Here is a 72,089-nt window from a genome sequence, read left to right as displayed (position 1 = left end):
AGGAAACAGTGAAACTTGTTCAAAAAAATGTTGACGAATAGCATTAATGTAAGCTCTGCTATTAGTTGTGTTACTTTTGGCAGGTAACATAACCTTATGTACACCTCATAAACAAATTGGTAAGATTTGAAGAATTAATGCTTCTAAGTCATTTAAGGCAAGTTGTGGAATAGAGTATGCTGCTTTGTAAATACTAGTTGCTATTGCTATTGTTTTGTTTTTTTTTTTAATTATTTGACAGTGAGAAATCACAACTAGGCAGAGAGGCAGGCAGAGAGAGAGGAGGAAGCAGGCTCCCCACCGAGCAGAGAGCCCGATGTGGGGCTAGATCCCAGGACCCTGGGATCATGACCTGAGCTGAAGGCAGAGGCTTTAACCCACTGAGCCACCTAGGCGCCCCTATTGCTATTGTTGTTATTAACAGTATTCTTATTATTTGAATTGAAATCCCAGGTAAGTGTAGTATGGGAAGTAGCAGGGATGAATCGGGGGAGAGAAAAGCTTGTTAAGTTTGTGAAGTTAACAGAAATATATATTTAAATATGTTTTAAATACTTAAGGAAAACCACTTAAAGAAAATGAAGTAAAAAATTCAGTCAATCTTTAAAAAGGCAGCAGAGGAAAAAAATACTAAAAAAACTGTAAATTTGAAAGCATAAATTTAAAACTTTAATCACAATAAACATAAGTGGGCTATATTCTTTTTTTTTAAAGATTTTATTCATTTGATAGACAGAGATCACAAGTAGGCAGAGAGGCAGGCAGAGAGGGGGGGGAAGCAGGCTCCCTGCTGAGCAGAGAGCTCTGTGTGGGACTCATTCCCAGGACCTTGAGATCATGACCTGAGCCGAAGGCAGAGGCTTAACCCACTGAGCCACCCAGGCACCCAATGGGCTATATTCTATAAAAATTCACAGTAGAGGGGCGCCTGGGTGGCTCAGTGGGTTAAAGCCTCTGTCTTCAGCTCGGGTCATGATCCCAGGGTCCTGGGATCAAGCCCCACATTGGGCTCTCTGCTCAGCGGGGAGCCTGCTTCCTCCTCTCTCTCTCTGCCTGCCTCTCTGCCTACTTGTGATCTCTATCAAATGAATAAAATCTTTTAAAAAAAAGAATATAGCCCACTTATGTTTATTGTGATTAAAGTTTTAAATTTATGCTTTCAAATTTACAGTTTTTTTAGTGTTTTTTTCCTCTGCTGCCTTTTTAAAGATTGACTGAATTTTTTACTTCATTTTCTTTAAGTGGTTTTCCTTAAGTATTTAAAACATATTTAAGTATATATTTCTGTTAACTTCAGAAACATATAACATTTTTTTATTTATCTGACAGACATGTCAGATATCTGACATGTCTGTCAGATAAATAAATAAAAACTTTAAAAATAATTCACAGTGGTTACAATAAATAAGTAAATAAGTCAGCTCTGTGTTATACATTAGGTCCTCTAAAACAAAATGGTATAGGAAGGTATATGCCAGGAAAGTGTTAACAAAAAATACATATAGCAATATTAATAGCAGGCAAAATAGAATTTGCAGCAAAAAGCATGCTTGGAGATAGACGTATTATTTCATATTGAGAAAAGTTACATACCAATAAGAAGATATAGTAATCATATAACATTGTATGTTTAAAAGTAGTTCTAAAGTACAGAAAAAACCCCAATACATCAAACAAATGCAAATGGAAACCACAATGAACCACACATCCAGTATGATAGTTATAATCCAAAAGACAATTACAAGTGTTGGTGCAGAGAAAATGTAGAGAATTTGAAACCCACATAGGCCAGTGGGATAATGTAAAATAGTGCAGGTGCTTTGGAAAACATTCTGGTGGTTCCTTAAAAGGTTAAACATCATAGATGATCATATGACCAACAGTTTTACTCCTGAGTATGTATCCAAGAGAAATGAAAACATCTGCACAAAGATTTTATATGATTGCTCATAGTGGCATTATTCATAATAATCAAAAGTGGAAACAACCCAAATATCCATCAAATGATGCAAAGATTAAAAAACAATGGTGTAACAATATAATCAAGTATGATTTAACAGTGAAAGGGAAGTACTGATCCATGCTACAATGTGAATAAAACTTGAGAACATTAAGTGAAAGAGCCAGTCATAAAAGACCGCATATTGTATGATTCTGTGTATATGAAATATCCAGAATGGGCAAATCCATAGAGACAGAAAAGTAGATTAGTGTTTGCCTAGGGCTAGAGGGGTTGAGGGGAAATGGTGAATGACTGACAATGGTATGGGATTTGGGATGATAAGAATATTCAAAATTAATTGTGGTAGTGGTTGTACAACTGTATGAATATACTAAAAGCCATTGAACTGTACACTTCAAATGAGTGAACTGAGGTATATGAATTGTATTTTAATGAATTTGTTATAAAATAAATACAAAAAATATGAGAAATTGACAAAAATACAGATTAAAAAAGCAATTGTAGTATAATTGTTTAATCATATATGCACAGTAAATTATTCTTGGAGCATTAAAAATGTCCATAAATGTTTGCTAATGCTGGGGTGGGACCTAGCCCCCACAGGTATAATATAGTTCCCCCTGATGTAGTGTGAAGGCCATGATTCTTGTCCCCGATTCTGATACCAACTTAACTTGGGCCCTGAGTAGAGTCCCTTTACCTCTCTGGACTTTAGTTTCTTCCCCTATAAAATAAGAAGTGATCACTATGTGATCACTAATAACTTTCCACTCTCACAACCCTTAAAGACTTAGAACTTTCCCTTGGTGTGCTGTCCCTGGTGAGCTCTCTGACACTGGCACAAGTCCTGCCATGCCCCCCCCACCCCACACAAGTGGGAATTAGAGCCCCCAAACAGTCAGCAGGCACCTGAAAGATAACTTGTGCAAACAGAAAAGACAGTGCATGTTCATTTCACTCTTAGTGGAGGCTGTTGCTAATCTGGACCTATGTTCATTTCAGTTTTTTAGGAATATATTTTATCTTCTGTTTGAGGTATAATCTGTACTTATATTCAGAATTCAATGGATATTTGTTTATTTGCATTTTCCTTTCTAGGGACCCTAGGAGTTCTTTCAAAAAAAACTTAAGCAGCTTAAAAAAATTTATTTATTTATTTGAGAGAGAGAGAGAAAGAGAGTGAGAATGGGGAGAGGGGCAGGAGAGGGAGAAAAGCAGACTCTCCCTAATGAGTGTGGAGCCCAGCTTGGGGCTTGATCCCAGACCCTGAGATCATGGCCTGAGCCGAAATCAAGAGTCAGACATTGAACTGACTGAGCCACCCAGGCACCCCCAAACTTTAGCAGCTTTGATTCATGGTAGATAAAGCAATGAGGGAATTTGCTACTCGGCATTTAATTTTGACCAATCAGGTAGAAATAGACTGGACAGTTAGGAATGAAACTTGAAGGTCAGCATCAGGGTATAATGGAATGAACACTCAGATCTGAATTTCAAATTCAGATCTGAATTTGAAATCATATGTGGATTTGAATCTTGGTTCATATAATTATTAGATGTATGACCTTGGGCCTGCTAAACTACCATTTTGAGCCTCAGTTGTCCCAACTGTAAAATGAAGACAATAGGCTTCCCCTATAGAGTTGTTATATGAATTAGAGATAATAACAGTCGCTGTTATTTCCAACTATTAAATGTGGGAGCCATTTTATAATAGCTTTTTACTGCTCAAACACACAGGGCTGAGAAACTTCCTATGTAGCAGGAAAAACCATGTCTTTATAAGCAACTGTGATGGCTGAAATTTCATCTTTATATTGAGGTGAAATATTCATCCCTTTAATCTCCATCTGTTGTCCCGGTTTTATTGTTTGAGTTATTGTCATCCTCATGGTAGACTTTAGATACTACATCATATCCTACCCCTGGCACTACGTATTCTCCTGGCTAAGTATGCCCCATTGCCTTAATTTTTCCTTCTGGGACCAGGTCTCCAGATTCTCTACTGCCCTGGATATCAGCTTGGGGATAGCCACTGTGATTTAAAACTGGGACCAATGGTCTAAACATGGTCTGATTAACTCAGAAAATTGAGGCTATTTCCTCTCTTGATTATTGTAATGGAGCCTGGAGTGTCATTAGCTTGTTTAGCTGCCAACTCAAATCCTTAGTTTCTGTTGAACTCCCATTTAGCCGAGACCCGCAGTATTTTTCAGATGGACTTTTTTTCTGAGTCAGGTACTTCATCCTTTTTATCCTGTAATTGTGTATGTATTTTGAACAGTACATGTGTACACACACACACACACACACACACACACACACACACACTGTTTACCCCATTCTCAGATGAGGAAACAAGTTAAATTGCTTATGCAAGGGGTGTCTGGGTGGCTCAGTCAGTAAAGTGTCTGCCTTCCCTTCAAGTCATGATCCCAGGGTCCTGGGATTGAGCCCCACATCAGGCTCCCTGCTCACGGAGAAGCCGGCTTCTCCCTCTTATACTCCCCTTACTTGTGTTCCCTCTCTCTGTGTCTTTCTCTGTCAAATAAATTTTAAAAATCTTTTTAAAAATTGCTTATGCAAATATATACATGTGCATGCCAATAATATCTAATGTTTATTGAAAACTTGCTGTGAGCCATTGCTGACTTTTTACCCCATTTTCAAATGAGGAGGTAGAGAGGTTAAATCACTTGTGCAGAATATCACAGCATGTGACTGTCAGAACTTGTCCTGAAACCTTGTGTTCTTAACCACTGCTCTATACTGACTCCTGACATGGCACCAAACGCTTGTGCTTACACCAGTATTGCTTCGAGTTGGGAGGGCACTGAACTGAGGGTCTTAGTTAGGATGTAATCTTTCTAGGCTCATGTTCTTAATGGTACGGTGACTCGTTGGGCTTGATAATTTCTTATATTTGGCTCAGCCCCAAGAATCTGCATAAATCCACCAAGACTCTAATCAAAGTGTAGAAAAGAAGTTAAACTTTTGATTTTCTTTGATGGGGATTCTATTCTACTTACACTTGAGCTCCCACAGAACCTCACATCTGTCCCTATTGAATTGTGGTTTATCAGATTTGTCGGAGCAAGGAGAGCTTCTGGGCTGCGTGTTTGTGCCAGCAGCCACATCGAGGCCATGCCCTCCTATTTAGCAGCAGTGCAAGCAGGCCAATGCTCTGATCCTTTTGGCCCTCTTCCAAGTCACGAAGAGCAGCCCACACGGGCTGGCAGGGTCCTTGTGTGACCACCGGAAATACTTCTAGGATGTGGAGACAGTTGGATACTTCTGTCTCCACAACTGTTTTAAAGATGGGTCCCATAATGTTCTTTCCTGGAATAACCATCTGTGGTGTCAACCAAGATGAACCATGACCACAATCTCAGGGTCAGAGAGTGACCCTGACCAAGTCCCTTGCCTGGCTGGCTGTGACCAGCGGGGTCAGCTTGGAGCAGATGCTGTGAGCTCTCCGGCAGGGGTGGGGTGATCCTGCGGGGATGCTGAGGAGCTGGCATCCCCCCGTCCCCAGCAGGCTCTGTGGGCCACTTTTTCTTCTTTGGTAAGATGAGAAGCTCACTTCTGGTTAGAAGAAAATGTTGGATCTTTTATTCCTAGGCTTCTTTCCTCTCACCCCCAAACCTGAGCAAGAACCTTGTGTTTTCTCAGTCAACACACATGCCCTGTCTGCAAGAAATAGAATTCTTTTCATCACAAGGATATATTTTTGTCAGCCATGACTGTCTCTGGGATGCAAACACAGACCAAGCTGGTGTAACATTTGACTGGTAAAGAAACTCTGGTACTATTTTGGGAAATCTTGGAGGGAAGTCTCCTTTTTGGTGCTGGAGATTTTTCTTTCTCATTGGCAGCAGATTAAATGAATAGAAAAAGTATCTTTTCCTTAAGCAACTGTACAATAATTGATACATTCCTTTTCAGGACAAGTACCAGGAAAAGTACATGCAGTTTTGCAAATTGCTTGTTAATTTTCGGTCCTTGTTTAAAATTCTGCTGCTTGCTTATTGAAAGATGTGGGTAGTCAAGACTGGGGACGGGTGTCTCCCTGGGACCCACGTGAGATGTGAGATGTTACCTATAAGCCAGAATTTCTGTCCTGAAGAAAGAGACAGAAGTAAGTCAGGATCTCTTGCCCCTTGCAAAGATACAGCCTCAGTGGTAGCCCTCTATGTTCTTTTGCTCTCAAGGATGGGTAAACCAAATGGTAAACCAAATTTGGTAATTTGGTAAACCAAATGCCAGGGCATTTGGTCATGTGTAGAATCTCACACTCAGAGGAAGTTACATGTGGGTAATACGTGGATTTTATAGGATTTCCCTTTCATAAGGCAAAGGAATAGACACAAGGCAATAAGAGATGGAAACCCTTTGTCTGCTCTCTGTCCCTCAGAGTCCCGGCTTTCTCTCACATTGTGGTAAAAAAAAGAATGTGAGCACGACCTGACTCAGACAGGGACCACATCCCTAAATTTGGGACGTGCTAAAATAAACACCGAGTGTCTAAGAGCCTGTACCGGGGTCACTCCATACCCAAGTCAACTCCTGACACTAAATCCGAAGTTCTTTCCACTGAGTCTCAAGTTGGAGTGTCCTTCAACTGAAGAGCTAACAGATGCCACCCAGAGCAGCATTTCTGGAAGGGGCCTCCACTGACCTCACACTTGGCTCCAGGTGGGGCACCTAGCCTCGAGGGCTTTGGGGAAGAAGGTAAAGGGCAAAGATGTTTCTGCCAAACATAACAACTTTGAGCACTATGTAAGCCATAGAGTTTCTCAGCTTGGAGAAAAGAATAAGACGGGACCGGAGGCTCCTTTTGGGCAGCCCGCCCCTCCTGACGGCCGTGACCGCCACAGCTGAGGGCACTTCCTCCATTTGCTGTCATGTCGCTCTGAGCAGCCTGAGCCAAGCACAAAAATGGATTCTGTTCAGTGAACTGTGGTGACATCACTTACTCTGGTTCTCTAGCTCGCCGTGGTTCACTTCTCCCACTGATTGATCTGTCCTTCATCACTGGACCTTGCTCGGGTTCTGGCTCCTTCTTGGCGGGGTCAGCAGACCATCCAGAGGAGGGGCTTCCCGGCCTCAGTGGGTGCCCACTCCCCTTCCCCCGCCCACTGCATGCCATGCGCATTTTTGCCCCTGACCACAGAGCCAGCGTTCCTTCCTTACTTGGGGAAGAGGCCCCCATAGGAAACATTCAGATGCCAGTTGATGCAGAAGTGCTGGAGAGGCACCATGGCAGCCGGTGCACCCTCAAACCCTGGGACTGCACCCGTGACAACCCAGCCCGGCTGAGTGCCACGGACAGCCAGCCTGAGGAGCCCGTCCTCCTGGTGACAGAGGGATGGGAGACCGGAGTTCCTTGGAGTGCCGTTTCAGGTGCATCAGTAGGCCTTCCCGAACTGGTTGCTATTTGTGCCCCAGGTCGGCAGGAGTTCTTACCTTGACCCACGGACACGTCACTTCCTCTGCCTGATCTTAGCTTTTTTTTTTTTTTTTAAAGATTGTATTTATTTATTTGACAGACAGAGATCACAAGTAGGCAGAAAGACAGGCAGAGAGAGGAGGGGAAGCAGGCTCCCTGCAGAGCAGAGATCCTCATGTGGGGCTTGATGCCGGGATCATGACCTGAGCTGAAGGCAGAGGCTTTAACCCACTTGAGCCATCTAGGCGCCCCTGCCTGATCTTAGTTTTTATGATAAGTATAACCCTGGTGAGAGGCTGAGTGTACAGACAGAGGATGGCCAGACCATGTATGACATTGCCACTTTGACTCACAACTTGTGCAGCAATCGGTCCGGAAGGACAAGCCCTTGAGCGGAGACTGTGGCTTCCCTCGCTTTATCACGCCCCCGCCCCCCACCCCAACTCAGGAACAACCAGAGAAAGCTAAATGAGCACCCCAAACCAGTCCCATGGGATGCCCCACTTCCAGTTAGCCCTCTCTCCTCCAGCTCCCCCAGGCCAGCAGCCTCCAATCAGAGCCATCTGAAGCCTTCCGCTCTTTTCCACTCGAAGCTTTCCTACTCCCTTGCCTGCTGTTGAGTCTCCGCCAAATACCAGGGAGGGTGGCTGATTCCCTTGCCCTTGGAAGCTCTTAGTAAATAGCCTCTGCCTGGTCTCATTCCGGAAGCTTGTGTTTATTTCCACACTGAGTAAGTCCTAGCAGCTCCTGAGCTCCAGCCCCCTCCTACCCTCAGCTGCTCAAAGGGAAAATATCCTCAGTAATGGGAAGAGAGTGATGTTATGGTGATGGCTCTATTTCCTTTTTAAAAAAATACAATAAAGTGACAGCAGAGGAACAGAAAAGCATCTTTTTTTCTTAGTGTTTAGTACTGTCTCTGCATTACCAATGTGGATGTTAAAGGAAAATTGGCTACCCTAGGGCCGAAGCACCACTGAATGGAAAACTCTAGAAGTTCTGCGAGAGAAGCAAGCGTCAAGGATTTCAAACCACCTCCTCCCCCATAAGTGCCCTTTGTACTTTAGCGGAAGCTTCACCCTATCTGCCATCTCACCCTATCCTCCACCCCCCCCACCCCACCCCCATTTTTCTCTTTGGAGACCTTTCTTTTTGCAGGGTAGCTCCCCAGTCCCTCTTGAACCTCCTATTAGAAGCAATTAAAAAAAGTCTTCCAGCAACTTGACACTTTTTGAAATGCTAATTGATGCTAAGCAGAGCCATCAGGCTGCCTTTCACACCTACTCAGTCCCTGCCCCAGGCTTTTTTGCATATTTGAATCAATAAGTTTCTAAACCGAGGAAGTGTGAGATATGCAAATAGAGCGCTCCCATTGCCCTGGCTGAGACTGTTACCTGTGGGGACCCACAAAATCCCCGCAGCACCCCACCGGTTGACACTGTCTCAACCTTTCTGAAGGCGGAATGCTCAGATCATTTAGGAAGGGACCGTTGTTAGAGCTTTGTCCAAGGATTTGCATAAGCACTGTGGACAAACGCTGGGTCGAGCCTGTCGCCTAAGTAGTGAGCGGTGTAAAAGGAAACCAGCGTGCACCACCAGTGAAAGAAGGGATGCAGAGTTGGCCTTGCTGGACACGGGACAGGCTGATGTCCGCCAGGCAAGAAAACGACCACCACCAGGCAAAACCCATTTACAAAGTATCGATCTCTTTAAGTCTGTATCTAATGTCACAGTCTGATCCGTAGCTGACAGTATGGTAACAGTACGTCAAACCAGGCTCCGTTTCTCTAGAACAACAAATGAGCCTTCTGCTTGTCAGACCACGGTCTTCCGTGTGTTTAGAGGGGCATGCAGTAATCGTTTGCCTTTGTTTTGAATATCTCATACTTTTAGAGGTTGTCCCCGAAGGGTAGCAGAATATGCCTCCCCAAAGTACGCCTCTTTGGCATAAGCACTGTTCTGAACTGATTATTTTTGAGGGAAAGCAGGAGAAGTTCTAAAAACAGTAGAATTTACTCTTTCGGGTAGGGAAATTTACATTTATAAGGAAATCTCCATTTGTCACACTGGCTCCCTCTTTGTACCAACAAGAGAAAGATGACTAAATCACTAGGAACCCCTGATACAGGAAAGATGTTAGGGTTTGAAGCCAACAGCCATGAAAGAATTCTGGAGACGTCGGAACAAAAAGGTGGTTTTGTTAAAGCACGGGGACAGGACCTGTGGACAGAAAGAGCTGTACCAGGGTCTTGAGAAGTGGCCCATTATACACTTTCAAGTCGGGAGGAGGTTAGGGCTCGCCCAAACCTCGAGGTATTTTGGAAGCAAGGTTTCCAGGAACCTTGAGGGGGCTAGCTGTTGTTGGGAAAAGCTCATTTATTACTGTCTTACAAAACCTTAGTCGTCAAATCCTTCAGATGTATATTGGTGGGTCATAAGCTTGGGGTGATTGCTAACATATATCTTGGCAGGGAATGGAGATAAAGGAAGTTTCCAAAGGAGTTTTTTATATGTTAAAGTAGACTCACAGGATCCTGGGGGTCGCGGTAAGATTGCCCTTAGCAGAGTATTAACATCGAGGCAGCTGAGCTCCTAGAGGAATGTCACTCTGCCTGTTTCAAGGACTTGTCAGTGGGCTGTAAGTGGTAAGGAAATGTAATTTTTCTTTTGCTTTTGTTTCCCACCTCAACCCCTGTCACAGCTCCTAACTTAAAGCTTCACAACAGCCTGGTCCATGTTTACTGGGTTTTTCCTGCTAACCGCCCATGACTTGCCTCCCTTCCTACCAATATCCTTCTTTTGTCTTCTGGTGAAGGTGGAATTTAAGTGATGGTGTGGGCATTTCAGGGAGTTTTACTCAGTTTTCCCGGGTATCTCCCGTGTATGTATGAGGTATACATTATTAAACGTCTGTTTGTTTTCCTCTGGATAATCTGTCTCTGAGTACAGGGGGGTCTTCCACACAACTGAGAAAGGTAGAAGGAAATTATTTTTCCTCCTCTATATCCATCCCCGTATGGACAACCCGGCCCTAAGGCTTCCATGAGGGAGCTCTTATCGAGAGACCATATCTTGGCATTTAATGACTATAGCAGTGTTGACCAAAAGCCCTCTCTGGTGGGCCTTCCTGTCCCTAAGCCTCTGTTTGGGCAGCTTTTCAGACAAAGACTCTCTCCTTTACCACATGTTAGTTAGGCCCCTGGGAGCCCTCTTCTTGACTAGGCCTTCACGGTGGACTCTCTGTCCATCCTTGCTGAGTCCCCACCAAGTCAGTTTAGAGATAATACCCACTCTTGGTATCTGATGAAGTTCTTCATCTTCTACCCTTGATGTCCAAGTGCTTGGCCTGCCTATAGCAAGACTTTTATTTGATCAGTTCAGCAAGAATCTCTTATCCTTCATGTCCCTCTTAGGAATTTTCCATACACCGACCCTTCACCCTGCTCCTTGCCTATAAGTCCCACTGGTTTTGCTGGTTTTGGAGTGGAGCCCAATCTCTCTCCCTCATTGCAGCAGTCTTCAGTGAAGACTTCCCTACTGCTTCAACGAGTAGCAGAGTCATTTTTGCTGAAACACCATTCTTTCTGCCAGGCCTAGTGTTTGCTGAGGTCTGGGGCTTAGAGCAACACTGCCCAGCAGGCACACTGGGATGGCACCACTGCTTTGGCCAGCACAGTCTCCCCTTCACCTCCTCTTGGTAGTGCCAGTCCCTCTCTGTGGCCACATGTGGGCACGGGATTCGGGCCTTGGCCATCCCCTGGGCATAGGCTGGTCCACATGCACTGGGCCTGATACACAGACTGTGGTAGAAATAAGGTCTCTTCTGTTGAGATTGCCAAGCTTGGAAGATGTTAAATTGGGGCTCTGCCTCTGCCCCCCAATAGGGGAATCCATCTTAAAATTGGCCAGAATGAAGCTAAGATGCAGAGAGCAGTAGGACATAAGGGGGAAGGGTCCTGAGGATATCCCAGACATTCCAGCTGGCCCCAGTCATTCCCCAAACCAGGACATTCCCTTTGGGTCTAAGTTGAGATTTCTGTCAGTAGCGGGTAAGAGCTCCGAGTTGGCAGGACAGTGGTTCAGCTGCCCCCTTACACATTCCCAGAACAGCCCTCCTTCACCAGACCCACAGTCCCCCAGGAGCACCTTCCCTGTCAGTTCCCAGGCTTGCCCTCTGAGGGGACACTACTCCGAGCATGTGTGAGTTGGATGTGGCTTTCCTTTTTTTTTTTCCCCAGTGCTCATGATGAGAAGTGTATTCTTTTTTTTTTTTTTTCCAAAAATTTTATTTATTTATTTGACAGACAGAGATGACAAGCAGGTGGAGCAGCAGGCGCGGGGGGGGGGGGGGGGGGGGGGCGGCGCGGGCTCCCTGCTGAGCAGAGAGACCCTGGGATCATGACCTGAGCTGAAGGCAGAGGCTTTGACCCACTGAGCCACCAGGAGCCCGATGAAGTGTATTCTTAATCCCCTTCACCTATTGCGCCCATCCTCCCCAACTGCCCCAAACACCAATTTGTTCTCTATATTTAAGAATCTGGGAGGGATTTTTTTGTTTTGTTTTTTCCCTTTCTTTCTTCATTTTGTTCTTAAATTCTACATACGAGTGAGAGCATATGGTACTTGCCTTTCTCTGACTTATTTCACTTAGCATTATATCCTCTACATCCATTCATGTTGTGCAAATGGTAAGATTTCATTATTTTTTATGGCTGAGTAGTAATCCATCATACATATACACACAACCTCTTTATACATTTATCTATTGATGGGACTTGGGTTGCTTCCGTAACTTGGCTATTATAAATAATGCTACAGTAAGCAAGAGGGTGCAGATACCTTTTCAAATTAGTGTTTTTGTTTGGGGGGGGGTAATTGGAATTACTGGATGATATGGTAATTCTCTTTTTAATTTTTAAAAAATTTTAAAAAAGATTTTTACTTATTTATTTGATAGCGAGAGAGATAGAGAGCGTGAGCACAAGCAGGGGAGGTGGCAGGCAGAGGGAGAGAGAGAAGCAGACTCTCCGCTGAGCAAGGAGCTTCATGTGGGGCTCTATCCCAGGATCCAGGGATCATGACCTGAGCCAAAGGCAGACGCTTAACCAACTGAGCCACCTGGGCACCCCTCTATTTTTTAATTTTTTTTTTTTTTTTTTTTTTTTTTTTTTTTTTTTTTTTTTTTTTAAAGATTTTTTTTATTTATTTATTTGACGGAGAGAGAGATCACAAGCAGGCAGAGAGAGAGGAGGAAGCAGGCTCCCCGTGGAGCAGAGAGCCCGACGCGGGGCTCGATCCCAGGACCCCGAGATCATGACCCGAGCCGAAGGCAGCGGCCTAATCCACTGAGCCACCCAGGCGCCCCTATTTTTTAATTTTTTGAGGAGATTCCATACTGTTTTCCACAGTTGCTGCACCAATTTGCATTCTTATTCTTATATATTCTATATATATAATATATATAAGGACTCCTTTTTCTCTACAACCTTGTGAATACTTGTTGTTTCTTGTGTTTTTTATTTTAGCCATCTGACAGGTGTGAAGTGGTATTTCATTGTGGTCTTGATTTGCATTTCCCTAATGATAGTGATGTTGAGCTGCTTTCCATGTGTCTGTTGGCCATCTGTATGTCTTCTTTGGAGAAATGTCTTCATGTCCTCTGCCCATTTGTGTTTTTTTGGTGTTGAGTTGTATAAGTTGAAGGTTTGTATCATGAATGGATGATTTGATGTTGTACTTCGTCAGGTGCTTTTTCTGCATCTATTGAGATGATCATATGGTTTTTATCCTTTGTTTTGTTAATGTGATGTATCACACTGATTGATGTGTGAATATGGAACAACATGTGCATCCCTGAAATAAATTCCACTTGAACATAGCAAAAAACTTTTCAATGTATTGTATTCAGTTTGCTAAATATGTTATGGATCTTTGCATCTATGTTCATCACAGATATAGTTTCTTCTCTCTTTTTATAGTGTCTTTATCTGGTTTTGATATCAGGGTAATGCTGGGCTCATAGAATTAATTTGAAAGCTTTCCTTCCTCTTTTATTTTTTGGGATAGTTTGAAAAGAATAGGTATTAGCTCTCCTTTAACTGTTTGGTAAAATCCACCTCTGAAGCCATCTGGTCATGGGCTTTTGTTCGTTGGGAGGTTTTGATTCCTGATTTAGTTCAGATTTTCTATTTCTTCCTGATTCAGTTTTGGGTAGCTGTATGTTTTTAGGAATTTATCCATTTCTTCTTCTAAATTTGTCCACATTTTTGGCATATAATTTTTCATAATCTTTTGTAATCCTTTGTATTTCTGGCCTGTCAATTTTATTTCTCCTCTTTCATTTCTGATTTTCAGTCCTTACTTTTTAAAAATTAAATTCAATTAATTAACATATAGTGTACTATTAGTTTCAGAGGTAAAGTTCAGTGATTCATCAGTTTTATGTAATAACCAGTGCTCATTATATCACTATATCACATCCCTCCTTAATGTGGGTGTGGCTTTCCTTTTCTCTTCATAGCTGCTCTCCAGAGTCTGTACTGACAATACATCAAGGCAGTGTTTTTAAATTTGACCAAAGAATAGACCCCTTTCAAAGAAAAAAAAAATTAGCAGACCCCCTGTGTGAATTTAAATTATTTTTATACTAAGCGAAAACATATAACATATGCCCATAGCTATATGAAGCCAAAATAAATTTTCAAATATAAAAACAACAAAACTCAAATTAAAAACAATAATTTAATGACATATTATATTTTGCTAAAGTTGCATTGCTGACATTAAGTTTATTATTAGAAAATCTTCTCGGGGCACCTGGGTGGCTCAGTGGTTTAAGCTTCTGCCTTCGGCTCAGGTCATGATCTCAGGATCCTGGGATCAAGACCCGCATCGGGCTCTCTGCTCAGCAGGGAGCCTGCTTCCCCTCTCTCTCTGCCTGCCTCTCTGCCTACTTGTGACCTCTCTCTGTCAAATAATTAAAAAAAAAAATCTTTTCTATTTAATTAGTTATATATTTTGATGGGGGAATAAATGGCAAGAGAAACCCTTGGGCCAGTTACTGTTTCTAAACATCCTAATGTTTTTGTTTCATAATGATCTCCCAAAAGGAGGCAAGCACTTCAGGGTCTAGGAGGGATGATCTTCAGGTTTCCCTTTGATGTTCTGAGAGGATAGTTTGGAAACCCTGGGTTTTGAGATGCTCAGGTGCTCTTGGTGTCCCTGTTTGGGTCCCTTGTCTTGAGAATGGAGGAGAACTGCCTGTGAAGCACGTGGCCCTGGGCTCCTAAAACACCTGCTTCTCTGGGTTTTGGTGCAAGACAAGCAGGTATAAATGTCCCCTTCACATGGGAGGCTGCCCCTGTCATATTTGTGATTGTTAAATTCTCAGAATTTGGAGTGGATAATGGTAGAATAAGAACATATGGAAAAAATAATTTGGAATACTAGCAAAGCAATAATAGCAAAACAGAACAATGTCTATTTCCCAGAAATGTATATATTTAAAGACATATTGAGAAGAAACTGAGGCCTGAGGTCCTGGGTAGGTGTAAGGACCTATTTAGAAACTGTCCCCGCTCCCCTTCCCCCAGGGGATTTACTTGGAGGCAAGTTCCGGAAACCAGCTCCAGGTAACAAAGCCCAGATACAAGGGTGGGTCAGGCCAGGTGGAGACATCCGGTCAGTGGGGGTTTGCATACTGTCTCCCTGGTTACCAAGGAGTAGGGACCCCCGCCCTCTGGGAGCTTTTGGCGCCAATCCTAATCAAGGTGTAATAGGCTGGTTCTAATGTCTACTAGGGTAAATTGTAATTCAATTGGTCACCTAGCATCACTAGAGTTTCCTCTGTGTGTTACAATTTCATTGGTCACTTCTGCATGGCCAGGCCTGACTGCATGGCCTTTGCCCTCAAAAGCTAGTCTGTGAAACAGAGAAGGGTCGCCCTCTCTTGTAAGAGGTGCGGCCCCGAACGTTCGGTTAGATTCTTGATGCTTGGCGTGAAATAAAGCTTTGCTTGACCTTCGCCTTATATCAGTCTCGCTCCTTTAATTACGGACCCATTATTTCGGCATAACAGTAGGGAAGCAGGGTACAGAGAGAAGTTACTCAAAGACCCAGGGTCCCCAGCCTTGGTTTCTCCAACTCCTGCCTCTAGCCTCCAGCACCAAACAATCCTATTCAATTCTGTTTCCCAATTACTTTATCCTATTGTAGAATATGGAACATACTACTTTGTACTAAAGAATATGTATGATAATTGAAATGAAAAACTTTAGGAATTTTGCTATTACCATAATGCTTTCTTCAATTTTTTTGAAAGCAAATAATGGAAAGTAATATTTGAGAAGTGCATCTCTTTTTTCTCTCTTTTTAAAAAATTTTTTAAAAATATTTTATTTTTAAGTAATCTCCACATCCAACGTGGGGCTTGAGCTCACAACTCTGAGATCAAGAATCACATACTTGGGCACCTGGGTGGCTTAGTCGGTTAAGCATCTGCCTTAGGCTCAAGTCATGATCCCAGAGTCCTGGTATTGAGTCCCACATTGTTCTCCCTGCTCAGTGGGGAGCCTGCTTCTTCCTCTCCCACTTCCCCACTTGTGTTCCCTCTCTCGATCTCTGTCAAATAAATGAATAAAATCTTTAAAAAAAAAAAATCACATGCTCTACCAACTGAGCTAGCCAGGAGCCCCTAGAAGTGCATTTCTTAATTTTTCCTTGTCTAATAATTGCTTATCAAAATGTGTAATATATAAAATGATGTATCATTTTAAAAAAAGATTTTATTTATTTATTTGACACAGAGATCACAAGTAGGCAGAAAGGCAGGCAGAGAGAGGGGGGGGGAGGGGCGCCTGGGTGGCTCAGTGGGTTAAAGCCTCTGCCTTCCGCTCCGGTCATGATCCCAGGGTCCTGGGATCCCAGGGTCCTGGGATCGAGACCTGCATTGGGCTCCGCAGGGAGCCTGCTTCCTCCTCTCTCTCTGCCTGCCTCTCTGTCTAGTTGTGATTTCTCTCTGTCAAATAAATAAAATATTAAAAAAAAAAAAAGAGAGAGAGAGAGAGGGGGGAAAGCAGGCTCCCTGCTGAGCAGAGAGCCCAATGTGGGACTCAATCCCAGGACCCTGAGATCATGACCTGAGCTGAAGGCAGAGGCTTAACCCACTGAGCCACCCAGGTGCCCCCATTTTGTTTTTTTAAAGACTTCCAGTTCTCTTTTTTTAGTTTATTTATTTATTTATTTTAAAATAATCTCCACATCTAACGTGGGGCTTGAACTCACAACTCCAAGATCAAGAGTCCCATGCTCTTCCAACCGAGCCAGCCAGGTGGCTCTGATGTATCATTTTTGATAAAATATATACTACTAATAATTATAATCTTTATTCAATCCAGAAAAATTGTAGATTAAGAAATATTTTAGGGGTACCTGAGTGTCTCAGTTAAGCATCCCACTCTTGATTTTGGCTCAGGTCATGACCTTGGGGTTGTGAGATCAACCGCACGTCAGGCTCTGTGCTCAGTGAGGAGTCTGCTGAGATTCTTTCTCTCTCCCTCTGCTACTCCCCCAGCTCATGCGCTCTGTCTCTGTCTCTGTGTCTCTCTCAAATAAATTAATTTTTGAAATATATTGTAATACCATAAAGGGATTCAGAATGAGCCTCCTCAAAATGTGCCACTTTGTATGTGGATTACTTTGCGCTGAAGTCAGTCAAGGCCCAAAAGACTCAGGAAGAACTTTTATCTTCCTTTTAACTGCCTAAAGAATTCAGATAGAGAGCCTGGCCCAGGAAGCAAACTATCTCCTGAGATACAAATAACATGGGCTAGGTGTGATGAGCTGGAGGGAAGCTTGGCAGGACTCGGAGATCAGATTCCTCTCCGTATCCCGTTGTCTCTGCATTGACATGGCAAACATTTGTTTATTAGACGTTCTTTCTTCCCATTTTCCTCTAAATTATCTTCCTTTCCTTTGAAGTCCCAGACCCCTACCCTTCTCCTTAGTTCAAAACAGCATGTAAGCCCCAGTTGCCTGAGTGCCTGCAGGTCTCAGAGTCTTAAGGGGCTCCCATATGTATGTAATTAAATTTGTTTTCAGGGCACCTGGGTGGCTCAGTGGGTTAAGCCTCTGCCTTTGGCTCAGGTCATGATCTCAGGGTCCTGGGATCGAGTCCCACATCGGGCTTCCTGCTCAGCAGGGAGCCTGCTTCCACCTCTCCTTCTGCTGCTCCCCCTGCTTGTGCTCTCTCTCCTTCTCTCACTCTCTGTCAAATAAATAAATTCTTTAAAAAAAATTGTTTTCTCCTGTTTATCTGTTTTATATCGATTGACCAGCCAAGGAATCTAGAATAGGAAAGTAAAAATTTTCCTTCCCAACAACTGTCACAGGAATTTTTTTAAAGTTTTAAATTTCAGTTATTTGATGATATATTCCTTGTGAGTTTTGGCATAAAATTAGAAAGAGTTCCAAGAACTGGATGAATTGCTTTGACAAATCCTCCCCTCCCCATTCCCATCTACTTATTTATATGCATAAGTGTACTCAGTTCTTACATCAATGAAAAGGAAAAATAGAGACAATCTTTACTGAACTCTGTCTCAATCTAGTAATAAGAACTACCCATGTGTGAATACATGAACTAATTAAAACATACACACACACACACAAGGAAGGGAAAGCTGGCTGGAACTGACTCCAGGGTGCATTCCTGCAGGGGTAAGATCAGGCTTTCCTTGAAGCCTGTTCCCATTCTCCCCTCCTCTCAACAAAGTTATATTACCCTTTAAGATGAAATCAATATTCAGCATTTATGTTACTATGACTGAGTAATGGGTAAAAACTAGTACTGGATTATACTTTATTTCCTTTCCTATACAATTATATATTTTTCCTGTTTCTTAGTCTTCTGCATTGTTACCACCAAGTCACTCCTAAACTGTGATATGAAATTGAAAATCTGCGCTCAGCATGTTTAAACACATAAGGTATAACAATATTTTCAGTTTTTTTCTTGACATTCTCCATGGAGCTTTCGCTATTCTTCTGCTCCAGTCCAGACTTTGTTCCTTGGATCTGCCTCACAGCTGTCATCTAAGACTCATCCTCATCCCCACGTTGTCTGAGAGAAGATCCTTGCCACTCTCTTGAGCTGGACTGCAGGTCTAAATAGGATACATCCTCATGGTTTTAATGGAACACATCCTCATTAACCTATTGGAAAGTTGTGCCAAAGGAAGTCCTTGTTCTCTAACTCCAAATACTAATATTCAAGAAATAGACAAAGGAAAATATTGACATCATGAGGACATAGTCAACAAAATAATCTAGAACAGGGGCAACATTACAAGTCGTACAGCCCAGTTTTTTCAACAAGTCACAAGGCAAAAAAAAAAAAGCACTTGGGAGAAAATACTTTGTAAGGAAAATAGATGTAGGAGAAAACTATAGATGAAAAGATTTAGAAAGCAAACTATTTACCATGTGTGGGCATTAGACGCATCCTGATTTAAACAAACTATGTATCTATAGGATAGATATTTTAAAGATTTCATTTTTAAGTTATCTCTACACCCAATGTCAGACTCCCACTTATAACCCCAAGATCAAGAATTGTATGCTTTACTGACTGAGCCAGCCAGGTGCCCCAGTAAACTATATTTTTTTAAAAGTATGTGACATTTATGAAATAATTGAAATTTCGAACACTCTATTTTAGATGTAATAGTGGCATTATTATTTATTACAAGCTGGAGGGGCAGAGGGAAAGGGAGAGAATCTGAAGCAGGCTCCATGTTCAAAGTGGGGCTCGATCTCGGAACCGTGAGATCATGACGAGCTACAAGTAAGAGTCAGATGCTTAACCAACTGTACTACCCAGGTGCCGCATGGAATTCTTCTTACTATTATTATTATTTTTTAAAGATTTTATTTGTTTATTTGACACAGAGAGAGAGACAGTGAGAGAGGGAACAGAAGCAGAGTGAGTGGGAGAGGGAGAAGCAGGTTTCCTGCTGAGCAGGGAGCCTTATGCAGGGCTCTTTCCCAGGACCCTGGGATCATGTCCCGAGCCGAAGGCAGATGCTTAACGACTAAGCCACCCAGGAATTATTCTTACATTTTTTAAAGTTCTTATCTTTTAGAGAGACATAGTGAAGAACAGGAGGGGTAAATATGGTTAGAATATAGGTGAAGTGGTATTGGCCATAACCTGTTTATCATTGATCTGATCATGGTCGAACCTAGTACTTGGCAGTTTATTATACTATTTTCTACTCGTCAACATGTTTGGACTTATACACCATAAATAGCATTTTTCTCTTATTTTTAGAAAATAAAGAAAACAATAACAGAAAGTCATGTTTTATCTTCATATTAGGACTTAGGTGATACTTCAGCTGGATGTGAATTACTATTTTTTTAAGTAGGTTCCATATCCAGTATGGAGCTTGAACTCACAACCCTGAGATCAAGAGTCTCATACTTTACCGACTTAGCCAACCAGGTGCCCCTTTCATTTATTTATTTTTTATTTAAAATCTTTTAAAAATGGAATTATAAGAAAGAAGTTCTTCTTCTTCTTTTTTTTTTTTTTTTAAAGATTTTATTCATTTATTTGAGAGAGAGAGACAGCCCAAGTAGGGTGGAGGGGCAGAGGGAGAGGGAGACGCAGACTCCAACAAGCCCAATGTTTGGCTTGATCCAAGAACCCTGGGACCATGACCTGATCCAAAGGCAGATGCTTAACCAACTAAGCCACCCATGCACCCCAAGAGACGAGTTTTTTATCCTCTTTTTTTTTTTTTTTTTTAAGAATTTATTTATTTATTTGACAGAGATCACAGCAGGCAAAGAGGCAGGCAGAAAGACAGTAGGGGGAAGCAGGCTCCCTGCTGAGCAGAGAGCCCCATGCAGGGCTCAATCCCAGGACCCTGAGATCATGACCTGGGCTGAAGGCAGAGACGTAACCCACTGAGCCACCCAAGCGACCCTATCCTCTGTTTTAAAGGGGCTTCTTCGCTGATGTATTCTAATTCACAGTGAAGTTATTTTCTGGGAGTTCCAATGCTTTTCTGAGTCCTGATCATTGGTCATAGATAGCCTAGTTTTCTCCCTTCCTGTAAGTTTCTAAGAGTTTCTTTTTGGTTATTTTAGTTCTGTTCTTTCTTTTTTTTTTAATATGTATTTTTTTATTTTTAAATTTTTAAAAAGGTTTTATTTATTTATTTGACAGAGAGGGATCACAAGTAGGCAGAAAGAGAGAGAGGAAAGCGGGATCCTCACTGAGCAGATAGCCCGATGTGGGGCTCGATCCCAGGACCCTGAGATCATGACCTGAACTGAAGGCAGAGACTTAACCCACTGAGCCACCCAGGTGCCCCAGTTCTGTTCTTTCTTTATTTCTTCCTTTCTGTTCTGTAATTTCTTTCTTTCTTTCTTTCTTTCTTTCTTTCTTTCTTTCTTTTTTTTTAATTTGACAGAGATCACAAGTAGGCAGAGAGGCAGGCAGAGAGAGAGAGGGAGAAGCAGGCTCCCCTGCTGAGCAGAGATCCCAATGTGGGGCTGGATCCCAGGACCCTGAGATCATGATCTGATCCGAAGGCAGAGGCTTTAACCCACCGAGCCACCCAGGCACCCCTCAAAGGACCTTTTGAATGTAGACTGCTTTGCTTGAGAAATCACATTTTTCTTTGATAATTTTTCCTACCATTTTCTTTGTTCTTGCTGAAATTCCTATTATTTGGATATTGAACTGATGTTATTTTTATTGGGATCACATTAAGCTTGTAGATAACATTAGGAAGAATTGACACTTCTTATCTGGTAGATTTTCTTACCTTGAACGTGTTATGTCTTTCCATCTATTCAGTTGTCATTTTAGTTTTGTCCAGACTTTAAGTTTTTTTTAATCATATTTGACATTTTTAATCATCTTATTCCTACTTTGTTTTTGTGTCATTTTGAAATGAAATCTTCTTCTTTTTTTTTTTTTAAGATTTTTTTTATTCATTTGACAGAGATCACAAGTAGGCAGAGAGGCGGCAGGCAGAGAGAGAGGGGGAAGCAGGCTCCCTGCTGAGCAGAGAGCCCGATGCGGGCTCAATCCCAGGACCCTGAGATCATGACCTGGGCCAAAGGCAGAATCTTTAATCCACTGAGCCATCCTGGCGCCCCTGAATTTTTAAAAGAAAAATTTTTTAAGATTTTATTTATTTATTTGACAGAGAGAGAGAGAGAGAGCACAAGTAGGCAGAGTGGCAGGGAGAGAGAGAAGCAGGCTGTCCACCAAGCAGGGAACCCGATGTGGGGCTCCATTCCAGGACCCTGGGATCACCACCTGAGCCAGAGGCAGCTGCTTAACCGACTGAGCCACCCAGGAGCCAGTCAGTTAAGCATCTGCCTTCGGCTCAGGTCATAATGGATTCCCGTATCAGGCTCCTTGCTCAACAGGGAAACTGCTTCTTCCTTTGCCTGCCACTTACCCTGCTTGTGCACTCTCTCTCTCTGACAAATAAATAAGTAAAATCTTTTTAAAAAATGAAATATTAAGTGAACTTTTTATTTTAGAAAAGTTGTAGATTTACAAAATATTGCAAAAATAATACAGAGAATTCAGTGAACCCTGTATCGGGTTTCCCTGTGGTTAACATCTTAACATCTCATACTGCTGTGATACATTTGTCACAACTAATGAACCAATATCAATATCAATACCTTATTATGAGTTAAACCACATACTTTATTCAGGTTCCTTTAGTTTGTGCCTGATTTTTTTTTTTTTTTTGTCTGTCCAAAGATCCAACCCAGAATACCACAATACATGTAATTATCATGTTTCTTCATTGCTAGTAGGAATGCAGAGTGGTACAGCCACCTTGGAAGATAGCTTGGCAGTTTCTTATAGAGTTAAACATAGGCTTCCCATATGATCCAGAAAGTATGTTCCTCAGTATTTACCCAAATGAGGGGAATATTTATATACACACAAAAATCTGCACATAAATGTTTATAGCAGCTCTATTCATAATTGCCAACAATTGGAAGTGACCAGAATATCCTTGATTAAGTGGCTGGGTAAACTATATCCATACAATGGAGTATTACTTGGCAATAAAAAGAAATGAGATATTGAACCATGAAAAGACAGGCAGGAAACTTAAATACATCACACCAAGTGAAAGAAGGCAGTCTGAGAAGACTCTGTACTGTGTGATTGCAGCTCTGTGATGTTGTGGAAAAGGCAAAACTATGTGTTCAATAAAAAGACCAGTGGTTGCCAGGGCCAGAGGGCCGGAAGAAGGCATGAATGGGTATTTTTATGGTAGTAAAATTCTGTATTATTCTGTATGGTAGTATAATGGTGGATACATGTTACTGTACACTAGTCAAAACCCATAGAACGTACAGCACAAAAAGTGAACCCTAGTATAATCTATAGACCTTAGTTAGTAGTAATATGTCAATATTGTGTCATAAATTGTAACAAATGTACCCCACTGAGATAAGGTGTTAATAATGGGCAAAGGGGGGTGTGTGTGTGTGTGTGTGTGTTTGTGTGTGTGGTGAGGGTGTGGGAAGTATATGGGAACTCTATATAATAAATTTTTCTGTAACCCTAGAACTGCTCTAAAACATAATGTCTGTTTCTGAAAATCTCACTTCTCATCATTGTCCCAATTTCATTAATTAAGTAATTACTTCTGTAAGGATTTGCAGATTCTGATTTTGTCCCGTGGGCACTAATCCACTATTACTGAGAAAGACAAAGGCGGTCCCTGAGACACGGGAGCGTGTCTGATGCTCACAGCCAGGTGTCGATACTCGAAGCGAGCCTGGTGTTGGCAGCCAGGCTGTGTCTCATCTTCTTCTGGACACAAATCAGCTCACAGAGCACCAGCATCAGAAAAGGTCACTCTGAAACCGTGGTAAATTGAGACAAAACAAGGCCACTTTGTAATTTTGTCTAGGCACAACAAAAACAAGATGCAACCCACATAGAACCAAAGATCCCTCTCTTTACTGCTTCTTGATCATGACAGCTTTATCCCTATCTAGTCCGTCTTCCTTATACATAGAATTTATTGAGGTGCCCAGTCACAGAAATGTCTCCACTTGGACAGTGTGCAATCCAGAGTGATCTCCACATTCTTGGACTCCCCTCAAACCCATCCACACTACATCCTAATCCTATAGTAGGTTTTTCTTTTTTAAAAAAGATTTTATTTATTTATTTTGACTCAGAGATCACAAGTAGGCAGAGAGGCAGGCAGAGAGACGGGGGAGGAAGCAGGCTCTCTGCTGAGCAGGGAGCCTGATGCGGGGCTTGATCCTAGGACCCTGAGATCATGACCTGAGCCAAAGGCAGAGGCTTAACCCACTGAGCCACCCAGGTGCCCCCTATAATCAGTTTTTCTGATACCATTCTATGAGACACTCCATGGTTCCCCATGGTGTGTGTTTGCTCTCATTGTAATGAGCAGTGAACCCAACAGGTTCAACTACAGGCATTGACTCTGTCATCAATTTTGATAATAAAAATTGTCTCAGATTTGACCTTCTGACATATTCCCATTGTTCTTTGGGCACTTTCCCACTTTCTGGAACAACAAAATGTCCCAGGCTCATTTTGTAGGTTCCCTGCCCCAGCCTTGAAATCAGCCATTTTTCTAAGGGGTCCTGGTTTCTTTCAGTTGAGAGTGAAATTTAAAAATTCTGGGAGGGGTGCCTGGGTGGCTGAGTTGGTTAAGTGTCTGACTCTTAGTTTCTGTTCAGATCATGATCTCAGGGTTGTGAGATTGAGGCTCTTGTCAGGGCTCTGCACTGGGTGTGGCGCTTGCTCGAGATTCTCTCCCTCTCCTTCTGGCCCTTAAGAAAAAGTTCTGGGGGGCGCCTGGGTGGCTCAGTGGGTTAAGGCCTCTGCCTTCTGCTCGGGTCATGATCCCAGGGTCCTGAGATCGGGCCCCATGTCTGGCTCTCTGCTCAGCGGGGAGCCTACTTCCTTCCTCTCTCTCTGCCTGCCTCTCTGCCTACTTGTGGTCTGTCTGTCAAATAAATAAATAAAAATCTTTAAAGAAAAAAAAAAGAAAGAAAAAGTTCTGGGAGGGGCGCCTGGGTGGCTCAGTGGGTTAAAGCCTCTGCCTTCAGCTCAGGTCGTGATTCCAGGGTCCTGGGATTGAGCCCCGCATCGGGCTCTCTGCTCAGTGGGGAGCCTGCTTCCTCCTCTCTCTCTGCCTCCCTCTCTGCCTCCTTCTCTGCCTCCCTCTCTGCCTCCCTCTCTGCCTGCCTCTCTGCCTGCTCGTGATCTATCTCTCTGTCAAATAAATAAATAAAATTTTAAAAAAAAGTTCCGGGAGCTAAGCCCATTGCTTTTGGGGTGCCACTGCTCCCAAAGTATGGCCAGAGCTAGGGAATATATATATATATACACATCCTTTTATATACACACTTATAAACACTTGCAACGTATCTCTCTTTGTTTTTATTCCCATATACATATATATACATATAAATGAATATGAGTTCATCCTGATACTGCCAATTCCAGCCCAACACCAGGAGTTCATTCTGGTTTTCTCTTTCCTTATTTGTAACTGTCTTTCCTGTCACTCCCACCCCCACCCCTTTCCCATGCTGGGGCCTTCCTCACCTCCCCTGGGCTCAGAAATCCTGTGCGGGGCTGTCTCCTAAGCACCAGAGCTGGGCTCTGGAACCCTGCCTGGAGCCATCATGGCTTTCCTGCCCTTTGTCCTGTGCTACCCGCTGGGCTTTAAGACTGAACTGAGCAGAAGGGAAGGAAGAAGAGGGAGAAAAGCATTTCTGTATTTCCATTAAACTTTAAAATTAAAAGAAAAAAAAAGAATTGTGTCAGCCGGTTTGGTCTGGGCCAAAACTCTGCCTAAGGGAAGACTCCTGGCAGCTTGCATATTAGACGTTTAATTTTACTTAACACGTTTGTTAAAGCATATGCTCGTGTTTTATTTTAATGTACTTTTGTGGCCAGTTGAGTATAAATAGAATTTATTTCAGAGACAGAGCCGTTGGCAGCCTCCCACCTGTGGAGATGGGCTCGCTGCCGTGGCAGCCCCGTGGCAGCCCTCGGGGACCAGGGGCCGCCTCCCCAAGGGCAGCGCTGGGCTGAGGCCCTTGCACTGGACCCAGAGGTGTGGCCCCACTGCCGGCAGCCCTGGCGGGAAAGGAGGGAAGTGAGTGTGTGAGTGATGGCAGGTGGGGCAGGAGGAGCCTATAGGCTGGTGGTCCTGGGAGAGAAAATAGTATTTATGATACTTGTTAAAGATGGGGAGGCAGTCTTTATTCGGGGCCATCCTGGGAGGTGTAGGGCCCCTGAGAGGAGATCGTGCAGCCCTGAACTCCCAACACAGCACGGCCAAGGAGCAGAGTAGGGGTTGTGGACTGTCGCTGAGAAAGAGCATCTGAGGTAAGAGAGGGTTCTGGGTAGCCCAACCCAACAGGACCCTTGCTGAAGGCAATGGATCAGACATCAGCTGGGGGAAGGGGAGGGGGACCAGGACCCTGATCAGATCTGAGGGTGATCAGATATCGAGGGGAGGGGGTCTTGCGAAAACTGGATTTTATAAGGAAGTGTGGAGATGGGCCTAGGAGAAGGCTTAGGAGCCTGACTAGAATTTGAACATGCAAAGAGTCTTTGTTAGTTCTCACAGAAGCAGGCTGGCCCATGAGGCCTGTCACCCGCTATGAGCCTGTCATAAGGGACCATCCTCCAGGGACCCCATGCCGAGCTACCATGGTCCCGTCTCACTGAGCGTGCCTAGAATCACCCAACATTTGACTGTCAGTTTAATCAGGTGAGACTTGGGTTCTTCCCCCCGCACCCTGCTTCACTAAAATGTTTCCTGATAAAGCATGGGTCGCCTCTGTTACATGTTAACGTTAAACTAATAGATACCCATTGAGGGAAGATACCTTCCCAGCACACCACTGCAGACTCACAGAGGACTTACGTCACCAGAGCGTGCTTTGTGGTGAAGCTGTGTCCCTCCCTACAGTGTCTCCACCAAGCCTCCCATCTGTGCCCAGCATGCCCACCCTGAGACTCCGCTCAGACCCCTCCCTGACCCAGATGCTCACCAGACTCTCACCAGAATGACCCTCTTTACCCGAATTACCCAGGCACAGAGGCATGCCTCCTTTCTACCTCCACAAGAGCACACATCCCATCTTGCTGTCCCCCAGTTCCCGTCCCTGCAGTTCCACACGGTGTGGGGCAGAACTCGGCAGCCTTGCCCAGAGCCCCACACCTGGTGGTGCCCAAGGAAAGTTTATAAACAGAAATTACCCTCTGTCTGCATCATGGGCTCAGAGAACATGACCCTCTGAAGAGTGTCCAGAGCCTTCTCTCTGTCTTTCTCCATCCCTCCAAGAACTGTAGTGTTGTTGGGTTTTTTTGTTTTTGTTTTTGTTTTTGCTTTTTTTTTTGAATTTTGACATGAGAATTGCAGAGCTACTGTGATTTCACTGTGACAGTGGTGGGGAGGAGTGTGGTGGTGTGGGGGGAGGGGAAGTGGGGGTCGTGATCATCAGCTCTAAGGAAATAAAACTATCCTAAAGTCATGACTGAAAAGCCCAGACGAAGCTGACCAAGTTCCTCAGGGAGTGGTTGCGGAAGCTTCCAGGAAATTTTGTATTTTACTAGCTGCCTTGGTCATCCACTCTGGTGATTAAGTGTTGACCCACACCTGTTACTCCCACTGTTACTTGCTTGACTCATCCGCTTGCTCTCACTGTGGAACTGTTTCCTCTAGCCAGGTTCCACCCAGCCCCTGCCTCCTTCATCTCTGTGTGCGGGTTCCCTATGCCCTTGACAATGAGTAGCTAACTGACTCCCTCAGCCACCTCGGCCCTCCCTGTGGTCACCCAGCCCCCCTGGCTCCTTTGCTGCCTACAGAGGCTAAATGGGGGATCCGTCGTGTTAGAGGATGTCTGTCCAGTTTCACAGGCCTGCTGACTGCTTCCCTTCTCCCCCAACCCGGGGGTTACCCATCCTCCAGAGCGCCAACCCCTGAACCGTGGCCAGCCTTCTAGACGGTGGGAGGGTGCGTCATCAGGTTTTTCTGTCTCTATGAGTGTCTCTCACTTTCTTTTTTTTAACATGTTTGGACTTTCATGGGCATCTGACGGCTTTATATTTTGCCAGCAAATGTGTATTCTTCTGATCTGGTTTACTTCTGGGACTGTCTTAACAGGCTGCAATTTGTTGTTGGTTGTGTGTGTGTGCGTGTGTGTGTGTGCATGTGTAACTAAGGAGCCACAGGCTGGGAAGGGAATTTGCTACCTCCAATTCTTTATCCTGTAAAGGCAGGTGGCAAGGAAGCTATTTTTTTTTAATTGAAGTATAATTGATATAGAATATCCTATTAGTTTCAGGTGATTTGATATTTTTACACATTATAAAATGACCTCCACAATAAGTCTAGTTACTGCCTGTCACCATATGAAGTTACTCCAATATTATTGACTGTATCCCCCATGTGCTGCATTTCATTTCCATGCCTCCATATTTTATAACTAAGGTTGTACCTCTTCATCCCCTTCACCTGTTTTGCCCGACTCCCACCCAACTCTGCACTCTAATAACCAGCAGTTTGGCTCCCGTTTCTATATGATTCTGTTTCTGTTTTGTTTTGTTCATTCATTTGTTTTGTTTTTTAGATTCCACATATAGGTGAAATCATACTGTATTTGTCCTTCTATGTCTGATTCATTTCACTTAGTGTAATACTCTCTAGGTCCATCCCTGTTGTCACAACTAGCCAGACTTCATTCTTTTTTATGGGAGTAATATATAATATATAGTATAGTATACTATACTATACTTATTATTATATATAGTATCATACTGTTATATATATTATATAAAACAGTATATTATATATAATAATATATAATATTAAAATAATTATAATTATAGTATATTATACTATATATTATATATATAATATATATATGCCCATCCCCCAAGTTACCCCATCCCCCACCTACCTCCCCTCCATGTGCCACAGCTGGATGGACACTTGGCTGCTTCCGTATCTGGACTGTTGTAAATAACACCCCAGTGAATGTGGGGTTGCATTTATTTAAATTGGTGTTTGCATTTTCTTTGGATCAGTTTCCCAGAAGTGAAATTATTGGATCACACAGTAGTTCTATTTTTTTTTTTTAAGGATTTTATATATTTATTTGACAGAGACACAATGAGAAAGGGAACACAAACAGGGGAAGTGGGAGAGGGAGAAGTAGGCTCCCCACTGAGCAGGGAGCCCAAGACAAGGCTCAATCCCAGGACCCTGAGCTGAAGGCAGAGGCTTAACGACTGAGCCACCCAGGCGCCCCAGTAGTCCTATTTTTTTGAGGCAAGAAGGCCATTCTTGGCTGTGTGTTCTCGCTGGCCTTGCCTGGGGTTGGAACTTCCAGGGGTCCTCGCCAGTGGGTGGTCCTGAACAAGGCTTTGAGAGCCTTCTCTACCTGCAGACCAGACCTGAGGCTTTTCTGGAAGCCAGGCTCTCTGGGCTCGGTGCTTCGTTCCTAGTTCATGATCACATGTATTCCTCATCATGAGGTAGGTGAGGTAGGTGTTAGCAACCCCATCTTCCAGAAAAGGAAACTAAAAGGGTAGATACAGTGTCTCCGCCCCGGCAGGAGACTGCTGGCCCCAGCCCGCCGGTACTGGCTTACCAGTAAGCTATCTCCACTGTAGCAGTGCACCCGCAGCCTACTGTGTTTTACTATAATGCAGAGCACTAGTGGTTCAGATAACAAATAGGTTGTCCAATTTGTTACAAAATCACCACAAGGTGTTACAAAATCACCTTTATATGACTTTATATGACTGGAAGCCCTGATCCAATTTCTTTCCCTCAGCTGTGACATGGACCTACTCTACCCCCTAATGGAACTTAAAGGTTGGGATTTCTGCTTTCGTCTAGCACACCCCAACCCTCAGACCCCAGAACCCACCCATCCTTAGGCACCCAGACGGAGCAAGCTCTCATGATGGTCCTCCTGACCTCCCCCTCAGGTCTCTCAGAGTCTTTCTCGGATCTTCTCTCATCCCACATCGGAGCACAATCTTGCTCCTTCTTCCAAGGGTGTGATGGGGCCAGAAGAGCTAAGCTGGTATTTATTATAGGATGGCCATCTAACCTCTTGGTCTTGATCTTAGGGTTGGTTGGTAAGCCAATACGAAAAACAGACTGGGTGCCCAGTATGCCTCAGATCCATCCCAGCCCCTCTTCTTCTCCTCTGGATCACAGAGACCTACATTTCTCCGGGTCCTTTACCAATGGCCTTTGGTAGGCATGGCCAGTAGGAGGCATGGTCAGTAGGAGGACAGGAGCCTCCCTGGTGTTTTACTCCTTCTCTCTGCTCCTGCATCTCTACAGTGCCTGCCTGTCTCCATGACCCCACTCCTGCCACACAGCCCCTCCCTGTGGCCCCAGCTCCCCACGGTCTCAGCATCTACAGAAAGTCCTGGTTTGGGCTGTGGTCCCACACCCCTGTTCCCACTGGCTCATGGGCCGTGGTGTGTTCTGGTTCCAGCTGTGGCTAATTTCTGCTTTGTCCGCTGTCCTCTGTTGAATTCCCCTGCGCTCCTGTCATGTGATCAGCAAATTCCCTGTATTACATCCCTCAATTCAAAGGCCTAAAGAGCTTTCTGTTTTCCCCGGACAGACCCCGGCTGTCTGTCACCATGCGCGGCTGTCACCATGCGCGTTTTGAACCATCCCACCTAGACAAAGGGAAGAGGCTTTTGTTCTTCTGTTTTTCTCTGCCTATTTCAGAACTGAGGAGGCCAGAGTTCCTTTCTTTCTTTAAAACAAAAACAAAAAAACTTGTATTTGTTCTGATTATAGAAGGTATGTATTAGCAAGGAGAGCCCGGAGCGGCAGCCACAAGACCCTCCGCTCAGACTGCAGGATGGCCCCTCCTTCCCTAGATTGTCAGCTCTGTCAGGGGGAATCAGATAAACATCTATGGCCAAGAGTTCTTGGCCAGAACTCCCAGACGCCTCCCGCCACCCGCTGGGAGCCAGGCTGCACATCCTTCCCGGGGAGGTCACGGCTCAAAGCTCCCGTTGGCCAAGCAGGAGCTGTGCATGGAAGCCCACGGACATGTTCAGTCCGCCCTGACAGCAGCTGCTGTGAGTGTGAGGGGAATCCTGCGTGAAAACTTCAAATGGCATTTGCTGGGATGGGAATTGTGACTGACAGCGTCTCCGGGGACCCCAGGAGGGGATGAGGTGGTGGGCAAAAGAGCAGGAGGCTGATGGAGATCAGCCCATAACCCTGAAGATGCATGGGGCTGGTACTTTCGGGGAACACGGAAGCCTTCTTTCCTCTGTTGTATTTATTTCTTCTAATGTGTTACTATTTGACACCATAGTTATCATACTTTGTAAAAAAAAAAAAAAAAAAGAAAGAAAGAAATATTACATTTGAAGAGGAAATTCAGCAGTTGGAAGGGGATTGGAAAATGATGTTGGCAGAAGAAAATCTCCTCTTAAAACTGGGCAGGTACCGTTGCAGCTGGCTTCCTGCAATGCTTTTATTACCACAATGCTTCCTTCCTGACGCTCTGAGAGAAGGAATCGAGATGGTCCAGTTTTTTTATTCTTTGTGTCAGAGGAGTGGGAGCTGATTATAAAACATCACTCAATATACTGTCTGTTGAAGGATGACAGCCACTGTGTTTTCCCCTTCTCAAAATGCAGAAGCAACCGATCCGTCGCATCGCCTGGCCTGGCTGTGTAGTCTTTCCTGGGGCGCACGTTCCGAGTGCTGTTAGGTTTCTTAAAGCAACTTCCCTTTGATAAAGGTTGTCCAGCCAGTAGATGGTGCCTCCTGTGCTATTAAGAATGGGACGTGCAGCCGGAAGAGAAAATCTGGGGAAGAAGGAGTCTCCTTCCTGCCTGCCGGACCCCAAGACTACATGCTTGGGGTAACTGTGCTTCAGAGTCCTTGAGGAGAGGGGGCACCGCCTTCCCTAAAACTCGTCTGGCCCAAGGGAAGACCAGGCCCCAGAGTTTGTAAACTAGTGCTCACGGCTGTTTGGTAAGGGGTGAGAAAGAACCCCTTCCTTTGTACCCTGGGCATGGTGTGGGAAGAGGACGATGGACCTAAGGGTCAGGTAGTACCTGACACAGTAAGGAAAACGCCCACAGAAAACATTTATTCCCTTCCTGGTGTTACACTGTTTTGTGTCTGGAAATTATCATGGAGTGTGTGTGTGTGTGTTGGGTGTGTATGTATGTGTTGGGTGTGGGGACATTATTGCCCAAAGACTGTCACAGGGAACTGAGGGAAGGTGGAGCAGGAGGCTCCCCCTGTCAAAGCCAGGCGTGGTGGCACTGGCGTCGGTGGAGAGCAGCAGGGGAGGAGCCGGACGCCATGGGGAGCTGAGACCTGCACAGCAAGACGTGAGCCATGTGGCTGGTTGGAGCAGGGTCTGGTGAGATGGACATCGCCTCTCTCACAACAGGACCAGCAATGAGCTCTGGTTGGTGGGGCTGATATACAGTTGTCACAGATTCTTCCAAGGTTCAATGAGGATTGTTCTAGATGTCCCCCTTGATCATGATTTTGTGATGGATCAGTAGGCATTTTCCCCCAAAACCCATGCTGTTAAAAAAAGCGAATTAATATAATAAGTAACTACTTAAGGGAAAAGTCCCACCCCACACGTGGTAGATCATTATTTGGACATGTTGGAGTGTGGTGAAGTAAAACCTTAAAAGACTTCAAGTTATGATGGAATATTGTGAGGGAGTTTTATGCTTTGAACTAGGAAACACTGACAACAAATTTAAATCTCATTCATAGGAGTTATTAAGAACTTTATTCTAGGGCTAATAGCCTAAAACTAGTCCAGTAATGGAATGGTCACCCATCCACACAAGATAGACACTCAAAATATTTCACAGTTGAGTGAGACACGGGCATCAACCACTTAGATTCCCTGTCAGCACGGAGCGCTGTGCCAGATGACGACTCTTCGCTGATGGCTTTGTGGAAGGAAGAGGAGGATTCCAGGAGACACTTGAGGAGCTCAGGGAAAGGGCATTTTACCAATTTGTATGGAAGCGTTTTAATATTTCGGTCCTCCGAATGCCCATACTATTGCATACCATCTTGGCCCAGCTTCCGTCCTTCCTTCCTTCCATCCATTCATCCATCCATCCACCTACCCACCCCTCCACTCACCCACACACTCAGTGCTCCATCTCACTATTCAACAAGCATATCCTGGGGACATTTCCTTGGGGGATATGTGTCAGAGTGGATCTACCGATGAGTTGGAATGACTCCTATCCCCGGGGAGCAACCAAGTTGTTCTTGTTCCTTGTGGGAAGGATGTGTTTTAGCTGCTGCCATTGTCATGATAGTGAGATGTCACAGAATAATAAATAAATGTACAAAATTTCACAGGGAATATGTTTATCATTTTGTATTCTTGAAAGAAAGTTTGTACTTTCTTGCTTGTTCCTCATTCCAGTTCTACAAACAAAGACACCAAGATGCAGAACACTTACGTGACACCCAGAGTGGGCAGAGCCAGGAATCTGACCAGTGAATTTTTCATCAAGAGTGGAAGCACTTTGTTAAGTGATTGTGGTTTCGCAGTATGGATTCTATTCCTGTCTTAGCATTGACATTGTCTGACAGACTGGACAGCCAGGATTAGATGACCCAGTTTATTGTGGCCGAGGTGATACTCTGACTCTGCAATTAGCCCGTGTTTGGCTTTCTGCTGGTTTGACAGAGTAAGAAGGAAGGAGGGAATCTGTTGAAATTCAAGAGTCCCCTGTGGTTGGAAAAATAAATTTTCATATAAAATACAATTAATTCATCACCTTCCAATGGATCAAATGCTTCTAATTTTCTTTCAAGAACCTACTGAATCAAGACAAATATCCCATTGTTCCCACTGGAGTTTACTATCTTCCTTTTCATAAAAACCAGTATGGGTGCTTGTTTTTCAGTCATAGAGATCTTTCTGTACCCGACTCTGACAGACTTTGATAAAGGGACTGCCTTTGGCTTTGAGGATGAATGGAGAAACATATTGTTGTTGTCAAATGAAAGAATACCTCCCAGAAGTTGGTTGAGTTTGAGTCAATTTTTAAACTGCCAGGAGGGAACAGCCTATAGGGTATTTGTAAGAGGAAAATAAGATTTACTGTCCTTCTCTCTTCCCTGAACATCACTGAAGGTTTTGGCTAGAGAAGAAGTAACTGCAAGATGCATGACCTGTCCTTAGGAGATTCATGACCAGGGTCTGCACGGCAGTGATTTCAGCTAAAAGCACCTGGTTGAAAAGCATAAGAGTTCACTCTTGGGTTATTGGTCATTCAAAGGGTGAAACAATAACTAAGAATTATTACACCCCTCCCAATCACATCTGCTTGAAATGGGTCAGCACTTCCTGTACCCAGAGCAAGGGCAAGTATATCCTTCTACCAAAAATCAAATTGGCTCCTCTATTGTTTATGATGGCTGAAACCATGGGAAGCTCTGTGAGCAGAATAGATTGTTCATGAACAAGTGATCAGAGGTTTTCATAGGCCTGTCAGAGATGTTAACTGAGAAGAGTTCCTGGGGAGCCTGCACTTGACCCTTCCAGTAAAGGGAAAAGAAAGGTAAAGCATCATGATCTGGTTCTTGGAGGGAGCATCTGAAAGAGGCAGAGCCAATCTCAAGAAGGGGACGATTAAACAGGCCCTCTGTGGGGCACATATGTGGCCTCCTGGCCAACTCAGGCCTCTCTGGTCCCTACCTGTCCCTTTTCTCAGCAAGTCCTGGTCAACTCGTTACATTCTGCTGACCTCCTCCATGAGGAATCCCATAAAGTTGGGACTTCCTACATTTATAACCCTGGAAAAAATCAGAAAGCCTACTCAGCAGGTAGCTATTACAAAGAGCTCTTATCAGTTGTCTGTTGCTGAATTAAAAACCACCCCAAAACTTAGAGGCTTAAAACAACCATGTTACTTGCCAGTGGTTCTGTGTATAAGAAAGGGAAAAGTGGCACCAAGAGCCAACAGCTGGTAATTTGCTGGCAGCTGTATTGTTCCTGAGTGTACAGAAGCAATTTTCATGGTATATAAACAATATTCAGGCAAGGCCATTCTTTGACCATGATGGAATAAGGCAGAGACAAGACTATTTTGTGATCATGCCTGAAACGATGCAGAGACAAGGACATTCTGCAACTCAAATATAAGGAAACATCTCATACAAATGACCACCGACCACTTCTGTCCCACTTTAGTCCTCCTGCTTTGTAGGTAAAAATTACCAAGAGATCTGGTCACCAAGTTGCCCCTACTTTCTCACAGCCCCTGATCAGAACCTCTGCCTCTGCTTCTCCAGCCCCTTCATGGAATCACCCAACCCAGCAGACACCCAAATCCTATAATAAGGTCCACCCAACATTCCTTTTCTGTTTCCTCTGGTGTACACTCTTTCTCTCTGCTGTGTGTTTAAATAAAAGCTCACTTTGTTTGACTAGAAGAGAGTTTCTAGTGATCTTTGATATGCGGGGCAGTAATTGCTGGGATTAGCAGGCTGGTTCATCTGCACCTGGAGCCTTTTGTTATATGGCTACAGTCACCCGGCAGCTCAGTGAGGATGGGATGGTCTAAGATGGCCTCACTTGCATGGCTGGTGGTTGGGCTGGGTGACCACTAAGTCACACATTTCCAGCAGGCTAGTCTAGGCATCTTCGCTTGGTAAACTTGAGTGGTATTAGAAGGCAGCCCCAATGCACAGTATGTTTTAAACCTCTGCTCAAATTATGTTTGCTAATGGTGCCATTGGTCAAAGCAAGTCACATGGCTAATCCCAGAATCAGTGAGGGAGGGGACCACTGACGGTATAGATATAAGAAGTGATTGGAGACCCACTTCTGTAACAAACTACCATAGTGCTGAACACATGGTTTCATTCAATTCTCACAAATGAAGACACTGTTATCCTAATTTTGCTGATGAGAAAATTCATATTTAGAGATGGTTGAGACTTGACTAAGGCCATAAAGCTAATAAATAGCAGGACCAAAGACAAGACCCGCTCACTGAGTCATATTTCAGAGTTTCCCTCCCCGGACCCACACTGTAGATTTGCCCTTTGGGTGCAATGTATTGTCACTTTGGTTCCACGGGGCCCTTCAAGTACATTCTGTGACTGATTTCCTTCGTTTAGCGTAATGTTTTCAGGTTCATCTATTCCTTCTTACGGCCAAGTAACATTTGATTGTATGGATATACCATTTTTTGCTTATTCATTAATGAGGTGATGGGCATTTGGGTTGAAGTTTGTTCCCCCAGAAGGAAAAAGTTCAGGAAATTCAATTATGAACTTTATATAAGAAATTCATGCCAACCCATTTATGCATTCTACTGGGGCAATTGGATAGTGAGGCTTAAACATCTCAGCACAAACTGCCTTCTCTTTTCTGTGTTGAGAAAGAAAAGACAGTCTACGGCCATACCACCCTGAACGTGCCAGATCTCGTCTGATCTCGGAAGCTAAGCAGGGTTGGGCCTGGTTAGTACTTGGATGGGAGAAAGAAAAGACACATGCCCTAGGTTGCAAGGATAGAGTGAGGGAGACATGAAGGGCCCAGTGCATTGAGCCTCTCCCGATATCAGCTGAGCTGTCCTGCTACCATGTTGAGGGGTCCCCCACAGGACCCTCTCTGGGGCCAGGGCTCTTACTGTAGGGCACAGTTTTGTTGCTGAAGCATCTGGACATAGCTTATTGACCAGGATTTCTTCTGTCACCAGATTACCAACTACTGCCTAAACACAGCTGGGAAAAGATTCCCTAAAAATACAGATTTGACCAATTTCTGATTATTTCAGTTAAATAGAAAAGGCCGAGGGTGAGGGTTGAAAAGGAGGAGAGGAAATGATCTTTCTCCAAAGCTGCTCCACGACACACAACGGGATGTATGGGGGTGCCTGGGACAACGTGAAGGGCTGCAGAAACTAGATCTGGTTCAGAGACGAAGGCCACACAGAACAAAACAACGGTGCATTTAGATAGAAATGTGTTGCCGGAACTGATTGTAAAAGGCAGCAATGAAAATGGTTGTCAGGACTTGTTCTGTGACCTGCTCCAGCTGCACGGGGTGGGGGCCGGGGGGGAGGTGCTGAGAGTTTTCCTCCCCCAACAGGGTTCCCCAGGGGCATCTGAGGTTGCTCGGAAGCCCACCCTCTTCACAGAGCCCTCGGTGGTCTGAGCACCCCAGAAACAGAAACAATGTCCTAGAGGCTACCTTTATTGTCTCCTGAAGACAATGTTCATTTCTGAAGGTGGAAGTCGCAGGAGAAAGGAGACTGCTCCGGAGTCTTTTGGGGAGGAATGGATTTGTCCTCCCCTAACTGGAAAACTTGACCAGCACATGCTGTGTAACACCCATGTCCTTTTAGGTCAATGAAAGGAATGCTGTAGCATCCGTTCAGCTTGTTTGAATTCAGAAGCCCTTCAGGGAGGCAGAACCACATCCTTTCTACTGGAAACCAGGGGATAGTCACAGGTTGACCACGTGATGTTGTATTAGTCAGGGTTTCTCTATAGAGCCAATAGGATATACATGTGAAGAGATTTATGGTAAGGAATTGGCTAATGTGATTGTGGAGGCTGCATCTGAGTCTGAGGCAGGCGACGGGATGCTGGATCACGTGACTTCCAGGCCAGGTCTGAATCCAAAGGCAGAAGCCCACGTCCCGGCTCAGATGGGTCAAGAGAGGAATTCTCCATTACTCAGACCTTAGTGGGATTAGATGAGGCCCACCGTATTTCCAAGAACAGTTGGGGTTACTCAAGCCTCCTGATTCAAATGGTACTCTCATCCAGAAACACCCTCAGCCACACATCCAGAAGAATTTTCTTTTTTTAATTTATTTATTGGCCAGAGAGAGAAAGAGAGAGAGAAAGCGGAAGCAGGGAGAGCAGGAGGCAAAGCAGGCAGAGGGTTCAGGAAGCAAGCTCCTCACTGAGTATGATGCCCGACGTGGGACTCGATCCCAGGACGCTGGGATCACGACCCGAGTTGAAGGCAGCCACTTAACCGACTGAGCCACCCAGGTGTCCCACATCCAGAAGAATTTTTAACTGAGTATTTGGGCAAACCATAACCCAGGCCAAGTGACACATAAAGCGAGCCAGTCCATATGTTTCTTCACGTTTTAAAATGAAAAGGGACCTGAGGGTATTCCATTACTCTTAATTAAGTTTGGTGACGTCAAAAGCTGTCTAAAAATATGCCTCATTAACCTGTTTTTTCTTGGGTTCGCCAGCTCCGTGCCCTTCCTCTGTCCCACCCTCAGTACCCTGTAATATTGTAATTTTGTATTTGTACAATATTATAATATTGTAACACTGAGGCTTCTTGACATGCTTTGGTTATCAGACTGAGACTTCCCAAAGCTGGAAATCCGGTCTGTGTTGCTTTTCCAGTACTGTCAGCCTGGGATGGTGCCTGAGAAAGTGCACAATGTACGTTTTTAAAAAAAATTAAACTTGACACATGGCCCATGATACCATATGTCAAGTTGGTTTCCCACCCCCCACCAAATCTCTGGGAGAACAGCTTGATAGTGTTGTCTAAGCTTGGTTTGACAAATTAATATGAAATACTAAGAGAAATTATTAACATTTTTATGACAGGGAAAGCATTAGAATGAAAGGAGACTATAAAATAAAATTGTAGCAAATGACTAATAGAAGGGGCTCAAGTTAATAAACAATCTTTCATTTGTTTTATTCTGGTGAATTGTGGCAGCAGCTTCTGATTTACAACAGGCTGGTTCTGACCAAATCTGGATCAGCTTGTGATGAGGAAAAATAACTCAACATTAGACACAAAATAAGGTTCTTCCCTCCTCCCCCCCACCAAATGTCATTGAGGCATTTAGAAAAATGTTAAAATACCTTTCATGGATGATTTTTCTCCAGTAAATTTTTAATCACACCAAATAGGCAATAAACAAAATGCAGTTATTTCCTCTATAATTAAATTGACTAAACTCACAAGTTCATCACATTAATTAAAAGAGCAATCACCCAGTTGTAAAATTGCAAATAGCTGACTGCCTCTTGGGCTTCAGATGGTAGCTTTTATGAGTTCGTATATTTAAACATATACAGGCTATCGTTTGCCCTGAACTGTTTCAGATTTGTTAATTTTGCAACAAATCCTCTGTTAGAAAAAAGTGGAAATTTCAGTGAAATCTGGCCTTTGTCTGGAGCCCATGGTCAGACCTGGTGTAGCATTTTTTTTTTTTTTAGTCAAATGACAGCTATGTTCCTATAAATAAAGCTAGTTACCAACTTCAAAGTAATACATAACCTTGAACTTACAGAGGAAAAAAAAGTTATGTTGATTCTAATCCATTTTAAGCCTGGATATAAATGATTTCAGGACATAATGGTGCAAAAACCCAATATTCCCAGAGACTGATTATATTTGACTCTATAGACCCAGTGATAATACAACATAATTAAACACGTGGGGCACAAATGTCTTTGAAATTCATTATCTGCGGGTGGATAAAGAAAAAAGAAATGGGATTCCTTTTTTTAAAAAATGGGATTTTAAAAATTTAAATCTGGCTTTTAAATATTTGGCTAAATCATCCTTTTATCTCTTTCAAATCCCACATGAAGTCCATTTTCATAGACTCAGATTTGGAAGCCGTTGAGTGTAATTCCTGACTCAGAGCGGGTTATCTGGGTTATCTGCTCTGGGTTGCTCTAAGCTCAGGCAGCCTCTCCAGGCAGCCCTTCCCTCTGCGGGAAGAGCTGGGGGCTGGGCGCCGCATCCTTGCCTTGGTTCGTTATTAGAGATGTAAACAGTGTCCCTGTAGTTGCCACAATCATCAGTCCTTGTTCAACCCTGTTTCTGGAATAAAGAAAAAGCCCCCTTCCCCCTAGAAATAACACAGATTCTGCAACTGTGGCTCATTTTATCCATTTCTTCGACTTCTCTCCATTCTGGATACCATATCCCTGGCTGACTCAAACTTGTCAATACTAGTTTTAAAATGCAAATCACAAATTCAGCTCTACAAAATTTATTGAGTACCATGTACGGAGTATCTGCTAGGAATTGGACATTATAAATAGATAATTTATTCCCGTATACCACAATAGCCCAGTTCCCCAGCAACCACTCGTTGCAACTAGAACAACCTTCCACCTCTCTGCACACTTCTCTTTCTGCCCCGCCCCAGTGTCCCTCTTGGAGGGAAGTTGCCCCTGCGGTTGGGTAGGTCCCAGAGTAGTCAATGGGCCATGTTTTACTGGAGAGCTAGGTGACTGAGCCTTAAAAGATGACTACCCAGGGGCGCCTGGGTGGCTCAGCGGGTTAAAGCCTCTGCCTTCGGCTCAGGTCATGATCCCAGGGTCCTGGGATCGAGCCCCGCGTCGGGCTCTCTGCTTGGCTGGGAGCCTGCTTCCTCCTCTCTCTCTCTCTGCCTGCCTCTCTGCCTACTTGTGATCTCTATCTGTCAAATAAATAAATCTTTAAAAAAAAAGAAAAAAGATGACTACCCATTTGCAGTACCCTCTCCCGCTTCCTGTTTTATATCACGGCGAGACTGGGGGCCTGGTGACTGGCTAGCTACCTGCTGTTTCTACTTTCAGTGTCTACTCTGGTGAGTGGACCCAGTGCCCACTTGGGCTGTCTCCATCCCTCTCTGTCTCTCTGCCTCTCTCTGTCTCTCTACTGGAGGTGGAGGTGGAAGGAGTAAGGATCTCACTTCGACTTCAAGCCAAGATGGCCTATTCCAACTTAATTGTCGTAGTGAGTTCTACTTTGTGGATCAAGGGCAGTAGTTCAGATTTAATCATGGCACTTTATTCTCATTTTGCTAGTGTTCTTTACATACAGACTCCTCAGTTCAGGCCCCATGAAGAGAAGGCCGGAGGAGAAGCATGATACAGGCATTTCTAGCTCTCCTTCTGCCTCATTCCACCAGATGAACCTCAGAATTTCACCCAGAAATCCCAACACTCACAAATCAGATGTGATTTAAAATAAGCTAAAAAAAAAAATTTTTATATATATATATATATATATATATATATATATATATATATATAAATCTCCATAAGAGCAGAACAAAAACATGGAGTTTTGTGGGTGGGAAATTGGACGTGGAGGTGGTCAGACCAGGGGCAGGAAGGACTGGAACTTTCTGCAGGTGCAGCTGGAAGACTGTGAAGAGAGACGGCAGCCAGCGATGGGATGGGAGAATGACAGGGAATGGAGAGATCTCCTATTTGGTTGACACGTGTAGGAGAGAGTAGGGAGAAGAATGCTGGAAGGAGGGGCTGACCAAGATATGGAGAGCTCTATCAGGCCAAGGTTTTGTAGGCCGTCAGGAGCTGCTGGAGGTTGGGGTGTATGGATACAGAAGAGGCCCCTGCATGTATAGGGACAGAGCTGCCTAAAGAGTCAGGGAGGGGGCGCCTGGGTGGCTCAGTGGGTTGAGCCTCTGCCTTCAGCTCGGGTCATGGTCTCAGGGTCCTGGGATTGAGCCCCGCATGGGACTCTCTGCTCAGCAGGGAGCCTGCTTCCCCCTACCCCCAAACCTCTCTCTCTGCCCACCTCTCTACCTACTTGTGATCTGTCGAATAAATAAATAAAATCTTAAAAAAAAAAAAAAAAAGGAGGAGGGAGAGGCTGGGCACGGTGCTCAAGCATTATACCCTCACAGCTGCCCATGGGGCGGTTGGTCTCAGCTGCCTGCTCCCTGGAGAGCTTAATCCAAGCCCAGCTTGGACCCATTGTTTTTAGCTGCCGCATCAAACTCCTGGTTAACCTGGGGCCCTTGACTGAGATCACCAGGTCCTTTTTTCACAGGAATTCTTTCACGTCCCCCCACTCTCACAATGTATTCGTGATTTGGAGAATGTCTGAGTAAAACCTGACCTTCCTGCTTTTACAAATTAATCTTTTTTAGTGTTAACTTGACATTCCTGACTCCCAACATAATTCTAAATCTTCACTCTGTTGTCTATCACTTTCTCTCTTCTTCCCAGCTTAGTTTTGTTGGAAAATTGAAGAACCGTCCAAGTTTTGCTGGGAATGTTGACAAGGTAAGAGCAAAGACAGGCCCCTGGAGCTCTAATTGAAAGCCCCACCAATAGCACTGAAGCCTCTGACCAGCAGAGCGCAGGAATATTGCTTCCCTGGCCGGCAGACTGTCTAGTGCCAGTGTGATGAGAGAGAGGACCACGTGACACTGTCGTTCTGCTCCTTCTGTAAATGCTTCTTTCTATTTTTATTTTAAAGACATTTTCTCTTTCTCTCTCTTTTTTTAATTTTTAAAAGATTTCTTTAAGAGTAATCTCTACATCCAATGTGGGGCTTGAACTTACAACCCTGAGATCAAGAGTTGCTTGCTTCACTGACTGAGCCAGCCAGGTGCTCCTATTTTAAAGACGGTTTCATTTTTCTTGTACAAATGCAAGAGGTAGGACTGTTAGACTGTAGTTTTCCGTGGCGGCTGCACCAAATGAATGTTCCCACCAACAGTCCACAAGCATTCTTTTCTTTGCTCCCCATCACCAATACTGGTTATTTCTTGTCTTTTTGGTAACAGCCATTCTAACAATATGAGGTGATGTTTCATTTGGTTTTGATTGGCATTTCCCTGCTGATGAGTGATGGTGAGTACTTTTCAGGTACCTGTTTGCCTTATGTATGTCCTTTTTTGAAAACTGTTCAGTTCCTCTGCCCATTTTTTAATCAGATTTTTTGTTTTATTGCTATTGAGTTGTGCAAGTTCTTTAGAGTTTAGATGTTAACATTTTATCAGATACATGATGAGCAAGTATTTTCTTCCATTCTGCCGGTTGCCTTTTCATTTTGTTGATGGTTTTCTTTGCTATGCAGAAGCTTTTTAGTTTGATGTGGTCCCACTTGTTAAATCTTGCTTTTATTCCCTTTGCTTTAATGTCAAGTCCAAAAAATCATCATCAAGACCAATGTCAAGGAGCTTGCCCCCTGTGTTTTCTTCTGGTTTTATGGTTCCAGGTAGTATGTTCAAGATTTTAGAGCATTTTTGAGATGATTTTTGTATATGGGTGTAAGATAATGGTCCAGTTACATTTTTTTGCATGTGACTGCCCACTTCACATCATTTATTGAAGAGACTATCCCTTCTCCATTCTATATTCTCAGCTCCTATGTTGTAAATTAATTGGCCATGCATACCTGGGTTTATCTCTGGACTCTATTCTGTTCCATTGAACTATGTGTTGTTGTTTCTTGCTAATGTCATACTGTTTTGATTACTATAGCTTTGTAATATAGTTTGCACTAGGAATGTGATGCTTTAACCTTATTCTTAAGATTGCCTTGGCTATTTGGGGTCTTCTGTGGTTCCATACAAATTTTAGGATGTTCTATTTCTGTGAAAAATTATATTGGAATTTTGATAGGGATAATGGTGAGTCTGTAGATTGCTTTAGTATGGACATTTCAACAATATTAATTCTTCCAATCAGTGAACACATAATATCTTTTCATTTATCTGTGTCTTCTTCAATTTCTTTCATCGGTGTACTATAATAGTTTTTGGTGTACAGTTCTTTCACCTCATTGGTTAAATCTATTTCTAGGTGTTTTATTCTTTTTGATGCAATTATAAATGGGAAATCTCAATTTTCCTTTATGATGGTTTGTTATTAGTGCATAGAAATGTAACTGATTTTTATAAATTGATTTTATATCCCGCAGCTGTACTAAAGTCGATTGGTTCTAACAAATTTTTAGTTTTCTATCTATAACTTATTATATAGTCTCTCTATATTACATATTCTTTATATAATTTATTTTGTTATTATTAAAGAAATTTTAAACATACCCCATAGGCAGAATTCCATGTTTACCACCTCCTAATGTTATGGCCATGATTAGGTTTCATTGTATGGCAAAGGCGAAGAGACTTTGCAAATGTAGTTAAAGTCCCTAATGAATTGACCTTAAGCTCATGAAGAGAGAGAGATTTACCAGAGTGGGTATGACCTCATCAGGCAAACTCAAAGCAGAAGAAACTCAAAGCAATAGACCTTTCTCCTGCTGGCCCTAGTGAAGCCAACAGCCATACTGGAACTGCCTATGGAGAGTGGCAGCCCATCGGAGCACAGACCCCGGTCCTACAGCTGCAGGAATTGAATGTGTCTGCAGCCTGAGTGAGCTCAGAAGCGCATCCTTCCCAAGCTGAGCACTAGGTGGAACCCCGCTGAGCTGATACTGCACTGTTGCCTTGTCAGACGCTGAGCAGAGGACCCAGCTAAGCATTCCTGGGCTCCTAGCCCATGGAAACTGTGAGATAATAAATATGTGTTGTTTTAAGCCCCAGAGTTTGTGGCGATTTGTTACGCAGTGATAGAAGACAGATAAACACACAAAAGGAGGGGGAGAGAGTAGTACGATAAAGTGCTGCTCAGACTGTAGTCCATGGACCCTGGTGTCCCCAATCTCATTCTGATTCATGAGGAGTTAAGCAGAGAAGTTGAGGGTGAACGCTGAGACACTTTCATAGCAGTATGACATTGCCATGACCTCAACGTGTATGTCACTGGACGCATCTCAAGGAGCAGGGTGTAGACCACTTTGGGTTTGTTACACTTACGTGATGACTTGCGTATGGTGTGACCTACGTACCAGATACACGTTACAACAGGCATAATTTTAAGTTGAGTTTGGCAACTAGAATCTGAAAGTGTACAAAAATAGGAGAAATGTAAGCATTTATTTTTATAACTTTTAAAAAATCAAGTTTGTTTTTAACTTACCAAATTATTAGCTCAACTGGGAAAATGACAATCCAGTGGTTTATTTTCTACTTTTATATAGTTCTTTTAAGTCTGCTCTAGGCCCAGCTTGGGGCTTAAACTCACCACCCCGAGGTTAAGAGTCACCTGCTGTACAGACTGAGCCAGGAGGAGGCTCTCCAGTGGTTTTTTTTTTAACCCTGTTATTTTGATGCCGTATTTCAACCACCATAGCTTGACATGTCAGGAACTGCTGAATAATCCAACCATAGAGCAAATAAACCAGTGAACAGTTTTTCATTGTAGCTTAAAGAATGCACAGATTAGCTAATGTGGCAATTCTAGTACATCTGCAGCTTGAATCTGCTGGTGATATGAACAGCTCTTTTTAACTTCTTTGCCAATTAATACAACTAGCTCTGAACTACTGTATAAAACTATGAAAGAATACATGGTCAACAGATGTAGTCTGGAACTAAAGTTCTGTGCAGGAGAGTGTGTTCTGCTAGCACAGCTGAGGGCGCAGAATGTTCCAGAACTGTCATCTGGATTAAGGTGCTCGTTAACCAATGTACTGCTTCCTTCATTGAGAAAGTCTTGCTACACCAGAAAACCAAAACCAAAACCAAAAAATCAGGTGAACTGGTGTACTTAGTAATTAATGAAGAATCTGTGAATTCCATAAAGGCAAATGCATTAAATTAAAGATCATCCTGCTTTTCTGTGCTAGATAGAAGTGGAACCTAATTTCTTATTTCGTGCTGAGGTAGTGTTTGTTGTGGAGAGAATTCCGTCAGAATAAAATGTAGAAAGAATTTGTTATATTTCTGTGAGATAAAGAATCAGCTTGATTCAGTGTTTAAAGATGTTTGACATCCAGACTTGCTGATTTGTCTGATAGTGTAGATATTTTTAATGACTTTAAAACTTGCTTAAAAATAACAAAGGAGGGGTGCCTGGTAGCTTAGTCCTTAAGCATCTGCCTTTGGCTCAGGTCATGATCTGGGTATCCTGGGATGGAGCCCTGCATTAGGCTCCCTGCTCAGCAGGAAGCCTACTTCTCCCTCTCCCACTTCCTCTCCTTGTGTTCCCTCTCTCCCTGTCTCTCTCTGTCAATAAATAAATAAAATCTTTAAAAAAACAACAACAGGGGGGCGCCTGGGTGGCTCAGCGGGTTAAAGCCTCTGCCTTCCGCTCAGGTCATGATCCCAGGGTCCTGGGATCGAGCCCTATATCGGGCTCCCTGCTTCCTCCTCTCTCTGCCTGCCTCTCTGCCTACTTGTGATCTCTCTCTGTCTGTCAAATAAATAAATAAAATCTTTAAAAAAAAACTAAACAAACAAACAAAAAACAACAACAGGGCACCTGGGTGGCTCAGTGGGTTAAAGCCTCTGCCTTCCACTCAGGTCATGATCCCAGGGTCCTAGGATGGAGTCCTGCATTGGGCTCTTTGCTCAGCGGGGAGTCTGCTTCCCCCTCTCACTCTCTGCCTGCCTACTTGTGATCTCCGTCAAATACATTAAAAAAACAACAACAACAACAACAACAAAGGAGGGGTGTCTGGGTGGCTCAGTTGGTTAAGCGTCTGCCTTAGGCTTGGGTCATGATCTCAGGGTCCTGGGGTCAAGCCCTAGATCAGGCTCTCTGCTCAGCAGGGGGTTTGCTCCCTCTCAGTCTCCCTCTGTGCTGTCTCTGTCTCCCAAATAAAGAAATAAAATCTTAAAAAAAATAACAAGGGAATGCAACAAAAGATCAAAAGGTAAAAACAAAAGTTAGATTTTCTATAGGTTTTCATGACATATTTCAACAACAGTCAGAAATGTTGATGGTAACCTGTTACTGTACACTTGTACATCTATGCATCTGAATTTTATTTTCCATCAAAAGATTATAAACATGTAAGGAAACTATGGCTTTGGGATCTATTTTTTTCAGAAGATCTGGGTAATTTAAACTGAACTACAACTTTACAGGATAAATTTTTGGCACTGGCTACTGATCAAAGACTGGAGACGAATTCTTAAAATACAGCATTATTTGTTCCATTTTTGATGGAAGTTAAAAGGATGCGCTGAGCTTGCTGAAATTACTGTAAATGCTCTACTGCCATCCCCGTCAACACGCTTCCGTGAGGCTGCTTTCTCTCCTAGAAGTGTCACGACAACAAAACACAGAAAAGTTTAGATGTACGTTATCCCCTGTGAGAGTACTGTCAGCAACCTAGACGAGGTTAGATCATTTAACAAGCACGAAGCAAGCTCACTTGGCACACTAAAAACTTTAAATATTGACATATATGATTTTTGTTCAAACTGTGTGCAGAGACATTTAATGCAGGGAATCTCTATGTTACTCATAACTCTCTGAGCTATGCTTGGGGAATTGCAAGACTTTATGAATGTAAAATAGCAATTCTCCAAATTCACCACTTATATAATGGAATGGAAAACAAATATGGTTTAAAGAATTCTTTTCTATTTCCATATGGTACGTTTGTTCTGATTACACTTATTGAAATACAATTTTATGTTGTTGAACGCAATGAAAATTTTAAAAATTTTTATGTTGAATGTCTTTTTCTTTTAAAGATTTTATTTATTTATTTGACAGACAGTGATCACAAGTAGGCAGAGAGGCAGGCAGAGGGGCGGGGTGGGGGGTGCGGGAAGCAGGGATCATGACCCCAGCCGAAGACAGAGGCTTTAACCCATTGAGCCACCCAGGCGCCCCAAATGTCTTTTTTTTTTTTTTTTTTAAATCATGTAGCTGTTTTGGCAGTTCACTTTTATTGTACTTTATAAAAGCGTTGGTCTACAATAAGAAAATTTTTTAAAAAGTAAACCGTTCCTCTCTTCCAGACGGATAAGATACTACACAGGTATAAAACTACAGGGGCTAACAGCTACACCGACAAAGACCCAGTCACCTTTCAGCATTCTTGTCTCAGCTCTTCTCCTGCTTACGTATTTTGCCCGAGTATATTAAAGCAAGTCCCAAATAACATGTAATTTTACATGCAAGTACTTCAATATGTATCTCTCAAAGTAATAACTTAAAAATTCTAACCACAATATTATTATATTCAGCCAAATAAGTAATTTCTAATAGTTTCTAATATCTGGGTTATAGTCATGTTTCCCTGATTATCTCAAAAACACATTTTTGTAGTTTTTTTGTTCAAATCAGAATGAAAATAAGGACTGCACACCGTATTGTGTTGTGACGTCTCAAGTCTCCTTTGATCTAAGGACACCGTCCTGTCTTTTTTTAAACGAGATGTTTATTGAAAAACCTGAGTTCTTTGTCTAGTAGGGTCTCTAACATTTCTGGATTTGGCTTATTGCTGCTTCCTGGGACTGTTACTCTATCCTTGATCGCTCCTTCTCCTGGGAATTAGAGTCAACGCCTAGATTCGATCCAGACTTCAGTTTCCTTTTTCCAAAATGACTTCCTCAGTCATGCTGAGTACCCCCAGCAAGCACATAAAGTCTGGTCGCCCACTTTTGGAGATGCTAACTAACATTGATCCATGGGTTTAATTTTTCACCCTGATCCATCCATTATAATATCCTCCATTGACTTTTAGTGAATGGTTTGTGGTCATTAATTACTACTACCTGGATCTGTTTTTCATTAGGAATTCACAAAATGGTGATTTTCTAATTATCTCATTGCTTCTTCATTTATTAGCTTGAACGGCTTTCTAGAGAAAGAAACATTCCTTCTTTATTTGATTATCTTGAAATATAGTCTGTAGAGGAAAGCAGGATAAATACTCAGTTCTTTCCTTTCTTTTATCGATTTTCAGAATAAGAAATTTGTGCCTTAGCAACTTCCCAAGATGATCAATTAATTTTTTTAAAATATCAATATGAACTCATCGATTTTCATATAGTTGATATGTTTCAGAACATTGTTATCATTATTCAAATGGTCTCATCTCTGGCCGGTGGGAGAGACCCTTCAAGCTGGCTCTTGGGTTGTGTTTGTCATTGCTTGGCTAATAGCTGAGAGCTCCTTGTTTTCAGGCTCACAAAATGTACCAGGCTTATGCTGTATACTTTTGGCCTCGCATCTGGAATCAGCCATTTTCTCTAAGGAATCCTGGTTCCTTTTAGTGGGAATGAGCCTTTAGGGGCCGCAGTCTGTGTTCTACATGTCTAAGTTCTTTTTCTCAGGGACTGGAAGAACTCACCAGGGGCTGAATACATTGGAGTTTGGGGCTAAGGCCATGGCTTCATTTTGAGAGCCTAATGAATGTGTCATTCTCAGGGGCCAGTGGGGAGGGGACCTGGGTCTCCTGACCCGGTGCCAGAAGATGACACTTGAACCACTCCCAAGAATATCTAACTGATCTCATGCATGCATTTGTTAATTTATTGTTAATTTATCATTAATTTATCCTTCCTTCCTTCAGCAAATAGTTAGAGAGTACCTATTGTATCTCCTTTTCGGGCCCCAGGGGTATAGCAATGAACAAATGGTACAGTCCCCGCTACCAGAGATGACTTTGCAGGGAGGGGAAGAAGACAACAGACACACATGTGATAGGGTGTAGGAGGTGCGTTTCTATTCTGGGTAGTCTGATCAGTGTTGGAGCAGAAACCTGGAGCAGACACTGAGGGAGGAGGCCAGGTGGAAGTCTGGGGGAAGTGCTGGGGCAGAGGGAATGGAGGGCGTAAGGGCGCCAAGTCAGCAGTGTGCTCACTGATTCCTAATAGTGCAGACACTGACAAGTTCTTTGCTGTCCAAGGTTTCAACATTTCTTATCAGTTGCAAAATATTTTTTCACAGTAAAATTTTGAAGTTTATAGCTTGTCTTTCGAGAGTGATCCTTCATACGGTGACTCTTACGTCATCACTCATGAGGTCTTACAAAATATACCATCTTCTCCACACCCCACGCACATATTCTTAAAAACAACTTTTCTAATTCCAAAAGTCACAGGTGTTGATTGCAGAACATACGGAAAGCACCAAAAAATAACAGAGCAAAATAAAATGAAAGTAAAACAGAAGCCATCTCCACTCGCAATCAACCTCTGTAATATGGCAGTTGGTGTCCTTCCATTCTTTTATAAAAATGCTGTCCAGCTGTGAATTCTATATTCTGCCTCCCCGCTTCAGGCATGGTCTTCAGTGGCTGTAGAGATTTCTAGCTTTTATCTGCTCAGCAGTTCCTTGTCAGAGCCAGAGTTCCTTGCTGAGCTCTGGCTTCCACCTGCCGGCTCAGATTGTCTCTAGAGACCCAGGGTGTGCCCTGGACCCCATCCTTGCTTGTCCCCAGGGGACATACCGCTGGGTCCTGCCATCTCCACCTCACCAACCAGTTCTTGCTTCTCGGTCGGAAGGAAGTGACAAGGAGAGTGTGTCCTCCCCCTCATTTCTCCTTCCTACCAAGAGAGATCATGGTGGAGGGGGATGAGGCACTGAAGAGAGGAGGCAAGCAGTGTTTCAAAGGTAACAGTGGAGCCAGAAGGTAATCAATTCTTCTTTAAAGGAAAGAATTTATTTGGGAGTAAAATAGAATTTTCATTTGCTGGGTTTGCTTTCATCACCCAAGGCCATGTGTGGCATCACAGAGGACCTGAGCACTTGTCTATGGGGGAATGCTCCTAACAAATTTAGACGTGTGTATAGGGGCACAGTCCACCCAAATGAGAACACACAGATACCAGGTGTGAGGATTTCGATAGATTTTTCTTGGGAAAACAGTTCAAGTCGACTTACAACAGGTGACTTGATACTGACAGAAATGTATTTTTGAGATCCAGAATAGCTCAGTGGTTAGAAGAAAGTTCCTGGTACCAGAATATCCAGATTGAACCCCTGGCTTTGCTTCTTTGCTGTATGATCTTTGGAAGGATGGTAAGTAACTTCTACTTTCATTGCTGCTTCTGTAAAATGGGGATGATCCTGGGGGCTCTCGGGGGACCCTGTGACTTAGCCCATGCACGGCACTTGCCACAGGGCTGACGTTCAGCAGGTTTCCAGCCCATGCTGGCCATGTGGACCGACCGGAGCGCCTCACAGGTATCAACTTCTTAATCTTCAGAACAACCCAGTTCAATGCACGTAAGCATCATCCTCATTTTACAGAGGGTTTAACTGGGGCAGGCAGGTTAACGACTAGCCCAAGATCTGACACACTGCGAAGTGGCCCAGCAGCATTCAGAGGCGGACAGTCTCAGCTCAGAGCCTGAACTTCACGGTTGTGTCGGATATAATGACCCCTATTTAATCTATCCGGCATTCCCCTCCAGACCCATGCAGTCCGTTTCTCTTGAATGCTTTTTCCTCCTCAAATATGGATATAAATATGGATTCGAGTTTAAAATGAGGTTTTCTGTGCCTCCTCAGTCCTCGAGCTGTGGCCCCTTGTCCTGGGCTGTCCCTACTTCTCCAACTGCACAGAATTTTGACCTTCACAATGAACTCCCCAGACCCTTCCTGCCTTTGCTTTCTTGCAGGGAGCTGCCAGCAAGACTTCAGTTACAAAATGTGTCCTTCTGCAGACAGTTGTCCTCATGGTCTGCTGGCTATCTCTCGACATTTGCCCCTTCTCCCTTATTGTGTTCCTTTTTTAGAAAAGACTCGTTGCCAAGGCTGCTTACTTCACGCTTTATTTGTATCTGTAAGAGATGGCCCCTTTTGCAGAGTTCACACCCCAGGAGCCCGTGAGCATGACTCAGAGGGCCACTCAGGGACAGAGAGGTAGCAGCGCCTGACCGCAAAGGAAGGAGAGGCATGACTTGACATAGCGTTCATTTTGGAGGAATATATTCAGAGGCTGCTTTGGGCCAGCACTGGGAATAAATGAGGAAGAAGTTCCCAGCCTGGTCTTATCATCTAGCATGGGGGGCAGATGCATAGCAGGTGCCAGGGTATGATGCAGGCGCCACATAGAGGGCTTGTAGAGGTCAGGGAAGGCTTCCTGGAGGAGGAGACCCTGAGCCGAGTCAGATCCAGGTTTGACCAGAGCATCATCACTCCCTACCTGTGTAACATCATCAGCTTCTTTGGCTTTCTTTCCTCACTGGCTTAACAGCGCTGTGGGGACAATAAATGTGGGCCATATGTGGCACCGCAGGGTTGCCCTACAAATCACAGCAGGTGACGCTATTGTTAATATTGTATCACTGTTAAGGACAACGGTTGCTTTCCAATGACATGCCCTCCTCATGTTGTATTCAGAGATTACATTCACTTCCAGGAGCGAATCCCAGCCTACACACACATACAGCTCCTTAAAAATGTGATTACACAGAGAGGAATGAGCTTTTTTAAAAAGGGGTTGTAAATCGATTTCATCTCAGCCCGTTTGCTGCAGCCCTGGCCCCAGTGGTCTCCCACTTTCTCCTCAGTGGGCGTGCCGTGAACCCCATGAAATATTTGGGGATTTGCAGAACCCGAATCAGACTTTCCATCCCCAGAACTGACTTGCTTCTTGAATGATAGCCACAAAGATGTCTTCTGCGCCTTTCACACATTTCCAGGGATGTGTAATTATGACGGCGGTGGAACATTCTTGGCTCCCTGGGAGCACACACTAGTGATGATTCTTTTATCATATTGCCATTATTTCTCCACAGAGTACAACAGAGCAAAGCCACATTACTGAGACATAAATGGTGTGAGCATGTCATTGCATTACATGGACGTTTTCCCTCCCGTGGCCTTTAATAATTTATACCTTAAAGAAGACAAGTAGCTGTCCAGGTAGCTAATTAAAAATACTGGATCTCACAGACGAGACGTTCGGTTCTTATTGAAGTATCCATTCGCTACTTTGACAGTTTCTAAGAAGCAGATATTTCTGCTGCTCCAGATAGAAAGAAACCAAGTTCCTCTACCATGGGAATCTGCTCTGGAGAACAAATGAGTCCAGGAGGTTCTCCTGTGATGACACAGCCCTCGGGGCAAAATCAGATGATGAAGCAGAATGCCAGCAGAAAAAAGTGCAGTTCTCGTTAAATAAGGGAACTGGAACCTTCTCGTTCCGGTATCAGCCCCTGGTTCCCATATTTCCATTGTTTCACAACGGAGGGCTTTTCTGGTCTTAAGCACCAGGCTCCTCTCATGGAGGCCAGGACTTCACTGAAGCTTGATTCTCTGGCCACAGAGGCCCAGACCAGAGCTCCAGGGGCTCTGTGCTGTGGGATCACCTGCCTCTGCTCCCTCCCTGAAGTCCTCTGATAGTCAAGGAACAAAACAATTGTTTAAAAAAGACATAAGCCCCCAAAGGTAAAGGGACCAGTCCCAGAGAGTGCTGCAGAGAGGGAAGGCCATGGACTCAGGAAACAGACACCTATGTGGTTCCTGGCCTAGCACGCTGGGGGAGCTGAGCAGCCCGTAGGCCCCGAGAGCCGGAGGCTGGCCCCCGGGCTCCAGGGACAGAAACCACACGTCCAGCGGGTGCCCTGTGGGCTGGGAGCTGGGAGCTGTCCTGGCCCCCACCACCAGGCCACCGTGTTCTCCCATTGACCCACATCAGAGGAGGCTGCTCTGTGATCGGACAGATGAAGCTAGCAACAGGACAGTCCCTGACCGCACCTGAGCCGGACAGCCGCCCAGAATCCTGCCCCCACCTGAAGACCAGCGACCGTCCCCATTCCTGACGAAGGCAAATGACTTCTTCACTGATGACAGCATTAGCCCACTTTGTGCCCTGCGACTCCTGGACGAAATGCGTTTTTCCTCTGTTGCCAGACGGCCCCCACTCCAGAGGGAATGGCTCGACCCCTGAGCTCTCCCCCAGATCACCTCACTCAAGTCTGAACCCTCACCAAGACACATTTCTCGGGCACGGCCTCTCTCAGTGCCACAAGACTGTGGTCCCTGGTGGACACGGACAAGCCCCTGGATCCCACTGGCTGCCCCCACCCAGTGCAGACATCAAGGGCTGGCAGGGTGCCTCGGAGAGATGGGACCCTGGGGGACTGAGGCTGCTGGAGTGCCAGGGCTGCTGTGGAAGGGCTGTATTCTCTGAAAAGGGGGTGACATGACTGATGCCGTCACAGCTAGACCCCCCCGCCTCTCCCCTGCCTGGCTCTCAGGAAAGACAAAGCAAAGAGGAACCCAGACTCTCACAGGAAGGGAGACAAGGGCAAGAGAGGAAGAGAATGTCTTCAGCCGAAGAATATTCTTTTTTTTTTTTTTTAAGATTTTATTTATTTATTTGACAGAGACACAGTGAGAGAAGGAACATAAGCAGGGGTAGTGGGAGAGGGAGAAGCAGGCCTCTCTCTGAGCCAGGGAGCCTGATGCAGGGCTCGATCCCAGGACCTGACGATGACCTGAGCTGAAGGCAGATGCCCAGCGGCCGAGCCAGTAGGCACCCCAGCTGAAGCATATTCTTTAACAAATACATTACCAGAGCAAAATAAGTTGGAAGGGAAGTTATACATTAAAAGAGATTCATGAGGGGCGCCTGGGTGGCTCAGTGGATTAAGCCGCTGCCTTCGGCTCAGGTCATGATCTCAGGGTCCTGGGATCGAGCCCCGCATCAGGCTCTCTGCTCCGTGGGGAGCCTGCTTCCTCCTCTCTCTCTACCTGCCTCTCTGCCTACTTGTGATCTCTCTCTGTCAAATAAATAAATAAAATCTAAAAAAAAAAAAGAGAGAGATTCATGAGCTTTTTCAACCAGTAGTGAAGTGTGGACCTTACTTGGATTCTGATTTCAACACAACACAAAAATAGAACCCTTTATGAAACAACCAGGGAAACATGAATATTGATTGCATCTTTGATGCCATGAGGAAATTCTCAAAAATTTTTAGATGTGGTTCTTGGGATTATATTTATGTAAAAGATTCCTTATCTCTCAGAGGTGCTGTGAGACTATGTGCAGGTGAGATGTTTCGAATTCTGGAATTTGCTTCAACATAATCCTCTGGGGGGTGGCGTAAAGATAGCCAGGACTGGCGTGAAGGGAGGTATATAGAGGTTTATCATTCCGTTAGCTCTGTTTTTCCTATATGTTTAAAATTTTCCACAATAGGAAGTGAACAAAACAAGAAAAACAATACAAAAACAGAAGAAACTCCTAAAGGTTAGCTTTCTTCCTTTCCTCTTCCTTTTTTTTTTTTTTTTTAAAGTTTTATTGTTAAGTAATGTCTACATCCCCCCTTGGGGCTTGAACTCACCACTCCAAGATCAGGAGTCACATGCTCTACCGACTGAGCCAGCTGTGTACTCCAGGTTACCTTTCTTCAACCTCACAAAAATGCCTTGGTTTATCCAGACCCCCCTGGACCTCAAGCCAGGAAGATGTCAGAGCATTCCATCCTCAAACCTACAGACAAAGAAAACAGGCTTTAGGAAGCTCTTTGAAAATCACATAAACCTTATCAAGGAGATTAAGCAAGGAGGTAAGAGACAGCCCCAAGCCCAGTCATACATCGCTGCCTCTCCTCCTCCCCACTTCTCTGCCCCCACTATTCAGTGAGGCTGTGGTATCTGTGGACAAGGCCCCTTTCATAATCCAGAAGCCACCTCGCTGGGCAGCTTGGTGGGGGGCCCCTGGAGGCTACAAGGTCAGATTTGGCCCTGGGTGGGGACAGGGAGGTGTCTTGCTGTTGATGCAAGGAAGGGAATGGAAATGCCCTCCACTGATAAGGTAAGTAGAAGGTGGGAAGGAGAGGAAAACCCCAGTGGTGGCCCCTAAATTTTGGCAGAATGAAGAGTGGGGTGGGATTGGACTCCTGGAGACAAGGAGGCTCAGGGTTTTCCTAGCTGGGTGTCCAGCACCTAGGACAGCTCTCCGTACCACAGTTGGATCCTTAGCTGGGATGCGTGAGAGGACAGCAAAATGCAATGCGCTGTGAAGAAAACTGAGCACCGGGATGGTAAGGGGTGGGAGCAGGGGGAAGACATCTCTGTGAAGGCAGTGAGGAGACCAGGGAAGTTGTCCCCAGGGAGGAGAGATTTAAGCTGAGTCCTGAAGAATGAGAGCTGGGGAAGAGCAGTGTGTGCATAAACCCCAGGTCAGGAGAGGTGTTCCACGGTGAGGGCAGAGGAGGACAGGGTCACTGTGGCCCTGGGAGGGCACATGATGAGTCTGGAGCGTGGAAAGGACAGAGACACAGGGCCTCCCGGGCCACGGTGGAGCTGCAGCTTTAATTCTGGGTGCCATGGGGAGCAATTGGAAGGTTTAAGCCTTGGAGCAATACTGTTTGGTTTACATTTTCAGAAAAATCATGCTGGCTACTATGTAAAGGATAAAAGATGGGGAGTAGAGCATGCAGGGGACAGCTGAGGGCCAGGTGTCTGGCTCAGAGCTGATGCTGGCTGTTTGGAATGGGAGGTCGCACTGGAGATGGCAAGAAATGACTGGACTTAAGTGACCACTGGACAGGCAGCCAGCCAGGTGTGGGGATACATTTTATGTGGACAGAGGAAGCCCCTGACTTCTGGCTGGAAGGATGGTGTTGTGAGTCAGAGATGAGGAAAAACAGAACAGGTTTTGAAGGAAAAATGATGAGCTCAGAGTCGGATGTATTGTGCTCGAAAAGTTGGTTGGAGGTGTGGAGTGGAGATGTGGAGGAGGAGGAGCCCAGAGGTGGCATTTGAACTGACAGCTGTCACAGCACAGAGGGGATTAAAATCTGGAGAGGTCAGGGGACACAGACGAAGTGGCCCTGGGGAGGCTGGCATGGGAGACGGAGCAGGAGGGGGAGTGGCTGAGGAGGCAGGGTGCTGACCGGGCCCGGGGTGCCTACTCCAGGGCCTCGAACTCTTGCTGGCAAGACCCTCTGCTGTTCTGCCAGCCTGTGGGGGCCCCTGAGGTTGGAGCGCACCATTTCCACTGGAGCCTCTGCGCTTGTGCTCTGCTCCTCCTGCTCCTGATGCCCTCCCTAATCTTCTAGGCTTTTCTCACTTCTGGCCATCCTTTAAAACTCAGCTCGCTCTGCCTTGATGTCACCCTAGGGTGGCACGCCTGCCTCTCACTTGCTCATTTTCCAGGCAGGCGCCGCACATGTGTCCGTGGTGCCCCCCAAACCACAGAGAATGCTGATCAAGCTCTTCAAGGGCTCTGGTAGAGCCTCCCTCTGTACTCAAGGTGAAGGGCAACCCGTCCATCCCAACTTTTGGCCTTTTATGCCCTAGATGAGTGTGTGGATGAGAGTCACAGGACGTTTGGACGAGTCCTGTATCACGGGCTGGCATCCCACCCTGGAACATGGTAGCGATACGGTGCCTCTTCTCTAGCTGCCTTTCTCATCCTTTGTTTCAAGGCGAGAAGGATTGGGAGGTGGTGTTGGCCTTCATGTGGGCCCTGGGGCAGGGACAGGATTTAGAAAGGGAGGGGGAAGGAGAGGAGAGCAGTAGCGGAGGAGGGAGGCCACGGGGTAGAAAAGTCTGGCAATTGGCATCTGGGACCATTTCAATGACTCTCTTTTGACAAAAAGAATGCTTCGCTTTTTGGGTAATGTCAGGACAAATGTCAGAATGGGCATTTGTTTCTTTTTAAACCAACTCCTATATGCAGAGGTGTTCCTCACGCTCCCTCTCTTGAAGCCCCTCGTGGTAAGCACCGTGACTGGGCTGCAGGGTAGGATGGGTGCCTGAGAGCCAGAGAGGAGAGTTGTTGAGGGTTGGGGTAGGGAGCCAGTATGGGTCCTGGAGAAGAGCAGGGCCATCACAAGGGCCCCGTGGGAAGAAGACCGAAGAAGGAGCTGAGGTATCAGGGAGATGCTGCTGTTGCCATCCAGGTGGGAGGCCAGAACCTTGGGAGGCTGTCCGGATCAGAACACTGGCTGGGCCTGAGGCCCCCACGTAGCTCCTAGGCAAGGTGGGTCCCAGGCTGAAGGAGAGGAGTGGGCAGAGATCCCTGTGGGGAGTTTTCTCCGAGTCCGGAGAGTGAGGGAGTGTGCAGGGAACAGGGCAGACCCCCTTAGCAGTCTCATTCAGCTGCTTTTGTCTGCTGCTTTGGGCTACATCGAGAGAAATCACCTCGGCCTTTGGCACAGGCCAAGCCTCCCCTGGAATGCTGAGAGCCACTGTTCTGGGAGGAGGCCACCTGGGGCTGTCTGGCCCTGGGTGGACAACAAGACAGAAAGAAGGCCCCTAGTTACTCAGGGCTGGGTCAGTTGCTCTCGGTGGTGTGCTGGTACACGCTTAGCAAATGCCTCTTTGAAAAAAAGGGGACCTGGTTTATAAATGCTCCCACTGGGGCCAATTTTAAGCCACCAGCATAACCTGACTGAAAACCATTATATGGTCCTTCCACCACGGATGTGAATGAACTCAAGGACACAGATAGTAATAAAACCAGAATGAAGTAATGAGTTTTGAGTATATTTTACCTTCATTTTTAATATATTCTGTTTACTTAGAAGTTTACATGATATAATTTTTAATAATGATGGCTGAGGAACTGGCTCGCAGATTTCCTAAAAATGTAATCCTCAGCTCTTGAGACGTGGTCCGAGCCGGTCCGAGCCAGTCCGAGTAGGCTACTGGCTGAGGCTGAGGACAGGTGTGGCTCTCGCCTTGGGGAACCCTTCCTTCCTGGCAGAGCTCCCGAGCTGGATGCTGCAGCTCGCCAAGGTCAGGAGGTGGGAGACAAGACCCGCTGACTTCCAGGAAGAGTTCAGACCTGGGACAGCTGGACTGGCCGACAAGAGGGGCACCTTTTCTGTAACGCAGATCTCGAAACTGTCTGATTTTTTTTTTTTTTTTAAGATTCTATTTACTTATTTGGTAGAGAGAGATCACAAGTAGGTAGAGAGGCAGGCAGAATGAGAGGGGGGAAGCAGGCTCACTGCTGAGCAGAGAGCCCCATGTGGGGCTCCATCCCAGGACTCTGGGATCATGACCTGAGCTGAAGGCAGAGGCTTAACCCAGGTGCCCCTCTTCTTTTTTTTTCTTAACTCCTCTCTTTCATAATTTAACTGTGTATGGGAGTCCAAAAGCTCAGCCCACTGAGCCACCCAGGCGCCCCTGGAAACTCTCTGATTTTTAACGAAAAAGAAGAAAAAACAAATTTAAAACTTGCATTTGCAAGTGTCATTTGAGCCAGAAAGGCTACGATTAAGACAATGTATCAGTGTTAAAATTAAAGCGAAAATTAAGCACCCGCCACCCTATTAGTCAGCATTTTAAGGCTGTATTATTGTGAAGTTCAGAAAAAGAGTTAAAGAATCTATTTAAATGCAAATGTGCCATAAAACCGACTAACAGCAATGCATCTCCAAAATGCTCTCAGCCTGTCTTTCAATAGACTCTGCTCATAATAGCATTGGGTTTTTTTGGTTTGGGTTTTTTTTTTTTTTTTCCAACTTGGGGAATAATATCTCTGAGCAATACTGTGTCGGTGGAGTGCAGCTGTGTGATTACCTGGGGCGGGGGAGGCACAAGGTGGGTGGGGGGTGGACCTGGGGCTCCCACTGGGGCGGAGTCCACGCCCATGGCCTCGTCCACGCCCGTGGCCTCCCCTTCCCCTGCCCTGTTGCTTTCAGTGCTCTAGAGCCGTGGACGCTGGCCTTGCCCCCAGACTAGGGCACAGCGTGGACCCCCCACTTGCAAACTGGAGGAGACCCTCCTCCAGAGGCGGCAAGCACAGCGCCTGACTCAGAGGAAGTGAGCTGCCCTGGTAAAGCTCCCACCCGGTGCAGAAGGGAGGCAGGGAGGTGAGAGACCCTCGCTGAGCCCCTGCGCTGTGCCCCGTGCCAGCCTCACCCTCCCAGTGGCCCCGTGGAGGAGGTCTTAGTGCCCGGCTTCGCAGAGGCTGGGAAGAGGGGGCACAGGCGGTGGGTGGTTGTGGACATTAGGCTGCGGTGGGAGGACTGTCCCCAAGCCCCGCCCTGCGTGTAGAGGGGACACGGTGTTGGCCGTTAGGGCAGAGCTCGCTGAGGAGCCTGGCCTCATGCTGGGTGAAGCCATCTGCTTCCCAGAGGCAGCTGGGCCTCCGTCTCCATCAGGGCCCAGGCCTACTCTGGGAGCAGTCAGGGAACCCAAGTGTATCCCAAGGCCCATGGGGACCCTTGGCCCGGCCCTATCCCCTCAACTAAGAGGACACTGTGCGCTGGAAAGCCCCCGGAACTCCCAGAGCAATGTCAGAGCTACTTCCTTCAAAGCCCACCTGGCACAGCTCACCTCATCTGGGCAACTCAAGGTAGGACCGTAGTCCTGGCAGGACCAGGGCCCGGCCCATGTGAGCAAAAGAAATGTGTGGAGTGTTGGGAGACTGCTTTGCAGCTGTACAATTTACAGAGAGGTAGAATGCCTACTTACTATGATTTTAATATAAAGTTAGCATTTACGGAACTTTTTTCACTTTGGTTTATTTGGATCATTCAGTTTGGTTTGAAGGACCTTGTGCTACAGTGAGTTCTCTCCATACCTCTCCTTCCCCCTCAGAGGGGCCCCCTCCCCGCAGGACCCACAAGAGGATGCCCCACCTTGGGAAACCTCCACTTCTGTCCTTTCTCTGTTTAGGGACACCATGGGGGTGGGCACCGTTTGGGTCTGGGATGGCTTTCCGCCTGGGAGAAGAGACTAGAGCCAGCGCCAATGAGGGGGCTGAACGTGGTGCTCAGGGCTTGGAGTAAATTGGTGCAGGCAGGTCAGCATCCGTGTTGTTCCACTCTTGGGAATCCAGCCAGGCAGGGATGGCCTGCAGGGGACTGACTGCAGAGGAGGGAACAGCAACTAACGAGGAAGCATGAGACAAGCTGTCACCTGGGAGAGCTCGCTGTGTACCAGACACATGCACTATTTTGTGGGTTCTTCCCTCCAACTGTCTGTTTGCAGACAGCATAATTGTGAATAGGCAAAATCTTCAGGAATGCACTAAAAACAAAAACTAATTGGAGTGCCTGGGTGCTTCAGTTGGTTAAGCGTCTGCCTTGGGCTCAGATCATGATCCCAGGACCCTGGGAATGAGTCCCGCATTGGGCTCCTTGCTCAGCAGGGAGACTGCTTCTCCCTCTGCCTTCTGCTCCCCCTGCTTGTGTGCATGCACGTGTGCTCTCTCTCTTTCTCGCTGACAAATAAATCTTAAAAACAAAAACAAAAGCAAAAACGAAAACTAATGAATGAGCTCAACAAAATTACAAAATACAAAATTAATTCACAAAAAAATATGACCTGTACATACAAGTTACAAAAAAATTGTAGTTGTATACATTTGCAGTGAATAACCCAAAAGTGAAATTAAGAAAATAATTACAGGGGCGCCTGGGTGGCTCAGTCATTAAGCATCTGCCTTTGGCTCAGGTCATGATCCCAGGGTCCTGGGATCGAGCCCCACATTAGACTTCCTGCTCAGCAGGAAGCCTGCTTCTCCCTCTCCCACTCCCCCTGCTTGTGTTCCTTCTCTCACTGTGTTTCTCTCTGTCAAATAAATAAGTAAAATCTTAAAAAAAAATCTCATTGTAAGAGCATCAAAAAAATAAAACAGGAATAGATTTAATTAAAGAAGTATAAGCCATGAATGCTGAACACTATATTATTGAAAGAAATTAAAGAAAACCTAAATAAAGAAGACTTAATATATTTTTTAAGATTTTATTTATTTATTTGAGAGAGAGAGTGAGCAGGGTAATGGGGCAGCAGGGACAGGGGGGAGAATCTGAAGCCGACTCCGCACTGAGCACAGAGCCCGACGAAGGGCTTAATCTCATAATCATAAAATTGTGACCTGAACCAAAAGCAAGTCAGACCCTTAACTGACTAAGCCACCCAGGCATCCCCAAAGACATAATATATATTTTTTTATTTGTTTATTTTCAGCGTAACAGTGTTCATTGTTTTTGCACCACACCCAGTGCTCCATGCAGTACCTGCCCTCCCTATTACCCACCACCTGGTTCCTCAACCTCCCACCCACCCCGCCCCTTCAAAACCCTCTGGTTGTTTTTCAGAGTCCATAATCTCTCATGGTTCATCTCCCCTTCCAGTTTCCCTGAACTCCCTCTCCTCTCCATCTCCCCATGTCCACCGTGTTCTTTGTTATGTTCCACAAATAAGTGAGACCATGTGATACTTGACTCTCTCTGCTTGACTTATTTCACTCAGCATAATCTCTTCCAGTCCCGTCCATGTTGCTACAAAAGTTGGGTATTCATCCTTTCTGATGGAGGCATAATACTCCATCGTGTATATGTACCATATCTTCCTTATCCATTTGTCCATGGAAGGGCATCTTGGTTCTTTCCACAGTTTGGCGACCGTGGCCATTGCTGCAATAAACATTGGGGTACAGATGGCTCTTCTTTTCACTACATCTGTATCTTTGGGGTAAATACCCAGCAGTGCAATTGCAGGGTCATAGGGAAGCTCTATTCTTAATTTCTTCAGGAATCTCCACACTGTTCTCCAAAGTGGCTGCACCAACTTGCATTCCCACCAACAGTGTAAGAGGGTTCCCCTTTCTCCACATCCTCTCCAACACATGTTGTTTCCTGTCTTGCTAATTTTGGCCATTCTAACTGGTGTCAGGTGGTATCTCAATGTAGTTTTAATTTGAATCTTCCTGATGGCTAGTGATGATGAACATTTTTTCATGTAAGACACAATATTTTTAAGATGGTAATACTCCCTAACTAACTAACCAGCAGATTCAGCACAATCTCTATACATTCCCAAGTGCCTTTTCAGTTGAAATTGATAAGCTGATCTCGAAATTCATATGAAAATGCAAGGGACCAGCAATAACCGAAACAAAGAGCAAAGTGGGAGACTTGCACATTTCAAATTTACTACAAGGCTACAGTATCAAAAAATGTGGTACTGATATAAGAATAGACATACAGACCAATTAGATAGAATTGAGAGTCCAAAAAAAATTCTTATTCATATTTATAGTCCATAAGTTTTCAGCAAGGGTCCCAGACAATTTAATGGGAAAAGAATAGTCTTTTTAGCAACTGGATATTCATATACAAAAGTCCCTTCCTCAAGCCATACACATGTCAAAATTAACTCAAATGGATCCTAAATCTAAATGTTAGAGCTCAAATGACGAAACTCTTAGAAAGCTCTCTTTTCCTGCCCAACTGCCTGAAGCTCGGCCACCATCAATAACACAGTAACTATCCAGACCAGGAAGTTCATGACCCACCAACCACTTCAGCGGAAACAGATAGTCGTTGATGTTCTTCACCCAGAAAGGCAACGGTACCTAAGACAGATTTTCAGGAAAAACTAGCCGACGTGTACAAGACTGCACCAGATGTCATCTTTGTATTTGGATTCAGAACCATTTTGGGGGTGGCAAGACAACTGGCTTTGGCATGATTTAGGATTCTTTGGATTATGCAAAGAAAAATGAACCCAAACATAGACTTGCAAGACATGCCCTGTATGAGGGGGAAAAGACCTCAAGAAAACAGTGAAAGGAACTTAAGAACAGAACAAAGTCAGGGGGACAGCGAATGCCAGTGTTAGTGCTGGCAACGAGTGAGCTGGAGACTGGGCAACAGAAGGAGTAAAGATTCTGCAGGGACGTCATCTGTGGTGACTGCAGATTTCTCATGAGAGGGCTAAAAAACTGAGAACTTTGGGGGCGCCTAGCCCACTGTTGGTTTCGGCTCAGGTCAAGATCTCAGGGTCATGAGATCAAACCCCAAGTCTGGCTTAGCCCTCGGGAGAGTCATCTTGTCCCTACCTCCCACCCAGCTCCTCCCCTCTCTGCCCCTCACCCTCTCCCCGCTCATGATCTCTCTCTCTATAATAAATAAAATCTTTTAAAACAAAAACAAAAAACCCACCAAACAAAAACCAAGAGCTTTTATGTGGACAAAAAAACCCACCATAAACAAAAACAAAAACAACCCCCCCCAAAAAAAACTCGTAGAAAAAAAATATAGATATAAATGTTTATGACCTTGGATTAGAACAAGCATTCTTAGATATGACACCAAAAGCACAAGCAACAAAAGAAAAAAAGATAAAACAAACTTCATCAAAATTAAAAAGTTCTATGCTTCAAAGATACCACCAACAAGGTAAAAAGATAACTTACAGAAGAAAATACTTACAAATCATATATCGGACAAGGGATTTGTATTTAGAATACATAAGGAACACTTAAAATTCAATAATAAAAAGACAACCTAATTTTAAAATAGGCAAAGGAGGGCTCTCTGCTCTGCAGGGAGCCTGCTTCCTCCCCTCTCTCTCTCTGCCTGACTCTCTGGCTACTTGTGATTTCTGTCTGTCAAATAAATAAATAAAATCTTAAAAAAAAAAAAAAAAGGGGGCGCCTGGGTGGCTCGGTGGATTAAGCCGCTGCCTTCGGCTCGGGTCCTGGGATCTCAGGTTTCTGGTATCGAGCCCCTCATCAGGCTCTCTGCTCCGCAGGGAGCCTGCTTCCTCCTCTCTCTCTGCCTCTCTCTCTGCCTGCCTCTCTGCCTACTTGTGATCTCTCTCTCTGTCAAATGAATAAATAAAATCTTTAAAAAAAAAATAAAATAGGCAAAGGATCTGAAATAGACACTTCTCCAAAGAGGATTACAGATGGCCAATAAACAGATGAAGAGAGGCCTTAATATCATTAGCCATGGGTTGGGGGATGCAAATTTAAATCACAATGGAATGCTACTTCACATTCACTAGGATGACTAGAATTTTTAAAAAGACAGGAAATACGGGTGGCTCAGTTGGTTGAGTGGCTGCCTTCAACTCAGATCATAATCCTGGAGTCCCAGGATTAAGTTCCATATCGGGCTCCCAGCTCCATGGGGAGTCTGCTTCTCCCTCTGACCTTCTCCCCTCTCATGGCCTCTCTTACTCTCTCTCTCAAATAAATAAATAAATAAAATCTTAAAAAAAAAAAAAGAGAGGAAATAAGTGTAAGGAACCCCTTATATGCTGTTGTGGGAGTCTAAATGGTACAGCTACTTTGGAAAAGTCTGGAAGTTCCTCAAAAAGACAAATATACAGTTATCATATGACCAGGCAACTTCACTCCTAATATACCCAAGAGAAATCAAAACATGTCTACATAAAAACTTACATACGAATGTTTGTAGGTATATTATTCATAACAGCCAGAAAGTGGAAATAACCCAAAGGTTTATCAACTAATCAATCAAATGTGGTATAGCCATATGATGGAATATTACTTAACCATAAAAGGAACTGAAGGACTTAAACACATGGCAGCATGGACGAAGCTTGATTATGGTAAAAGAAAAAAAACAGTCACAAAGACTACATGTTGTTTGATTCCACTCATAGGAAATGTCCAGAATAGGCAAATCCATAGAGACAGAAAGTAAATTAATGGTGCCCTAGGGCTGGAGGTTTGTTGGGGGCGGGGGGGGGGGGGTGGTGGTGGTGGTGGTAAATGGGAATGATTGCTGATGGGTACAGGATTTCTTTTTTGGATGAAGAGAATGTTTTAGAATTGAGTTACCTATTCTATGACGGGTAAGTTTTGGTAGTTTGTGGGTTTCAACAATTAGGTCCATTTCATGTAGTTTGCCAAATTCATTTGCACAGAGATGTTATTATTGCTTTAATGTCTATGAGATCTGTAGTTCTATTTCCTTTTTCATTCCTGATTTGGTCATTTCTGTCTTTTTTCTTTTTCTGTTTGTTAGTCTGAGTAGAGAAAATCAATTTTATTGGTCTTTCAAAGAACCATTTCTTGGTTTCATTGATTTTCTGTTTTTCTGTTTCCAATTTCATTAATAACCACTCTTCATTATTTCCTTCCTCCTACTTACTTTGAGTTTATTTTACCCCTCCTCCCACACAGTTTCTTACACAGAAACTTGGATGGTTGCTTTGAGACATTCCTTGTTTTGTAATACAAGCATTTAGTGTGGTAAACTCCTTTCCCACTTTAGTTATATCCCACAAAGCATGATATGTTTTAGATTAATTTTCTTTCAGTTTAATATATTTTCTAATTTCCTTCGAGATTTCTTTTGAAAAAGTGTGTCATTTCTTTCCTAGTGTTTGGAGAATTTTCAGTTATGCTCCTGTTATTGATTTATAGTTTAATTCCATTATAGTCAGAAAGTGTATTTTGTATGATTTAAATCCTTTTAAATTTGTTAAGGTTTGATTTATGACTCATGGTATGGTATATCTTGGCAAACGTTCCATGCGCACTTGAGAAGAATGTATAGTCTGCTATTGTTGTGTGGTGTTCTATAAATATCAATTAATTCAAGTTAGTTGTTGGTGGTGGTCAGTTCTGTCTTTGCTAATTTTCTGTCTTTTATTTCTAGATAATGATATGGAGGATGGTTGCAATTTCCAAGTACACTAGTAGATGTATCTACTCCTTTTCTGCTCTCACAAGTTTTGCTTCTTATATTTTGATGCACTAACCTTGGGTATTAGACATTTAGAATTGTCATTATGGCTTCTCAGTGAATTGATTCTTCTGTCTGTATATAATGTCCCTCTTTAACTTATAATTTTCTTTTGATATTTTATTTTGATATTCATATGGTCAAAAGCTTACTTTGTTTTGGTTGGGGCTTCCCAAAAGTTACAGGTTTGTTTTTTTTTTTTTCCAAATTTTTTCTTTTACCCTACCTCTGTCATAATATTTGAAGAGTTTCTTTAGACAGTATGTCCTTGGGTCATTTTTAAAAAATCTGTGCTGTTGGAGCGCCTGGGTGGCTCAGTGAGTTAAGCCTCTGCCTTTGGCTCAGGTCATTATCTCAGGCTCTCTGCTCCACAGGGAGCCTGCTTCCCCCCTCTCTCTGCCTGCCTCTCTGCCTACTTGTGCTCTCTCTCTCTGTGTCAAATAAATAAAATTTTTTTTAAAATTCCTTAAAAATCTGTGCTGTCAACCTCTATCTTTTAATTGGTGTGTTTACTTCATTTACATTTAATGTAATTATTTATATATTTGGATCTCAGTCTCCCATTTTATTATTTCTTTTTTCCCCCTCTATTTTTCATGTTTGTTTCTCTGTTCCTACCTTTGGGTTAAACTTTGTTGGTTTGTGTTTAGTATTCCATTTTAAGTTTTCTAATATATTTTTGACATCATTTTGTTGTATAATTTTTTTTTTAGTGTTGGGAAGATGGTCCTTGTGCATCTGCTCCCCTACATCTCCAAAATGGCAAACTGGGCATGGAGGTGCCCAGAGCAGGGAAGATGGCAGGTTGGAATGTGGTGGCCAGTGGAGGGGAAGAAGCTGCAGGGCTCTGGCACCAGAACTCAGAAGGAAGAAATGCCCATGCTCAGGTATAGACCCTGAAGGAAGGGAGAAAAGAAGCTGATCTAGTTTGCTTCCCTGTTCTCCCTGGGCTAGCCTCCACCACTCCCTATCCTCCCAGCTGGGGGATAGGCTGGGCTTCTGATGTTAAGGACCCGTGTACTGCAGTCCCTGACTTGAGTGTATGTTAGACTCTAATCCATGTTCTCATGGACCTCCTAAATCTCACAGCCTCCTAAATCCAATTGATGGAAGGTAGGGAAGAAAGCCCTAGTGGTCTTGTGGGCGGGGCCTTGTGGGCCACCCACTGTAGTGTTGTGGCCCCCCACCGCTGAAGGCTAGTTAAGAATCCCTGAGTTCCCTGTCTGTGTTTTCCTTTCTGTCCAGGTCAGAGAGGACTCTCTCATTCGGAACTACTGCATGGACAGAAATGCTAGTGGTTCATGTAGACTGCACCCTCCCCTTTACCCTTTCCTCCCTAAACCATCCCTGGTGGTCCAGGAGAAACAATACAGAATTCCAGCAGTAAAAAGAGAAACTGGTTTCCATCCAAGATTTAATGGCTGCTGGATTACTTGGGGGTATTTCTTAGTGTCACAGTGCCACCTGCTGGACAAGATACCAAATACACACTCTTTAATTTGAGGACGTTATTAGCAAGCTCTTGTTGAAACCCCATGCTTAACCCAGGGATGTCTTGGAACTCTCTGGCCCGACATCCCCATGTTTTGGGGCAGATCCACTCAGATTCAATGATTAAGAAGGTGAGAAGAGCCCGGCAGGCCTCTCTGTTCCATGGGAATGACATTCAAGAGCCCATAGGCCTTACCAAATGTCTGTTTTATATGAAGGGGCAGCAATGCTTTTCCAGGAAACAGTGCCCCCCACCTGGTCCCCTAAAGCAAAGCCACCGACTTAATGGGGTCCTCGATTCACAAAGACCCCCCTAAATGCCGGGACCTGGCTCCCTGGTGGTTTAGCTACATTGATGGCCCCCACAGCACGGCTCTGTCTCACCCACCTCTGTAAGACAGTGATCCTGATTGAGCCCTTGGGGCAGAACTCTCCACTGTCCTGTCTCCCTGGCCAGTACTGCCCTTGGTGACTCTTGCTTCATGTTTGTTGGCTCCGAGCTGTTGCCCATGGCCTGGCCACCGGGCCTGCTACAGGGAAGACCCTGGGCTGGCAGATTACAGGCTCCCCTCTGTGGGGCAGCACACTGTGGGAGCAGATCACTGCTGCTGGCGGGACGGTGGTGTCACCGAAGCCTATGACCTCAGTAAGGATTCTCCAGTGAGGCCAGCTAGAGCCAAACTGCTCATCAGGCTTTCACAACCCTGGTCCATGACGTGCAGGTTTCGGGCGACCCGGAGTCCTGGCAGGGGATACTACAGGCACTGAGCTCAACATTGGTGCCGGGTGCTCCAAATGCCACCTCCCGCCCCAGTCCACTGCCACTGTGTACTTGCCAGGGTCCTCGGCTGCTCTGTGCAGGGTGGCCTATGCCTTTTCTGTCATGCCCAGAACTGGAACTGTGGAGGGATTTGAACTGGTGGAGATGGGAGGAAAGGGCAGTCCCCAGGGGCCTCAGCAGCACCCAGAGAAATGCAGGGTAGGTGCTGAGGACATGAGTAGCTCGTCAGGTGGGGTCCTGAGCTCGGCAGGAGAGCAGCAGGAGAGAAGTTTGACAGAAAGGCTTGGCCTGAGGCTGGGGGGCCCAAGTGAGGAGTGTGGACTTTGCGGGGCTACAGTCCTGGGGATTACTGAGGGAACCCAGCCAGCTGAGGGCTGTGACCAGAGCTGGGCTTCAGCGCCCTGCTCATGCTACTCCCTCAACCTGGAATGTTCTTTCTTCTGGTCTTCACCAGCCAACTCTTTCTCATCCTTCAAGTTTCAACTTAAATCTCACTTCCCCCAGGAAGCCTGCTTGACAGCTCACTGCCTGCCCAGCTCAGATGGTGGCCCCCGCAGAATTCCGTACTTTTCCCTCCTGGTCCTTGCAGTGAAATTGTTCACTTAATCATTTACAGCTGTTTAAACTGTATCAATTTGCCCTGCTAGACTATGAGAAGATGAGGGCACCATCCATTCATGTCTTGCGCATTGCTAAGGTCAGTCGGTCAGCAGAGTTGTAGGAGTACTTGCTCTGTGCCCACCACTGCGTTGGGCTCCACCATTCCTAAGGACAAGATGCGGACCTTGCCCTCCTTGCCCACTGTTTTGCCTGTTGTCTGCCCAGATGCTGGAGCCCAGCGTTAACTGCCTGCCTGCCAGAAGGTGGGTCTGGCCATTGGGAGAGGGAGTACAAAGCAGAGAGAAGAGCCAAGAAAGGCCAGGCCAGGAGCTGCCACGTCACTCAAAGGAGGTCACGACCAGGCTGTAGCTGGACTCAAAGTGCAAGCAGATACTGCCCGGATCCCATTAAGACCGTAAGGAGTCCCGACATGGAAGCTTCTGGTGTTTGCAGCCGCACGGAGGCCGTCGTGAGCCCAGCTGCCTAGTGCTCCTCTAGCAATCTCAAAGCACCAGGATGATGTCCCAGAGCTAAGGCTCTCGGTCGTTCTTTCTAGCACTTGCAGCAGGTAAGGCCAGAGCCCAGAAGGCCTTGAGACTCACGCTGGGGCCACTGACTTGGGGAAGTGACAGGGCCGTCCTGTTTGCTTGGAAGCCCCCAAGCTCTAGGGGACCCCCGTGCTCCCCTGGGACCACCTGGAGGAAGAGGGGTCTGGATGGAGAGGCTGCTTTGGCCAGCTCCTTCGTCGTCCTCTCTTTTCCATGGCCCAACTCCGCTTGCCTTTTAACCTCCCTAGAGGCTCAGGGGTCCTTGTTTTTCGAGGAGGAGGTTGGCCTTGAGGAGCTGGGCCCCATCCCATCCATCAGGACTTCCCCCAGAGGGCGTGCTGCTCACCGACTCGGCCACCTTCCTCTTGCACCCCGGGCCCGAGTCACCTCCGCTGAGAACAGAGGGGACAAGAGAGACTTGTTGAAATCTCTCTAACCCGGAGTTTCACACTCCTGTGTCATCAGTATCCATTTCCCACCTTTTAAGATTCCAGGCGACCCTGACTGGGAAACTCCTGGATAAACCTAGTATGCCGAGGTGCTCCTTATGTTTACTAAACAAATGGATAATTGAAGGTGCTGTGCCTCCTGCCTCTTCACCATCCTGGCCTTCCCGGTGCACCGTCTTTTCTGCCCGTCCTCCTCTGCACCCCAGATCTGAATCCCCTGGCCCTAAGCGCATGCTCCCATGGGAACTGTGCAAGCCACGCCGAGCCTGGTCCACCAAGACCTCCCCAGGAGCCCAGATCAGCTGCTTATTTTTAAACCTCCTCCCCCAGGAAAAAAAGAGGGCAAGGAATCCAATTTCCATATAAAACAGAATAGTAAATGCCACCGGGATTGGTTAAACACATTTAAAAAAAAAAATTTCTTTAGGGGCATCTGGGTGGCTCAGTTGGTTGGGCGACTGCCTTTGACTCAGGTCGTGGTTCTGGAATCCCGGGATGGAGTCCCCACGTCAGGCTCCTTGCTCAGCAGGGAGTTTGCTTCTCCCTCTGACCCTCCCCCTTCTAAGCTCTCTCTCTCAAATAAATAAAATCCTAAAAAAAAAAAAAAATTATTTATTTATTTTAGAGTGAGAGAGATGAAGGGAGGGGCCACTGGGGGCAGGGAGAGAATCTCAAGCAGACGTGGGGCTCGATCTCACACCCTGAGATCATGACCTGAGCTGAAACCGAGAGTCAGATGCTCAGGGGACTGAGCCACCCCCGGTGCCCCAGGATTGGTTAGATACTTCTTGAGGAATTACTGTGTACCAGGCACTGTGTGGTTGCTTGTAGATGTGTTTTCTGCTCTGAGAAGTTCTCGCTGTTCTTGGGGGTACATTATTTGATCCAGGAATGAACTGGCCCCTGTCAGCTTGCCTTGCTCTGGCTCACGGAGTACCGTTCCTGGACAGAGACCACACCTGGGCTCTCATTCCTGGCGCCCTCCCACCTCCATCCGTGCAGAGGGAGGTCTAGGTCAGACTGAGAAAAGGCGAACACACAGTGCGGCTGGGGCTCATCACGGAGGTGACAGGTGGCTGCAGCTCCTGGGGTCTGCACAGCTTCTCCAGGGGCTTGGACTCCTTGCTTTCCACGGCGAAAATAAGAGGCAGAGACCCATAAAACCCCCACATCTTGACTATTTAGAGGCCATTCTAGTCATTTTGGTAGATGTAAGCACTAAAGAAATGACTAGAATGCAAGGTCTGGCAATGTCTGCCCATAATTAGAGCTGGTATTCCCTGGCACATTCAGTCCTTTTAGAAGCAAATTATTTCACACTCCGATAAAGTCAGTTGCTCATTCCGGGTGGGTTACTGACGAGCCACAGTGATCCTCACCATAAAAATCCTGGGTCCTTGTCAAGGTGACAAGCAACATGCAGCCTTCCAGGGGCTGCCTGAGCCTCTCCCAATCCTCGGGAAGGGTCGTGTGGCTGGGGCTTCCAGGGTTAACACGCTGAGACTGTGTCCCCCAGTAAGGCAGGCTGTGGTGTCACCAAAGTGTATTGGGTCCTTTCAGCTGGGGGAGGAGAGGTTCTCAAATATAGGGGAAAGTGTATGACTTCATGGAAACGATGAATTGTTTAGGTAACATGCTTTAGGATTATCTGATTCTGGCCTTTTATTGCCAAAGTACTATTTTATTTATTTGTTTTAAAAGATTTTATTTATTTTATTTGACAGAGAGAGAGGCAGAGAGAGAGGAAGGGAAGCAGGCTCCCTGCTGAGCAGAGGGCTCGATGTGGGGCTCGATCCCAGGACTCTGGGATCACAACCTGAGCCAAAGGCAGTAACCCACTGAGCCACCCAGGTGCCCCTTATTTTTTATTTTTATTTATCTTTTAAGTAGGCTCCGTACCCAGTGTGGGACTTGAACTCACAGTCCTGAGATTAAGAGTTGCACACTCCACCGACTGAGCCAGCCAGGTGCCCCCCAAAGTGCTATTTTATAGCTATAAATTGTAGATGACTGGTAGCCATGCAAAGTACTTCTTGTCTACAGGCATGCAAATGCATTCTCTCTGCTGGAAAGACAACCCTCCTCCCATGTGGACAAGTCAGTTGTGGACCCGTGCGTGAGCTCATCGGATACACCTGATGTGTAAATGTGTCTGTGCTTTGGATTCTCCTTTGAATTGATTGTAACATCCTTCAGGCTTCTTTCGTTCATGAGTCACATAAAATCTTTAACTCGGGTTTATCTTTTATCTGTTGGAGTCCCACTTTTTCTTTTTGCTGAAAATGATCCTTTAACACAACTTCAGGGCACCAGAGTCGACCCCAGAGTTTCTGTTACGTTAAGCCTGGGGGTAGGGGCGGAGGATGTGACTGCTGGCAAGCCCACGGGTCACACTTCGGGAAGTCTGCTTTATGGTTCCTCCAAGGGCATCTCCGTGGCAGGGGCCGTGATGTGGGCGGTGGTGACAAGGGCTCCATTACAAGGACCAATTCTCTGGGGTTAATACGGTTTCTCCCAGGCTCTAACAAAGACTCTGCTTTGCAAGGGGCCTAAATGAAGTGAAGTGGGATGAGGAAGCCAAGGCTCTTTCCTCTGAGCCCGCAACAAGAGCTGCCCGGGGCTGTGGACCCTCATCCGTGTGCAGCCACCACTTGAGCCCCTAAAGCTGGCATGTTCTGAGGTAGACGTGGGGCCCAGGAAGTGTGGGAGAGC

The 72,089-nt window shown here is 45.0% G+C and overlaps 1 pseudogene; it reads left to right on the top strand.

The window, feature by feature from the left end:
* The first annotated feature begins 56,847 nt into the window (after positions 1-56,847).
* Positions 56,848-62,642, top strand: LOC123953907 (annotated as a pseudogene).
* Positions 62,643-72,089: the final 9,447 nt, after the last annotated feature.

The sequence above is a fragment of the Meles meles genome, chromosome 12 (genome assembly GCF_922984935.1).
Source record: "Meles meles chromosome 12, mMelMel3.1 paternal haplotype, whole genome shotgun sequence".
Lineage (NCBI taxonomy): Eukaryota > Metazoa > Chordata > Mammalia > Carnivora > Mustelidae > Meles > Meles meles.
Note: the sequence above shows the minus strand (reverse complement) of the source record. Positions and strands in the feature narration are given on the sequence as shown.